Source organism: Falco punctatus (genome assembly GCF_963210335.1).
Source record: "Falco punctatus genome assembly, chromosome: 17".
Lineage (NCBI taxonomy): Eukaryota > Metazoa > Chordata > Aves > Falconiformes > Falconidae > Falco > Falco punctatus.
This window is the reverse complement of record NC_137597.1, coordinates 2,796,507-2,852,571: the sequence shown is the minus strand read 5'-3', so window position 1 is coordinate 2,852,571 and position 56,065 is coordinate 2,796,507. Positions and strand designations below refer to the sequence as shown.

The 56,065-nt window shown below is 54.1% G+C and overlaps 2 protein-coding genes across 5 annotated transcripts in view; both read left to right on the top strand.

The window, feature by feature from the left end:
- Positions 1 to 4,628: 4,628 nt before the first annotated feature.
- Positions 4,629 to 32,077, top strand: LOC308054425 (potassium voltage-gated channel subfamily A member 2). 2 transcript variants are annotated; one of them, XM_080367251.1, is made up of 2 exons: positions 4,629 to 14,770; positions 15,399 to 32,077. In XM_080367251.1, the coding sequence occupies exon 2, from the start codon at positions 16,667 to 16,669 to the stop codon at positions 18,164 to 18,166; it is 1,500 nt and encodes a 499-aa protein (XP_080223377.1). In that variant the 5' UTR covers positions 4,629 to 14,770; positions 15,399 to 16,666; the 3' UTR covers positions 18,167 to 32,077. The 2 variants fall into 2 exon arrangements, with proteins under 2 accessions (XP_080223377.1, XP_080223378.1); XM_080367252.1 differs by lacking the exon at positions 4,629 to 14,770 and adding an exon at positions 14,910 to 15,264.
- A 10,348-nt stretch (positions 32,078 to 42,425) lies between these two features.
- Positions 42,426 to 56,065, top strand: part of KCNA10 (potassium voltage-gated channel subfamily A member 10) — a 23,099-nt gene continuing 9,459 nt past the window's right edge. For 2 of the 3 annotated variants that reach the window (XM_080367223.1, XM_080367221.1), the window contains exon 1: positions 55,201 to 55,594. The gene's annotated coding sequence lies outside the window, so the exon portion shown is untranslated. Of the gene's footprint in view, positions 47,566 to 55,200; positions 55,595 to 56,065 lie in introns of those variants that run through there. The other variant, XM_080367222.1, reaches the window with a different exon arrangement.

The window sequence follows — 56,065 nt, the reverse complement described above, 5'->3', positions numbered from 1 at the left end:
GGCAGGAGGAGATGGGGAAGATACACAGGAGACACATGTGGGATGCTTCAAGTCACAACCCAAAGGAGGATGCACCTAAAAATAAACACCCTACCTGGAAGAAAGGCTGGGAAACAGGAAAACTCAGGGGAATACTTGTGGCAAAGCAACTGGCTTTCTGCACCACGCATCTCTCCTTGCAGAGAGCTTTGAAGATGAATGAGGCCCAAGTGGGTTCCTTGAGCTGTTCCTGAATGATGGTTCAGGGCTGGGATTGCTCTGGACCTGCCTGTGGTTCAGCATCCTCCTTTCTGGCTGTCTAAGCCCCGCACACAAACTTCAGCCGAAATTAGGATTGAGAAATTCCCTTAATGGTGGGGAAATAATGTGGTTCTTAAAGGAGTGCATTGACTTTGGTGAGGTCAAGTTTTGTTTTGTTGGTTTTTAAACACTGATAATTTCTTGGCTTGAATTCCTCCTCCTGTCATGGCATATGCATCATTGGTGATGAAGACCTTGTTCATGGGAGCACAGCTTGGGGGGTCCCAAAGACAGATGCCTCTGGGGCTCTGCGTGGGTGCAGGCTGTGGAGAACAGGCTGAGATGGTGAGAAAAGAATTAAAAATTAAAAACCCAGCGGTTTTAGTCAAAGCTGCATCGCTGGCCTTGGGGAATGAAGAGCAAATATGGATCTGGCCCTTAGTGGGACATTGCAGCTGGGGCTTGTTTGCATTTATTCCCAGCATGGTAGAAACCCTGTGGTCCCTGGAGCTGTGGATAAATGAATTTGAAGGGCCTGGTGCTGCTGGCACCTGGTTTTAGCACAGCTTTTGCAGCACAAGGTGCAGAGGGAGCTGGGATGGGGATCTGGAGTGCTGGAGGAGCCTGAGGAGCAGATCTCCAAGCCCACAGAGATGAGCTGGGGGCGCCAAGGCTCGGCAGAGGGATGCTGGAGAGGCACGGAGGTGAAGCACCCTGTGGTGTGACATCAATCCGGTGTAAAAGCCCTCTGCACAAATTAAAGCTAATTGGAGTGATGGTTCTCCTTAACTTGGGGTTTGGCCGTGCCCTGCCCTGAGGGCAGCCTGCGGGGGGGTAGGCAGAGGGAGCTCCTCCATGGGATCCTCCAGCTAATTGCTCTGCTGGCAGATCCCTGGGGATCTGGCAGTAACTGCAGTGCTGCCGCAGCCGGAGCGGTTTGAGGATGGGCTTGCAGAGCTCAGCCGACGGCATCTTAACACGGATAACCAAAACCACCTCCCAGGCATCCATCCCCTGGCTGTGCCCCCCCAGGCTGTCCCATCCTGCAGCTCCCTAGCACCAAAATTAATTAATATTCACACGATAAAAAGCCTAAGATCTTAAAAAAAACACCCTAAAAAAGACAAGAAAAAGTCTCCAGTGTTTGGAGAGTGGGGGCTGAGTTATTTCCATCACTGGAAACCCCAAATAACCGAGTGGTGGTCTGGTCTCTTCCCCATTGCTATGGATGGAGCTGCTGGCAGGCTGGGGTAGGTGAGACTGGGCTTTTTTTTGGGCGCTCTCACCTCCAAAACCACTAAGGAGCTGCCAAAGATATTTGTTTGCAGCCTTCCCTGCAGTGTGCCGGGTTTGTAGCGTGCACATTAACAGGAGGAGAATTGATTTTCTGGATTGCAACACAGACCTGGATGTTGGGAAGCCCTGGTCCCAAAGGTGTAAAATTTAGTTTCTTTTGGAACATGATCTAGTAGCCCTTAAAATGGGGGATAGAATGTATCAGTACTAAAGTTATTTTTATTTTTCACAGTGTTACAGAGAGCTTTTTTATGGCACGTGTGTATGTAACGTAATTATACCTCGTCTGTTTTCAAGAGCCACTTTGTTAAAGCGTCTCTCTGTTATGGTTCAAAAATGTATTTTGATGAGCAAAGTGATGGGAAAAACAGATCCCACCACCCGTTTGGGTTGGTGGATCCCAGCAGTCCTGCTCCCGGCAGCAGAAATGCCCCGTTCCCGGAGCAGAGCTGAGCCCGTGGCCGCCAGCTGCTCCGCTCCTCCCGGCCAGCACCGAACCCACCCCGAGGACATCTCACACCAGTGACAGTCTTGCCAAATTTCAACCTCTTCTCAATATTGTACATACTGGCATTGATGACGTTGCTCCACGCTGTTGGGTTTCTTTTGCTTGGTCGCTGAGCCAGCTAATTGTTAATGTGCTTTTTCAAAATAATTGAGAGTTTGATAGTCTTTAACTGTCAGTCCAGTATATTAATCTGTGTTGCCACGACTCTGACTCCAGCCTTGTGCATTTTAAAGATAACCATCGTATCGGGACAGCCGTGTTGAAATGTCATTTGGAGCGGAGGGCTGGATTTGGCAAGGGAAGACAAATTAAAAATGTATCCAGTTGATTAAAAAAAACCAAAAAAGGGAGCGATTTAATGATGGCTGACATCAAGAGAAGAGCCAAAAAATAGCATGCATTGATTCCCATAATCATCCGAAGACAGGCTGCTCATCTTTATTCATAGCCCTTCCGAGCCGTGCTCTGTGATGCTGAGAGCATCTCTGCCATGCCATGCGTTAGACGTGCTCTTCAGACGCTGAGCACGCAGAGGAGCTGAGCACACCGACGTTCCTCCTCTGCGCCGTCCCTTCCCCCTGTGAATTTTAGGGTGCAATTGAAGTGATGAGAGCTCTGCCGTTGGGTCCATCCTGGTGGATCGGCAGGAGAATCCGAGCTGGGCTGGTATAGGGTCACGTAAAGCCACTTGTTTTAAGAACAGGTTTGAAGATTGTTTTGAGAAGGCAGCAAGATTAGAAAGCAAAATATCTCCGAAGGTGTTTAAGGGCACTAAGGAAGGCTCAGCCTCAACCCCACGGGATGGGGCTCAGCGGCTGGAGAAGGCTCCCAGAGCCGACGTATGAAGATCCGTGAGGCTGCTGTGCTTGCCCCACGAGATTTTGGGGAAAAGTCAGGATTCCTGTGATCCCATCCTGGCCTCCAGCCTCTTTCCGCAGGTGCTGGCAAAAACTCCTGCAGGATTAATGGCTCAGAAACCAGCCTTTGAGCACCCTGGAGGCTTCAACTGACGCGCACGCTTGGATGTTTTCTGAGCCAGGTGTATCAAATGCTGTTACTGCTGCTGAATCCTTGTAAAATTACGGAATTTGTGGGATAGCATTTTTCTCCCCTGAAAAACGTGGGGAGCGGCGTGCTCCCCAGTCTTTTCCTTTCCTTTCCGTTGCACAGCCAGCTGGAAAGTTGTCCCTCAGGATCAGGTGAACACCAAGTAGCAGCCTTGGGTGAATTAAATGACATAGCTCTGTAATCCCCACATTTTTGTCCACCAGCCTCTGACACAGGTCAATTAATACGTTTCTTTTTCGCATTTCTTCTGCTTTCTCCAAGATGACATCAGTGCATCTATAAAGGGGATGGTCTGAGGAACCACTGTCCCCAACTGGTGTTTTCCCTTACACATCATCTTGCTGACCATCACAAGGCTGGGATGCTGATGCTGTGGTTTAAATGCATCGCTCCCATCCCTGAGGATGATTTCAGAGCAGGACAATTTATCTGGCATTACACAAGTCATTGATAGAGCTGGAGTTGCAAGTCGAATGGTATTAAGGGGAAACGTAGCTGGGAAATGGTAAACCAGTGCCTGAAATAGGGCAGTCTGAATGCAGAACGATGTGTTTGCTGCCACGTCCCTCGTGCTGCCATTAGGCTACTGGAAATGGGACTTGATTATTCAAATTGCTCAGGTCTTGCAGGAAAATTGCCTGCACTGCTGAAGGTCAGCCGTTCCCATGGCTGAATTTAGCATCTTGCAAGGAGAACGGGCTCTTAATTCATCACCTGAGGTCTCAAAACATTGCAAGTGGGGGGCGTTGCATCAACCATCAACCTCCAACACAGGAGCAGCTCATGTTTCTTAATTTCCCATCCTTTACTATGCAACTTACCTTCACAGCATCTTCCTGGGACCGAGACAGCTGGATATAATTTTTGTCTTTGCTTTCCCTCGTTCGTGTGCGCATCTGGGTAAGGCTGAAACGTTTCCATGACTGTCTCAACTGGAACACACGTTGGGTATATGTGACAGCGAAATATTGCCTTGTGAAATTCAGTGCATCAGGCTGAAAAACTAAAGCCTTCTCTGCAAGAAGGCGAAATCTTGACTAATTAGGTGCCATAGAAATGATGCAGTTTTGGACTGGAGATGTAAAGCGCAGTCTTGTTACTCCGAGTTCATTTTCAACTCTGGTTTTGCCAGTGAGCTGTGTTGCAATTGTTTAAACTTGTTCTTTTGATACCAGTCTGATGCTAAAAAAAGCTGCTGCATCCCGTCATCCTGGTGACCTCCACCGCGGTGTGGACCTTGTGTTCAGTTACCGGTAAAAAAAGTGATTGATTTTTTCTGTTGTTGTTGTTGCGTGATTTTTTTACCTGACGTTGAATTTATTTTTTTAATGTTTTTTTTTTCATTAGAACTTGAAACTGTTATTTCATACGCAAAGTTCAATAAAATGGCTGAAACATGCAGCGCTTGGTGTTTGAAACTGCAGTGGGGCGGAGGGGAGATGTTGGGGATGCAAAGGGTGGTGCAAGGATGAGGTTTGAGATGCATCCTCTGGGTGAAATAATGTTTCAGAATGAAATAATCTTCAATTTAATACCATTCTCAGGAGTAAAATGTTTTATTTCTTTAGAGAAATAAAACCTTGGGGGAAGCTCTACACATTGCCAGCATCCCAACCAGCCGTCTGGAGAGCTGTGCTCTCTTTATGGACTCAAAAATTCCAGGTGAACCCTTGAGATTTTGGTGGCATGTCATAAAAAGGGATGTCACTGGTGATGCTTTGGCAAAGGAAACACAAGTGGAGACGCTCGCTCCTTTGTCCTCATCGCAGGCGGGGATCTTGCGAAACGAGGTTCGAAGCTCATTTGAAAACCTTGCTCTTGGCTTCGTCCCACGTCTTTGAGCTTCACCCAGAAGTGAACGTGGCCAAATAATGTCAGAGCTTGTTTTGTTTTGGGTTTTTTTTTAGATGACCAGGTGTCTTAAAAATATTGAATTGAATAGTGAGAATGGAAAAAGTTAGGATTTTACACACCACCTTTAATCGGTAGCAGCTGTGATCGGTCTCACTCCTGCACACCCACAACCTTCGAGGAGAGGATCTCCAAGAGCAGCTGAAAACTGGAGACTTTTCTGGTTCCTTTTGCTTTTAAATCACCTGTTTCTGGTATTTGCAGATTTAATTTAAAAAAGCAAGGTGCACATTCCTGGTTGGGGGAAAACAGCTGGAGACAGTGAAGAGAGCAAAGCCGTGGCTCAGCCCAAAGCCCAGCTGAGATTTGGGATGAGCCGCCTGAGCAGTGGGGGCTGGAGCTGGTTCAGGATCAAAGGGGATAATGACAAATTATTAGAGAAGGTGCTAAAAACCCAAGATTGGATGGAGCTTTGAGCAACCTGGTCTAGTGGAAGGTGTCCCTGGCCGTGGCAGGGGGTTGGAATGAGATGCTCTATAAGGTCCCTTCCAACCCCAAACCATTCTGTGATTCTGTGAATTTTACAAACCCCCTTGTTTGACCCCCGTTGGCCTCGGGAAGTCTGACAGGGCCACAGGAGTTCCTAGAAAAGCAGCACTGAGTGCTGGGACTGGTTGGGGTGGCTTTGTCTCTCTTTGCTCTCTAGGTTTGCTGTGAGCACCAGGTCTGCTGGCGAGGTTGAGCTGGATGGTGGATGACCCACGATGAGCAAAATCAGCTTCAGTGTGATTATTTCCCAGTTATCTCCAAGTAGCTGTACTGGGTGGGACCAAACTAGACCCCAGGCTGTGTTGGTGTCAGGGGCAGCTTAAAGGCTGGGAGGAGGGAGCCTCTCTGGTTCAGGGATGCTCACAGGGGGGTTGGGTTTAGCAGCTCTTGGTGCTTCTCTCTCTGCCGTGACCTTGATTTCTGTATCAACTCCCCCAAGGGTGGTGGTGCCTTCCGCTGCAGGTTTCGGTTGGTGTGTGGTTAACAGGGGAGGTACTTCAGCATCCGTCAAAAACAGGATGTTGCAACGTTTGAGATGCAGACAGTGGCACGAATAGCAGGGGACGGACGGGCACAGGGACCGTGTGTGGCACAGGCCACCTGGCTTTGCTTGAAGCAAGCAGGAGACACTTTCTGCAGCCCCAGTGATGGGTGGGGGTGATGTTCCCATACCCAACCCATCACTGGGACCCAGGAGTGAACCTTGATTTGGGGTCCACACCCAGACCCCATGGGTCTTGCGGGGTTTCCAGCCCATACTTGGGGTGATAAACGCATGGAGACATTGCACCGAAGAGCTGCAGAGGGACTGGACGTGGTGACGACAGCAAATCACCCCCAAGCCGCCTTTTATTTAGCAACCTGTTGGTTTTTTTGGAGGGAGGAGCTGAGAGGCTCGCAGACCCCGGGGCTGGCACAGTGTGACAGCAGGGTGGGTGTCTCACGCTTCATCTCCAGTGGTTACAAACAGCAGCAGGTAAATGGCCGTAACAGTGCTGGGTGTTTGGAGCCACACATGGGGCAAACACTGGTGCTGCCCGGGTTTGTGAGGTATAAATTAATCTTAAAATAAGGGTCTGGAGGAGCCTGGCTGCGGAAGGGCTGGTTTCTGCTCTTCTTTAGGCTGATATTTGGCTCACCTCCTCACCCAAGCATAGACATCCCCGCAGCAGGGATGCCGTGGTGGCATCCCTGCGCACCAGTGTGACACGTGCCATAAATCCTTCGCTTGGTGCCTGGAAATTTGCTGCTTGGAAATTTCCCTGGGTGCCATTTCCTTCTTGTGTTATGAAGCAATATTGATTAATCATTCCCTACTCACCATCTCACCACTACGCAGGATTTTAATGGCCTGTGTCATATCCCAGAGCATTCAGCTCATCCAACTGTGACTTTTCCAGGATGCTGCGGAGGGGCTGTTCCAGCTCGGAGTCAGGGTTCTGGGTATTTCCTCTCTCCCCAGACCTGCCTTGCTAAGCACACCTCGCATTAGATATTTCGCTTCCTATCTTTTGAACAGCTCTTGGTACCCAAAAGGATCTTCCTTTCTTTTCCAACCAGTGAGGCTGCATCCTTCTGCAAGGGTGGTTGGCTGTCCCTCTGCTGCCATATTCATCCATGGGATGGCTATCGTTTCCCACGTGGAAATCTCCTTTGCTTACCACCACCTGATCCTGGAAGTTGGTTCCTATCAAATTTATTGATATAGCCTTGAATTTCTGCTACCCGTGCTTCGTTGTCAGCACCTCGCCATGCTGGGCTGCAGGCAGCGCTGACCCCAGGGCCGCAGGCGCCGTTCCTGCCCTGCCTGCGCTTGGGAAGGGTGGAAGCAGGTGTCACCTCCTGCTCTCCTGGGTGTCCCCGTCTGAGCCACCTCTTGATTTATCCATCGGCGTGAACATGATGTGTACCCGCAACGTAGATGGGATGGAGACACCAACCGACAAACGTCGTTATGGGGGTGGCAGGTGCTTGGCTTTGGGGAGGGGGTGCAGAGGGGACCACGCTCTCCTTGTCTGTCCCAGATGATGGCCATCACGGTGTGGCTTGCTTGGCTGCATTTGGGCAACCTGTGTTTGTCCCAGCTGAGGGCTGAACAGGAGCCAAGGGGCTACATGGGGCTCTGTGCCCTCTGTGGTTGCAGGGAAGGAAATATCCCCCTGGCTTCACGGGGTCATGGAATCCCATAGGATGCTGCAAGGATGGTCATTCCCGAGGACACAGCTCGCAGAGCGGTGGGGATTTCGGATGCTCCCAGGACCTTCCTGCAGAACAGAAGCATTTCCTTTATACACCAACATTTCCACAGTCCCAGAGGAATTAAGTACAAATTAAGGGAACCACCAGGATGTGGACCACCGACCCGAGCAGGGATGAAGCTGAACCAAGTCACCAGCCACATGGGTGGTGCCACCACTCCCATGGGTGCTCGGTGGCGGTGACAGCGCCGGTGGGTGCTGCTTGTCTGGGAAAGCATGAGCTGGGAGCAGAGGGTGGGGAGGGGGAGAAGGGGAAGCCGGAGCTAAAAATAGCTATTTTTGAACGAAGCGGATGAAAACCTCTTTGAAGAAGTGAGGGGAGAGGGGGAGGGTTTCCATGGAAACGGGGAAGTCTGTCTTTTCCCAAAAGAGGGGGTGGGAGATGAAGAAATAGTAAATACGGTAGAGAAATGACGGGGAAGAGGATGCTGCAAGTTGGTGGTGTCCCCCACGGATTGAGGGGAGGGGGCTGTGGGGTCTCAGCATGCCTGGGTCCCGCAGGGAGCTCTGACAACTGCCTGTCCGTGTAGCCTTGGGCATGTCACCTGCTGTCCTCCCCCCTGCCACCTGCAGCCCTGCGGCTGTCACCTGCCCGAGTCACCAGAAGGAACAGTGAGCCCAGGGAGATGCTTGTAGGGCCAGATCAGTGTCACCACAATGGGACATCTCCAGCCGCTCCTGGCAGCTGGGCAGCAGTGGTAAAATAATGAATTTCCTCCAAAAAACTTTGAGAAAGTGCACAAAATCTGGGGTTTCTTTTTTCTTTTAGGAAATTTTCCACCGTGGCACGGACAGACCCTGCAGGGAAAGGAGCTGGGATGGGCAGCAGAGACATGGGGGTCTTGGCCAGTGAGTGAGGGGGTTTATGGCACGGTTGGGGGCCAAGCCGGAGTGGCCCGGCACGGCATGCCATTTGGCACGACTCCGAGTCTGGCACAATCCACAGTTTAGTGCAGCTCATGACTTGGCATGGTTCACAACCTGGCCCGGCCGTGGGGCTGGCGTGCCCCATAACCTGGCCCAGCTCAGGATTTGGCCCAGTGGGCTGAGCTCAGCGGCGGTTTGTGCTGTGCCATGCAGTGCCATCTCGTGGCTGAAGCCACCACGATGCCACCATGCCCACAGTGCCACCGTGCCCAAAACTGCCCTGGTGCCCATGCCACCGAGCCGTGGGGAAGGCACTCCCTGGCCCAAGCATCCCCACTGGCTGCATCTCCCCCCTGCAGAATCTCCGCATGGGAGGAAGAGAAGAGACAAATCACCCTCTCAAACCCCTGTTCCTCCTGGCATGTTTGCAGTCCTCCTGCTCCCCGGGGAGGGATGAACATCTGGGGTGGTGGGAACATCTCAGCCCACTCCGTGGCTCAGCTCTGACTGTCAGCAGCTCTTAACCCCCACCCAGCACCAGCAGACACTTGGGCTGAGACCCAGGGGGTCTAAAAAGAGCCTCTGCGGGGCCGCTTGTCCCATTTGTGCCGTGGTGGGAGATGCTGTTACCCTGGTCATCACCTGCACGGGGAACCAGCCCCAAAACTGATGGCTAAAAGCAGTTGTGCCCCGTTAGGGCAGCGCAGAGGGGACCCTGAGGTCACCTAAATGCTCCCCCAAGGCAAAGGCAATCTGCCCACAGGTACTGGCTGTCCCCACTGGAGGCTTCTCCCCTTATTCTTCTCCTTCCTAAGCTCAACAACAAGAAGCTTTCAGCTCTTGGCCCTATTTCCCTGCTTGTTGGTGAGCATCACCCTCCTGGAGCTGGAGGAGGAGGGATGCTCCATGGGGCAGATGGGCAGGGAGTGGGGCAGAGCAGAGGAAGGTGAATCATCATCAACCAAACGAGGTGCTCCTCGCCTCTCCTCTCCTTGGGCGTCACGGGAGCAGCCCTGGCTGGGCAAAGCGGGTGTTGGGTCGGCGTCTTGAATAAAGGCGCTTTTGGACCCCCGGAGCGACTCTGCTCGCTCGGTCCCTTTGGGCCAGGAGGACTGGAAGGACAGAGGGGCACGGCTGGGTCCCCTCGGTGAGGAGGGGGACACAGGGGCTCGGCTGACCCCTTCGATACAGCCCCAGCCCCGCGGAGGGATTGGGGGGGCTTTATCCACGGGTGATGCACAGGCTTGCGAGCTGGTGGGCTTTCTTTCCAGAGCTGAAAGCACTCGCGCCTGGCTGGAAGGAGGCTATTGATTCCTTTTCTGTTTGTTAATTTGGCTTGTCCTGTCTTTTTTTGTTTGTGCAAGTGAAATAAAGCGGCTTTGAGAGCCTTTTAACCGGCGCGGCTGGAGCAGCCCAGGCAGGAGGCAGCTTTCCAGGGCCGGTGCTCCCCCTGCGCCAGCCCGGCACTGGGTCCATTAGCCGTCCTGGAGCGAGCAGCAGCCTGGCATGAAATAACTGGCAATCATCTCGCCGAGCTCCAAAGAACTGAAGTTCTTTACTGTCTTTCAGTCGAGGTAAATTACTTTTATTTTCAATGAATGGTGTCCAGCTCCTCTCCAGACCGCCTGTCCAGGCTGGTGGAGAATCTTTGGAGGCAAAGATGTTGCAACTCAGCAGTCTTGACCGAATGAGAATTCAGATTGGTACCCAAAGGAGCTATTTTAAAAATCATCAGATATTTTATTATGAATACCACCTTGGAGAAATAGAGAGGCAGAATGTATTTAATCTTAACTTTGCAGGCAGGCGACGTTTGCTGGTTTCCCTTTGGCTTTCCCAAGGGACCAGGAGAAACCCCAGCATCGCTTTGTGCTCCTTTCCCGTGTCACCCTGGGCAAAGCCACGAACCCTCCCCTGTCTCCCCAGGTGGGGGGAGCTGCTCTGACCTGTCTCACCACGGTATTTTGGGATTCACCAGCAGCATCTGCTATGGAAGAGCAAGTCCTGCTCTGTGAGTCTGTGTCATTTTGTTCCCCAGCTGTCTTCATTTTTAGATGCCATGACACTGCATCAGGGTCACCTACATATCTTAGCGTCCCCTCCTTTTGCCACCAGGCACTGAGACATGGGTGCTGGGGGGCCAGGAGCTCGGTCCTCTGATGTAGGCAGCGGGTGGGAGGTCGGGTGCTTTCACTGGAGGGTGACTCACAGCCCTGGGAACTCACTTACAGCTTTCACAGCTCCTCAAATGACAGGGAGCCCAGTTATTTCAACCCCTTCAGCTGGAAAACCATGGCTTGGATGGAGATGAGGGCTCAGCACCCTGCCCCATCCACGCCCTCTCTGCTTGGCACCATGGCCAAAACCATGGTCCAACTTGGCTCTTCCTCCTGGCACAGCTGCTAGTGTCTGCTCCAGCCTTCAAAGTCCCTCTGGCTTTGCAGAAGGTGGCACAGGGTCCCCAGGAGGGTCGCTACAGGGAGATGCCATCACCTGAGGCTGTGCAGGATGTGTGAAGGTGGTGGGACAGGGTCTGTCCTCCCTGGGAGGGAGTGAGGAGCAGCTGGGTTTACACAAGTGCCCGTCCGGGGTGTCCTGAGCAATGTGGTGTGGGGCTGGCTGTGGGTCCTGCTTTGCAATGTGACACAGCGACTTGAGTCCAGCTGTCCTGGATGAGGCCAGTCTGGGGGACAACCCTGCCCTGTGGGTTTCATCCATGTCCCTGCAGCACCACGTCACGGAGCATCTCCCAAACCCACCACCGGCAGGCTACGGGGAGGGGGGAAAGGGAAAAAAGTGCACGTTTTTGATTTTTGGTTGGATGGTTGGCTGCAAGGCCACAAACAGAGGGTCTGAACAGCCTTTGGGGGCTTCCTGGGAAATAAAAGCAGTAAAGCAAGGGGAGCTCTTCTGCTTCCTGGTGGGACCTGGCCACTGGCTCTCCTGGTGCCTGGGATATCCTCACTCCGGGTGGCTTTCCCAGGGCCACACGCATGCAGACGGGGTAAGGTTTCCAGTTTGGGTGATTATAAAGTCCATTTTGAGAAGAGAAATAATCCAGAAGGGACTTATTTTTTAATGCTGATATTGATGCAAAGACATCGGCTGGTGAAATCCGTGTAAAACAGACAAGTGGGTGCAGTGCATCAGCTCGTCTAGTTCTCGGAAAGGCTGGGTTACGTCTGGAGTTGTCAGCGTGGCTGAGGGAGGCGAGTGCAGACACACAGACTATAATAATAGCTCCACAATTAGGATAGTAAATCAGGAGAGTGTCACTCAATTCAGAGAAATTCCCCTGATTTGCTAGAGACGGGGTTTTGGCTCTTTGTAAGGAGCTGGTGCTGTTTCTATGAAAAATCCCCCCGGTTTTGCAAAACCTTCGCAAGGCGGCAGCAGGAATAACAAGTTGGAAATTCAGCTTCACTCGAATTGTTCCCTGCCCGGCCTTAGTTTCTGCATATTGCATAAGAATTTGCCTTGGGGAAATAATTTGCTGGATTCAACCTACCCTGCTATGGCAGATCTGCCTTCAGAAAAGGCAGAAACGATGCGGATGAGATCACCCCCCCTTCACCCAGGGCAGCCTCCTGTCCGGCTGGATGCGAGCGGTAAGGAAGCCCGTTCACAGCAGGGAGCCAAGGATTCCCAATTTTCCTGTGGGGTTTGAAATTCATTTTCAATCTTGGGATCGAGCTGGGGCTCGAGGAAATGGCTTTGTGTTTCAAGATGGAGAGGTGTGTTGGGAGGAGCAGTGGGCAAGAGCATCCCCCTCACCCCCCCCAGTGCTGCTCCCACTCTCCGGCTCTGTGCATCCCGCTGCTCCTGGCACCTCAGGGAGCTCGGGTCACACGGTTTAGATCTACCGTGTCCCCACGTCGCCCTGGATGCCTGGGCGTTCCACTTAGCGCTGATTTTCTTGGGTATTCAGCGTGGTCCATGCCCTCCCATCCCACCTCGGGTTCTTGTCCCTGGGGCGACCGCTGTCAGCACCGGCAGCTCCTTGCAAATTTGACCCCTGGGAACAGGAATATTTCCCATTGCCTCCTCCAGCCCTCGTGTCTGCTGGGTGCCAGGCGCCTTGCAGGACTTGTTGCTGCCCCGATGCTTTTTGTGGGGCCACAGGGTAATTGCAGAGCAGTCCAAGCCAAAGCATCTCCCTTGTGGCCTAAGACAGGGATTGATCCACGGGTTTTGTATGGCAAGTTTGTAGGAGCTTGGCCATCTCCCTCCTCTGGGCATGGGAGAGCCCTCCTTACGGGGAGAGGTCAGTAAGCGTGAAGTGATATAAAATTATTGTGATTTACATCCTCATCCCAGGCAAGAGCAGAGCAGCATGGTCCCTGCGAGTCCGATCCTGCCCCATTTCCTTCCCCAAAGCTGCATGGAGCTGGTGGCTCCCCATCCTCCAGATCTCCCTGAGCAGATCCAGGCTATTACCGAGAATATGGTATGGATCGGAGCCGCATGGTAAAGCAGCATCACGTATCCAGGGATATGATTATTTCCCAGTGGTTGAAATCTAGGTCTCTTGCTTGGGAGGAGGGAGGCAGGAGGGGTGGGGTGGGGGGGGAAGATGCTCATATTAGTCTTATGAATATTCATGGGGAAGCTCTGCTGCCTTCGGAGGGGTTGACTCCGGGGGTACGAGTTTTGGGGGCCGTAGGTGCGAGGTGCTGGCGGCGGCACGGAGCGGAGCGGCTGCTTGTGCATTCGCCGCATGCCTGACTGCAGAGCCAATTGTGAGTTGGTGCCTTTTTCTCTTCCCCCCCCTGCCTTGCATCCTTCCCCCCCACCCACCCCTGCTCTCCCCCCTGCTGCCCTGCTTCAACACAGCCTGGCCATACACCCTGCAAACGGGGGGGGTCCCTGGTTGAGTGGCAAACGCGACCTTGTCCTTGACACCCCTCCGAAATGCAGGCACGGCTCCTGCCTGCAGCCCTCTGTGCAGGCAGGGGGAAAACTGAGGGTCTTTAGGCAACCCCCCTCCTTTATGGTCCCTCCCCAGCCCCCCAATCTGCATGAATTAACCCCCAAGATGCTTGGGGTGGGTGTGTGTGCGATGGGAAGCAAGTAGGAGAAACTGAGTGCTGGGATGTGTGATGTCAACTGGGCTGATGCTGTAACCATCTCCGAGAAGCACCGAGCATCACCGCTTGGGTTGGGGCTGGGAGGAAGGAGCCTAGAGCTCAACCAAATACAAATCAACATGTTAAAAAAAAAATTAAAATTAATAAAAAAGTAAATCTCTGCGCTGTTAAACAAACCTGGGGTGTTTTGGGAAGGGAGAAAGGGGAGGAGAGAGTGTATGGGCAGGAGAAAAACTTTATTTAGGAAAAAAAAAATAATATTGAAGGTTGGTTGATTTTTGGTGAAATGGGGGTCTGTGGCTGCCACATATTTTTTTGCAGCAGCAGAAAGATGGTGTTTGTGGTGGTTTAGTGTGATGCTCAGAGGAGCCAGGGAAGGTCAAATCCAGCTGAACTCCTCAGCGGGTCGCTGGGGAGCAAGCGGTGGGGGGGAAAATGCAGGAAAAGGAGAAAAACTGGGACAAATGCAACCTCCTCTCCTGTGGGCCTGGCAGAAAAGGGTTAAGCGAAGCGGTTGAATGCTGCAAGCCTTGTCAGGGTTGTACTATTTTTTCTAGTGCATAAGGAGAAGGGAGAGGAGGGTTGCACGGAAAAGGGAAATTTCCAAGAAAAGAGGGATCTGCGGCAATATCTGCACCTCGGGGGATGAAGAGAGGAACCAACAGGCATAAATGGCCTGGAGACGGCTGAAATCTTTGCCGAGGAGATTGGGACCGCGGGGTTATTTTCCACCTGCCTCCCCTACCCGGTTCTGTAATCCTGGCTCAAAGTAGACAAGTCGAGTTGGAGCTGAAGAAGGGAGGTTAGAGGGGTTTTTTGGTTGGTTTTTTTTTTTCTCTTTGGGAGGGAAAAAAAAAAAAAAGGAAAAAAATGAGAGGTTGGTTGGACCTCTCTGGGTTGAGCATCTCCATGGTGTGAGGCAATGCAGGATGATGTAAATGAGCACTCGTTAGGAGCGGGGATGCTGACGACCCGGCACCGACTGGGGACCAGAACCTCAACATCCCCATGAGAGATTTTGCCCACCGGAGTGGAATCCCCACAGGGTGGGTCGGATGGGGGGGAGGTGGGGGCGGCTTTTGGGAGGATGGGGAGGGTGGATGCAGGTCGCGTGGGTCCCACGGTTGGGCCCACAATGCTCGGGGGGCTCCTCGGAGCCATCTGGGGGGGCAGGTGGCCTTGCAGAGGAGGGGGTGGGGATGGGGGGAGGGCAGAGAGGGGACCGGCGGGGGGGTTCAGTCTCGTGGCTGCAGCCAGAGCCTCCTGAATCCCCCCGGAAGACGATGCGATGGCGTGGGCGCTGCGCCCACTGGGTACCACCGGCTGCTCGGCGCTGGTGGGAACCCACCACAGCTTTGCAGAACCTCAACGGCCCGGGCGGGGGGGGGGCTGCGTCGTTCCCCCCCTCCCCTTTGCCTGGCACCGGCTCCCACGGGCAGCACGGCCCCGTGGCGCTGAGCGAGAGCAGAGGGAGATGGGGCTCTGTTTTTTTCCGCCGTGCCGCTAGCGCGCTCTCGCCCTCCTCTCTGTTGCAGTGCAGGTTGGCCAGGCAGCGGGCAACCAGCTCGCGGGGAGGAAAAAAAAAGAAAAGGGGGGTGCCGGGGGGTGCTGGGGCTTTGCAGATGCTCCTTTCGAGCCCCCAGCAGCTTGTTACCTTCTCAGTGTTTTTTCCAGGCGATGCCACACCTCCCGAGGACACTGGGGACATCGGGTTTTGCTGAGCTTAGCATCTTTTCGCCGGCGTACCGAAGGCATCAGACAGACGCTCGTCTGCCCTGAAGTGCAGATCTGCAACAGCTACCGAGAAGACCCTGTCTCTCTGTCTCTCTGTCTCTCTTTCTCTCTCTCCAGTCCAAACCATTACAAGACCTGACTTCCACCATCTGGGAATCTAAGCCCTTTTATGTCCCTTCTCCTTTTTCTACGATGACTCACCATTATTTTTAACTTTGAAGAGAGAGGAAATTATGGGGATCTTGGAAGCCTGTATTTCTCTCTAGGATTTCCCCAGGGTCAGATAATCGGTGTTACTAAGAGACACTAAGATTTGGCTTCTCCAGGTAATGTGATTTGTTTTCTGTGTGCCATGGTGGTTTGCAGAGGATGACAGGAGCCGGGACACCAGCGAGGAGGGGGACTGCGGTGGTCTGCGGGGCAGCTCGCACCCGCGGCTCTGGCTTCGGATTCGGCAGGCAGGGAGGGCAGCGTGTGGCCTGGCCACTTTCTGGCCGGGGAAGAGAGGATGGGGAAGGTGTGGAACTGAAATCCAGAGTCAGAGCTTTCCTAGAGGGTAGATTGCCTGAGATCGCACGGTTAAATGTTAACCCTTAGCTGCATGCCTGGAACTGAGCTGAGCCTGCTCTGCCTCTCCCCTCGCCACGCTAGGGCCGGAGGGGGGGATTTTTCATCCTTCCTTTCTCTTCCCTTCCCCCTCTTTTCTTCTTGTTTTTTAAATCGGGATTTTTATGTTTAGCCAAAAAAAAAAAAAAAAAAAAAAAAAAAAAAAGCGCAAGTCCCGCTTTGCCCGGGCCAGTTTTTCCACGCTGGTTTGCCCTAGGGGACGGTTCCTCAGGTGTTTTCTCTCTTCCACCTCATGGGTTTAGATGGGAGTTGTTGAACTCTGTCCCAAGGAAGGCAAATTCCCCCCCCCCCCAGGAAGGGGATAGACACGCTAGCGAAGAGACCTGCTCTCCTCCCCCCAACTTTATTTCATCTCTCTCTTTCTCAGCAGGGGCGATTTTCTTTCCTTTTTTTTTTTTTTTTTTTAATTTTTTTTTTTATTTTCTCTTTTTTCTTTTATCTCATCCCTTCGCCTTTTCATGAGACACTTCCAAACCTACGTACCTGTCCTTCTGCAGGATAGTAGCCCTGCCCTGAATCCGATCCCACCACCACTGGGCCCTGGGAAGAGTTTAGCCTAAGGATTTCTTTTAAACCCCAATATGACAGTTGCTACTGGAGATCCTGCAGACGAAGCTGCAGCTCTTCCCGGTCACCCGCAGGACACGTATAACCCTGAGACCGACCATGAATGCTGCGAGAGGGTGGTCATTAATATTTCGGGTCTACGCTTTGAGACGCAGCTCAAGACGCTAGCCCAGTTTCCCGAGACCTTGCTAGGGGATCCTAAAAAGAGGATGAGGTATTTTGACCCGCTCCGGAATGAGTATTTTTTTGATCGGAACAGACCCAGCTTCGACGCGATTTTGTACTATTACCAGTCCGGTGGGAGGTTGCGGAGGCCGGTTAACGTGCCCTTAGATATCTTCTCGGAAGAGATTCGTTTCTATGAACTGGGGGAAGAAGCGATGGAGATGTTTCGGGAGGATGAAGGCTACATCAAAGAAGAGGAGCGGCCGTTGCCTGAGAACGAGTTTCAGAGACAAGTGTGGCTGCTCTTTGAGTACCCCGAGAGCTCAGGACCTGCCAGGATTATAGCTATTGTCTCCGTCATGGTGATTTTAATCTCTATCGTCAGCTTTTGCCTGGAAACGTTGCCCATTTTTCGGGATGAGAACGAAGACATGCACGGCAGCGGGCTGAGCCACCCCCCCTACTCCAACAGCAGCATGGGGTACCAGCAGTCCACCTCTTTCACAGACCCCTTCTTCATCGTGGAGACGCTTTGCATCATCTGGTTCTCCTTCGAGTTCTTGGTGAGGTTTTTCGCCTGCCCCAGCAAGGCTGGGTTTTTTACCAACATCATGAACATTATAGACATTGTGGCCATCATTCCCTATTTCATCACCTTAGGGACGGAGCTGGCCGAGAAGCCAGAGGATGGTCAGCAAGGCCAGCAAGCCATGTCCTTGGCCATCCTCCGAGTCATCCGCTTGGTGCGGGTCTTCAGGATCTTCAAGCTCTCCCGGCACTCCAAGGGGCTGCAGATCCTGGGGCAGACTCTCAAGGCCAGCATGCGGGAGCTGGGCCTCTTGATATTTTTCCTCTTCATCGGTGTCATCCTCTTCTCCAGCGCCGTCTACTTTGCCGAGGCTGATGAGAGCGAGTCCCAGTTCCCGAGCATCCCCGATGCCTTCTGGTGGGCTGTGGTTTCCATGACGACTGTTGGCTACGGAGACATGGTCCCCACGACCATCGGGGGGAAAATAGTGGGTTCCTTGTGTGCCATCGCTGGCGTATTAACGATTGCCTTACCAGTGCCCGTCATAGTGTCTAACTTCAATTACTTCTACCACCGGGAGACGGAGGGAGAGGAGCAGGCTCAATATTTGCAAGTAACCAGCTGCCCAAAGATCCCCTCTTCCCCTGACCTAAAGAAAAGCAGAAGTGCCTCTACTATTAGTAAGTCTGATTATATGGAGATTCAGGAAGGCGTAAACAATAGCAATGAGGATTTTAGGGAGGAGAACTTGAAGACAGCCAATTGCACCCTAGCTAACACAAACTATGTGAATATCACCAAAATGCTAACCGATGTCTAGTCGCTAAAATCTAGTAACGTATTTAAAGCTGAAGTGGAACAATTGCAGATATTGAGTGCTGCTCTGCATTGTAGTTAATACAGTATTTTCTACGGTGTATATTTGGTTCTGCATGGGAAGCAATAGCTGTGTAAGTGACTTTTAACCTTTGATTTCCACACCGAATAAGCGTTCGTGCAAAAAAAACCCCAAACAAACAACCCGCCCCAAACCATTTCGTTTCCCTTCTCCCATCCCAGGCTTGTGGGTTTCCAAAGATACGGAGCGGTTGGGCATTTCGAGCAACAGGATGGGGATGCAGGGGGCAGCTCCCGGGCGTCCCGGGGTACCACGAAGGCTGGTCCCCGGCCTGCGGAGCTGGGTGACAGTCCATTCCAGGCGTGGGGAACGGCTGGGAAAGGTGGGGCAGAACTGAATGAAGGGAAGAGGCAGTTGTGTGTCCCGGTTGCCTGAAGGCTCGGCTTTCCGCCCCGGGAATGCCAAGTGCGAACGCATCGCCCAGGCTCATGTTTCATAACTGAAAATGCTGCATGCTGCAATAGTTTCAGCCACTGCAGTATGCCAGTGTGAGGCCCAGGGGAGGGATAATTAGTATGACGGCACATTATTTATTAAGTCTTAAATTTTCTACGCTAGGCATCGGGAGGGACGAGTAAATAAATCAAGCGCTTGGATTTTATTTATTTATTTAGATGACAATTCCATCACTAATATTTTCCAGGATCACCAAAGACACCTCCACTGACACATCGAAAATGAGTTGGAAAAAGCATCTTTTTTTATATCTATATATAAAACTGGAGCAACTATGCTGTGGCCTATAATATATTTATGCTGCAGTGAAATTTAACCAGTAATACACAGTACAGCTGCATGGATATTTGTTGCATGAATCTGAATATTTAATACACACACAAATATATATTTTCTTAGTAGACTATACAGTATTCATGTTTATAGTGTTTATAGATCCTCCGGTGGCTCGAAGGAGATTCATGGGAGTTAAAAAATCTCCATTATATTTAAAAACTGGATGGGGAAGGCACATGCTGACAACAGTTTGATAGATAACAAGGCAAAGCCTGAGTGTCCGAGCGTCCAGACACAAGAGCCAAGTAATGCAAGCCAGGGAAGGTGAGCTGAAAGTGAAACACCTGCACTCATTATGGGGCGAGTAATTAGTCATTAATCTTGGTGTCATGAGCAGAAAGCACCGTGGGTCAGAGAGGGCACGAGGAGCAGGTGGAATAGCAGGTACCAGCTCTCCTGACTTGTTTGTTCAGCAATTTTCAGCTGTTTCCCGTATAATTATCGTGTGTGTGTGTATAGATATTTAGAGAGCGACACTAGGGCCGAATCCTCAGCAAATGTGAGCGCTTGGAGCACTGGGGGGGTCCCGGTTCAGGGGTGCCGGGATGGTGGGACATGGGCTGGAGCAGGATGCCCTGGCCCGCAGCACCCATGGGACAACCAGGGCAGGGTGCGTTTTGGGCTGAAAACCTCCTTTTCAACCACATAGAGGCTCAGGGCTGGTGGTTTATTCCTTTATGGTGGAAAGGGCACGTGCTGAGGGGGGGGCTGGATCCGTGCTGGCACCTCTGAGCCTTTGCTTTGCGTTCTTCCAGGATTTTTAGGAGGGGTGAGGCAAGGTGCAGAGACCTTGAGGTTATCTCTGCTTCTTCTTCATCCCCGGTGTTATTTGGGGATAGGTGGGACCTGTTGGTCCAGGGGGATCTCATCCGCTTTCCCCATCCCCGTCTGGTTTTCCTTGTGTTTCCCCCACCATTGCTGACAATCCCCAGGGATGGACGCCCCGTTCCTCTGCTGGGTCGGGGGAAGAGGGATGCAAACCTCTTCCAAGGTCTTGGTCAAGCAAAGCCTCCTCGGGGTGCAGGATGGGGCTCAGCAGCCGGTTGAGTTGGGGTGTATTTGGGTTGGCGTGGGGCACGGGCAGCGCTGCACTGCTGCGGTGGTGGGAACCACACGGCCGAGCACCCAAGGGACATCCCTCAGACCCGTCCTGAGCTCAGAGAGGGGAACCACACTAATAACAATAAAATAAACGGTGCTAGCGTATTCTACAGCAATGGTTTAAAATGCTGCTTTAGGGACGGATCCACCTCTTGTGCCGACATGGCTCCACTCGGCCAGGTGGAATCACTCCTCACTTTTATTTTATTGATTGATTCAGGCCTAGCTATAATTAACACCAAGTGTCCACAATTAGTGCATGAGAATCCTGGCTTCTGCTTGGTGCAGAGGACCAGCAGCATCAATGCATTGGGTCTCAAAGGTGCTCAGCACCACACAGCCTGGGGCCCCCGGCCTGTCTTTAATTACATCTCGTTATATTAGGAACCCTCTGCTCCCTCTTTGCTGCTGCAGCTCTGAAATGGGAGCCCCTGAAACCCGTTAATGTGTTATATACACACAAAAAAAAGAAGCAACGCAACTGAAAGCAATAAATTTCTGCTTCTGAAGCTCATCCCGTCGAAGGGGATGGGGCTGGAGAGAGTCACCGGCTTGGGCACCATTCCCAGGGCAGTCAGCCAGTTTCCATCGATCCGGCTCGCGGTGGGTCCGTGGGGACGCGAGCTTGCACGGGGAAGCTGCCTGATGCACCAGGATGCTGATGCACCAGGATGCTGCCCGCTCACCCATGGGTGCCCCTGGCACCAGTGGTCCCATCCATGGGGTGTGGGAAGCACCGAGCGCAGGTTGCTGCGGGGTTTTGGGGGGATGCTGGCACGCAATGAGACTTTGTGAAGGGTCCGGTTGTTTAATGCCCATGGGCTTCGGGTGATTTTGGTGGTGGTGGTGGGGATTACCAAAGTATTGGGCGCATCTTGGGAGCGTGAGCACGGTTGTGGTTTGGGGGGGAGGACGGTGACGGGTTTATTGGGAGGTGTTGTTCTGGGCACGGTGTCCCTCTGGGCTTTCTGAGGCTGGACAGGAGGGGAGAGCAGATCCGTGAGCAGGATCAGGCCCATCCAAACCCGCTCAGGCCCCAGCTGCCTTGGGAAGCCCCAGAGCTGCATCGCAGGGACAAACGGGGCCAAGGAGTAAAAGGCCACGTTCCTCCCATCGTCACCAATGTGAGCTGGCATCTGTCCCCATGGCAGGGGTCAGCACGGCCGCTCCCTCCCTCGGGACAGACCCTGCACCTCTCGCACTGACCCAGGCAGATGTTCCTGGGGAAGACCAGCCTTGGTGGGAGCGTGTCTCTGGGCTGCCCTTGGCACCGCGTTTGGGAAATAGGGAAAACCTGGATAAGTGCTCAGATGTTTAGTATGGGGCAAACAAGGTCCACGGGGGCCGTGGGCTGGAAGCGATGCATCAGGCTGCACAAGGGTCCAGGTTTCTCCACTGCACAGAGAAATGGTTCCCCTAAAGCTTTTAATGGGATTTGTGCCTGCAGGTCGGAGCTCTAGTGCTATTTCTAGCTTTGCTTCTGACTCACTGATGTGATCTTGAACCAGTTTTTCAGGAGGAGACTGTGATTTTTTTGGGGAAAAAAGAGATATGGTTTTATTTTTTTCTTGAGGAATTTGGTTTGAAACTCTGGGCCCCTTTCTGTGGAGATGCTGAGCATCCCAAACTCCCCTTGACTCTGAAAGGTGCAAAAATGAGCTGCAAAGTGGCTCAGACTGAGGATGCTAAATCAGGGACCAAGGAAGGGGAAGGTCCTACCATCCTTGTTGGATTTCATCGGGCCACCTAACGTAGGTACTCTGGTTCCTCTCCTCCTCCCATGGAGGTGTTTGCCTCTCTCCAGGCGGGGGATGGAGGACTGAAGCTCTCTGGTTTGTGGAGATGCTCCTGGGTTGGTACCCAGAAGGGACAGCACCTGTATTTTGTTTTTACCCTTTGTGCTTCGTGTTTTGGAGAGATGGAAAGTGGTGGTTACAGCACAGGTTGTCTTCTAGGACCCAACCATGTGCCCAAGCCTGCAGGCAACCCATCAGCCCTTTAATATCTTCCAAAATCTCTGCTAAGGGCAATGGGGTGAGGCTCGTGTACCAGCTGGATGCCAGCAAGCGATTAGGGCTGCTAGGAAAAAATTATCTGTGTGGGGGAAAGTGTTTAGTTGGGAAAACTAATCTCTGCGGTGACGTTTTGTGTCCAAGTCCTACAGATTTGAATACTGAGCTATACAACGAAAAGGATCTCTAGATTGGCGTTATGAGAGTGTAGCATGTGGGTGTGTAAATATGGACATATTTATGCGTAAATACACAGAAGGAGAGAAGAAGACAGAGGAGGAGGAAGTATTTCAGGAAGGGCCTTGCTTTGTTATCAGATAATTCCTGGGTCAGCCCTTGAAATTGCTGCCAAAGTCTTGTAGCTTTTCCAGAGCTTGCAACACTCTCAGGGACGGGCCCAAGCCAAGGAGATGCGGATCTGGCCTGGGAAGTGGGAGCATCCCGAGGGGCAAGCAGCGTTCGGCTCCGTGCACCCCTCTGCAAACCAGCAGATCTGCAGCATCTCTGTTCCCGATCCCAGATCCCCGGGCTGGTGGCTGTGGCTGTGCAGGGAAAGCCCAGCAGAAGCCGAAGGGATTTGTTTGCGGTGCAGGCGCTGTGCTGCACTCGGGGGTTTCCGACTGGTTGGATTTTAGATCCCTTTGAACCACGCGGGCTTGTGGTCCCAGGGTGGTGGTGAGAAGCATCTCCTTGTTTTGGAGCCGGGGTGGGTTTATATCAAGGTCTACATCCATGGAAGGCCTGGAAGGGGGGGTCCCAGGGGTTTCTCCTGTCGGTAGGAGCTGCTCAGTGTGCTGCTAGGGTGGAAGAGGCTGAGGAAAGAAGGAGTCAGCCCCAAACCTTTTCGTTTTGTACCCAAAAAAAGGCTGTGGCTCCCGCCTTGCACCCCTGGCAGCATTTGACCTCCTCCGCATCCAGCACATCCCTCAGTCCATCCGCCTGGGGGGCAGCTGCTCCCCTCTGCCAGGAGCCCTGGGGGAGGGACAAGGGTCCCCTCCGTGCACCAGCCACCATCCTGTCCCCGGCCAAAGCACTGCCCTCCCCCAGCCCCCGGGGGAACGGCGTGCCTCGGTCTCCTCGTGATGTTACTGCGTTTGGCTGCCCCAGTATCATCCCCCCTTCTCAGAACTGGGCGCTGGGCTCCTGCCTCGTCCCATCGTGGGGGGAGATGAACCAGCCTCCGGTAGTGTAAACCATCCCTGGGAGCACAGCGCTGATTTACACCCAGGGGCAAGATCCCCCAGCCCAGTTGTACGTGATGAGAGGAAAATTCCTTATCCATGTTTCTCCTCTGGCGAGGGGGAGGTGGGAGGGGGGGTTGGCTTGTAGGAGCTGCTGGACATGGTGTAACCACACAAGGTCCACGCACGTGGACACTCGCGGGGACCGCGTTCCCCTCCCCAGCCCTGCCCGTCCTGAGCTTGGGGGTCAGTCAGTCTTTTGGACTTTGGTTTTATTTTGAAAAAAATTAATTTCTTTGATTTCTTTTAATTTTCTGCCGCCTAGAAGACTGTAATTATCTATTTGCACTTGCTCCCTCGTTGCTTGAGATTGCGCTCTTGTCCTCCAATGTCACACGCCGAAGCGCAAGGGGGGGAAAAAAATGGGTATTGGATCCACCCCGCGTGCGATGCCAAATTTGAGCAAATCGATAGGAAGAGGAAATCCAAGAAGGACTCATCCTAAGGATGCTGGAACTGAACCTTTTGTTTCCATGGTTACGGGAGAAATGGGACCGGGAATGGAGAGAGGCCTATAAACTGTTCAAGGAGGACTCGTGGGAATTTCAAGTCATTTAACCATGCGTTTGCTAGACACAAATTTAGACACCAGCTGTATCCGAATTGCACAGTGTGTATAGACGTGACTGCTCTTATTGACGATGTGGGGGTGTCCCGGGGGTCGGGTGGGTAAGGGGCTGAGGGGCACCCCCGTCAATAAGGCTGACCGTTGTATATAGGTATATAGATCTGTGTACATACGTATTCCAAATGAGCATTTGCTGTCTGGTTTATCATGAGTGTATATAATTTATTCTTCACAGAGTATCACGATTTTTGTAAATATCAGCACTAATTAAGAGAAAATAAATATGTATATTATTGAGGAGTTATTTTGATATCGGTTCTGTGGCGGGTGGGGAAGAAAAAGACGAGCAGCTATATTTTGGGTAGTCTGGGTATTTTTTTGCTGTACGTGTCAACCTGCTGGGAGAAAAAGGAGCAGCCTGAACTGTGGGAAATTCAGTTTGTGCTCCACCAACGGCCAGTCGGCGGGGGCTGCTGGGGGGGGGGGGGAAACCCCCTGGGAGGAGCTGGTGGGTCTCGGTGGTGGGCACTGGTGAGGACAAACATGCTACGTGGTGTGTATGGGACACCCCCCTCTGTGGGATTTGCTCCAAAAAAAATCTCCAGCAGCAGCACAGGCGAGGGGAAGGGGCTGGAGCCGGGGTCAAGGACGCGGTCCCCATTGTTCTCCACTCCACCAGCTTGGATATTGGCTACATCCCTGCAGGTAACGGGCATGGGAGGTGCTGGGGGACAAACCTGCTCTTGGGAAAGCCTGGGGAGGACCCGCTGGGTACCCGCTTCAGCTGGCATCTTGGAAGAGGGAGAGGCAAATGGGCAGGGACGGCACTAGTAGCCCGTCCTCTGTGGGGCTGCAAACCTCGTGTCCCCAGAGGTGCCTCCCAGCAGGGAACGGGGACGGGCTCCCCGGGGTGGCTTCAGCTCTTCTGGCAGAGCCACGGTTGGGGCGCTCCATCCCCAGGGAGAACTGTGGCCGTGTTTCCTCTTGCTGTTTGGTCTTGTCCTACGAGTCTCTCGGGGCAGGGTGGGCGTCGGGGGCACTGGGTATGTGTGTTTCGGGGGTTTTCCTTTCGCTTGGTGGCTTTGACAGGCGGCGGTGCGGCTCTGGGCTTCTCTTCTTGCAGGGCAGAGCCAGGGTAGCCCATCTACTCCGTGCTCGTGGGATGGAGAGTGAAAGGTAAGAGGAGGAGATCCTCCTTCCCCCACGGCACGGGCTGGTCCTGCTCCGCTCTGGGAGGTCACCCCACCTTGTGACCCAGGGGTCAGCCCACAGTGGTCACCCTCCACCTCGGGCCCCCCAAATCCCCCCGTCTTGGCTGTGGAGGAGCCCCTGGTTTGGGCTCGGAGTCACAGTCCTTGGGTTTGAGTGTCACTTGTGCCAGTAAGGCCACTGGGTGACTCAGGGGATGTCGTGTGCCGTACCGTGCCTCAGTTTCCCCATCTGTATCGCAGCCTGCTACGCTGGCTCCAAGGCCCCAGCAAATTGCAGAGTTTATCTCAATACTGGGACAGTGAAAATGCGTAAATGGGCGGCTGAACCCGTGGCTGGAGGGAGGAGGAATTTAAGAGGAGCCAATTCTGAACATTTAAGTTTGGAAAACCATTTCAGTGCACAAAAAGCAATGTAAGTGTTTACCAGCGATGCATCCCGAGTGAAATGTCACGGTGTTTGCTATAACACTGAGTGGGAGCAATTCTGAAACTGGACTAGATTGTGTTCCTCAGCCCCATTTCCAAGCCCAGGAGAAGCTCCAGCTGGCTTTGGCAGATGCCAAACCCTTCCCTTATCCATGTCCCCTTGGCTTGTGGGCTCAAAAATATCCAAACACGAAGCGGTACAAGGAGTTTGCAGAAGAGTCTGCTCTGCACAGGCTCTCCGAAGAGGTGGCAGGAGGCGGCTGCGAGGCAGATACAGTAATTATTTTAAATTGCCAGTCTATCAGCAGCACGCGCCATCCCAGCCGTGCTTGAAGGATGCGGGAGATACCGTCAGAGGTGTTGCATCCTCCTGCCAGCCGTGCAAAGCAGCTTGTGCAAAGCGACAAGGAGAGGGATGGAAGGATTACACCGCCCGACATGGAGACCTCTGTGCTTGGGCAGCCCTTGCGGCCCCTCGACCCGGCTCCCAGCCCGTGATCCCAACTGCGGCAAGCGGCTGATCCCTGCCGAGCACAGCCTGCCTGGTTGTGCCTGTGCAGAATGACCTACTTTCCTCCACTTTCTTTCCTGAGTGTTGCCTCTCTGCCAGGCACAACCCCACGGAACCCTTGGTGGACCCGCGCTGGGGTTCATAAACGAAAGAGACCTCCAAGGTGGCGCAGTGATGCTCTTCGTCACGGGGAGCACCGTGCCGCACACCTTTGCAAAAGCTCCTCTCCCTGCTGGGGGGCTCAAGCCCCCCAAATCCTGCTTGTTTACATCGAGGAAGGATTCAAGTGCCAAGAAAGCACTACCTCTGCTCCTTGTCCTGGAAAGCTCGGGATGCTCAAACCCCATTACAGCCCATTGTGCATGCCCCAGGGACAAGCGGGAATTTTTAGCTCTCCTGGCTGCCTGTTAGCGAGTCTGATTCCATTTGGCAAAGTGGGCACTTGGATCCTGAAAGCACCTCCTGGACCTGAGCTGCGAAGAGGCCATTAAGTAAGATGCTGAGAGCGCGGAAGAGAAAACAATCCCACACCCGGGATGCTGCCGCCCTCCCGGTGATGCTCTGTGGGTTCCCCGGGGTGCTGGGGTGGGGGCGGGGGTCAATGCTGTCGCTGCTGCAGCGCTGTCGGTTCAGAGTCACCTTAACCGAACGGCTGGGTGCACAAAATTGCAAGGGTGGGCGTGTGAAGCGGGGCCCCCGCTGCCTATCTTTAGGTAACCTCTAGGCAAAGGTTTGGCGCTTGCACAGCTCTCGCCGAGATGCACATTTATCCCTCAGCTCTGGAAATCAGGCCAGGTCCCTCTTTCTCCTTCCCACTTTCTCCTTCTTCTTCTCCCTCCTTTGCATTTGTGCTGGGTGTTGAAAAACCTATTCCTGGGAGCAGTGCTCTCATCTGCACCCCGGCACCACGCGCGGGGTGGGAGAAGGGGAGCTTGAGGCAAATGAGAGCAATCTCTGGGTGTATTAAAGAAACATTAATCTGTGCTTCTGCAGATGCAGGAGTGAGTCTGCTGAGGCCCTGCGCCTACAAAGCATCGGGCAGACGAAATAACGAGATGTGAGCCGAGGATTAAAGCCAGCTCTACCCAAATATCTAGAGCAAACCTAATATTTTGACCCCTTGCTCCAATGTTACCCTGATTTCAGGGGGAAGGCAAGCACCCAGCTGCCTTTCTCAGCCCCACGTGCTGGGGTCCTGCTCGGGCATCGCGGTGCCATGTGCCTTTCCGTGCTAGGGAAATGCAGAAAGAGCCCCAGGGAGACTGCCTCAGCTTTGTATCCTAAAAAATGGGGAGAGAGTCTGGGTCCAGCATGTCTGGGAGATTTCCCAAAGGCTCAGCAAAAGGTTTGCTCCCCTCCTGCTCTCTGGGGGTTGCTGTCGCTGGGGCAAAGCTTGCCCGCCGCCCTGGGCTGGCACAGGAGATGGGGGCATTGATCCCAGCCAGAACTGCACGATGCTCCGCAGACGAGTCTTTGGGAGGTTCTTGGTTCGAAGGATGACTTGCTGAGTCCGTAGGGACCCAAGGGCATGGGGCGCTGCAGCCTCGGGCTTAGCAGAGGAACCCCGGGGCTGGCGAGAAGCTGGGCAGTTTGTTTTGCCGGTACTTTAATGCAGCTGGAATCAGCTCCTGGCCAGAGCAGCGCCGGGGTCTGGGGAGCCAGAGATGCCAAGGTCAACCTGCTCCGCGCATCCGCACGGCGCCCAGCCAGCCACGACCCACCACCTGCCCCCAGACCTCCCCCCCCCATTGCCTCTCTGACCCGCAGGCACCGGGCAGGATCCGGCCCCAAGGACATCTCCTTTACCCAGTGAGAGGTGAAAGTGGGGGGCAGGCAAGGGAAGCAGAACAAATCCATTCTGCCAGGCACCTGCTCCCTGCCTGGCAAAAAAATGCCGACGGCGCATCGTTTGAGAGCGTAGCCTTTTCCGCTTAGGCACGGGGTTGTCTTCCACTGTCCTTTTATCCTTGGCTAATTAAAGGCAATCGCTGCTGAAGGAACACAGTTCTTCATAGTTGAGCCTTAATAACTAGAAAGTGGCTGCAAATGCTCGGAGGCAGCTGCAGAAATCCTGGGCAGAAATAGCATTTTTATCTTGCAGCTTACCAGCTTTGGCTGCGGGGATAATAAATTTCTGAGTTGTAGAAGGAGGCAACAGCGGATACAGCCCCGTATTGTCCGAGTTTACAAAAGGATCAGGTGGATGGACCGACTAAACTCCCAAGTCCTCCCCGGGGAGGACCTCCGAGGCGACGTGAGCATGAGGTCCCACCAGTCCCCAGGGATGCTGTGGGGAATGGTTTGGGTCAACCTGGTCTGAGCAAATGGAGGTGACTGCAGGTCTCTGGGCAGGTGGCTCTAGGTACAAGTCCTCTCATCCCCAAGGAGATGTCTCCAGGCAGCTGGAACCCATCTGGAAAGGGCATCACCCCGCTCTAGCTGCTGTTGAGGAAGGTGAGAGAGGCTGGTCCCAGGTCCCTGATGTTGGGTGAGATCTTTGAAATGGGTCCTGGGCGAGCACAAAGCCAGGCTGGGAAGGTGGAAAGGGCAGAGGGAAGATGGGCCACTGCTCTTGTCTTCCCGTTCTGCTGCGGCCGCTCCCTGCCCCCTGCCCCACCGCGCGGCGGAGGGGCTCTGCTCCCAGCTTTGTGTTTCATCTCCACGGGAGGGCTGGGCAGGCCCAGGGGAAAGGAGCAGGGCTGGAAGCTCTTTCTCCAGCGTCAGCTAAACCCAAGCTGTCTGCTCTGCTGGGGTCACCTGGGGCTCCGTGGAGAGACTGGCACCTTGGAGGGACAAGGTTCCCCTTGGCTCTTGGCCTCCCTCCAGCAGCCGCGCAGGGGGTCCAGATGGCTGCAGCTTCTTCCACTTCCAGACGAGTCCGATCCATGCTCTTGAGCATTGGCGTGCTGGTTATTTCCACTCTTTAAAAGGCAGAAGGAGAATTTAACCCTGAAGGACCTTCATCAAACAAGAAGAATGCTCTGCACTTGTATAACAACTCCTAGCCAGGCAGCCCAGAGCACTTTACTCACAAATGTTTTTAAAGGTTTTGGCTTACTGTAATGCCCTGAAACCCTTCAGGATGAAAAAAAACAGCAGAGCATTTGGAATAGCAAGGCATAAATTTATGAAGACAGACACCAGAAAAAAAAAAAAAAAGAAGGTTGTGGCATCCAATAAGGCTGGCAAGAAGCAGGCATTGATAGTAACTATTATTATTCTGATGATGATGTTACGTGGGTCTTACACAGTGCTTTTCATTAGTAGCTCTAAAGTGCTTTAGGAAAGAAGAAATTCTGATGTCTCAACCATCTGCAGTGATTTCAGCGGAGGAGCACAGGCAATGGTCTTATGCAGAAGCTCTCACTGCAGTTTTGCTGGTTGCAGGGGCCTCTTCTGCCCAGCTCCCAGCCACCCTAATGGCAGTTTATTTACTATTCGGCTTCTAGAAGTCTCCCTGTGCTGCACAGCCCAGGGACATGGTGCTGACAAAGCAGCGCAGAGCCAGGAGGACACCCCTCTCCATGAGTAACCCCATCCCTTACAACCCCTACAACATTTCCATTCACCTGCAATGAATGCAGCAGACTGATGCTAAAATCCCAGTATTTTTGGCCATTTGGAGATTTATGTGAGCAGCAGCTTTCCCACGGTGGGAAGGGATGCAGGGTCCTTGGGGGGCACATCCCCATGGCTTGGTCTGCCACCCTGGAGGGCTTTTCTCCACACAGACTGTGCAAGGACGGAGAGAAAGGGCATTGCAAGACCTCCCTGGCACGGCTCTGCGGTGCAGATTCTCCTTCGATCATCCCTTCTCTGGCTGGGGGCCAGGCAGGTAACATTAGCCACCCTGCACCATAGCCCTGCAGATGCGGGTAGAGCTTGGGCTCCAGGTGCCTGGGACCATCCCTGAAGTGGGAGTAGCTCCATCCTGGCGGCATCAGGCAGAGCAGGCTCCTCTGGGAAGGTCCATCCTGGCAGCACCGGGCAGAGCAGGCTCCTCCGAGAAGGTCCGTCCTTGCCTTCACGCTGCCTGCAGCATCCGTGGGCAGGGAGCAGCGGCTGCAGGTGAGCTGGCCTCACACACCGGCTCAGGAAAAATATCGCTTTAAAAACAGCAAAAGCCCAGCCCCAAGGCAGCTGGTGGCTGTCCCTCATTTTGGGGGTCCCTGGGTGCGCGTTGAACCCGTGTGAACGCTGCTGGGTGCTGCTGGCATTCAGCCTGCGCTGGAAGCAGCTCCAGGAGCCCCAGTTTGACATCGGGCAGCACACAGGCGCTGCTGACTGTCTGGGGGGGGGTGGGTTGCAGTGGGCTCAGCCTCAGCCAGCGGCTCCCCACTGCACGTAGCCCCCCACCACATGCAGGACCCCAGGTTTTGGTTGCCTTTGCTGTTTGGCTGCTTTAGCACTGGAGAAATCGCTGCGTTGGCTGGCTGGTGTGTGCCCCAGCGGTCCATGACCATGGGACGTGTGTGTGGACACACTCCCTTCCCCATGGACGTGCCAATACACCCATTAAATCCCAGCGAGCACTGGTTTCAGAGCCCTTCCCCTCTGTGCCCTGGTTCAGCCTTAGTGATGATGCTGTAGGGGAAAACAGCTCATGAGTTTAGCTCAAGCAGTTCCCAGGTGGGATGGTGGCACCTTGACCATGGTGGGAGCTGTCACTGGAAGAAAACAGCCCCTGACAGCTCCAGAAAGAGAAGCAAAAGCACATGTGACCACAACACAGGCTTTGCTTTGGTGCTGTGCAGGATAAATGGGATGGCACTGGGATGCTCTGCTGGAGGGAGGAAGGTTTTCTCGGGTGGCTTCTCCTTGGCAGGGGCTTGGGGGGCGGCTCGACTGGGTTCTGCTGCGCAATGTGGCTCCCACGAGCTCGTCCTCTCCCTCCCCACCAGCATCAGCAGAACCATCGGCTCAGCACAAAGCTGCAACGTTGCGGCTCAAGGATTAGACATTCATTTGCCATAAATAGAAAATTGGGGGAATGTGTTTTAGTGTATTAAATATATTCTGAGAGGTTGCTGATGCACAGGATGATGACTGTCCTATCGATCCCTGTCCTTATCCTGCTCCCCACCTTCCTCCGGGCAGAGAGGACCCAGAGCCTGATGCTGTGGCCAGGAGCTGAGGATTTGTCACCGTGGTGCTGCTCTTTGGGAACGAAGAACCCTAGAGCCAGGCTCCCCCTGGGGCTGGTCCCTGGTGGGATGTCTCATGCTTAGGGAGGCATCCTCAGGAGGACCCCTGCGTTCGGTCTCAGTGTTGGGAGCCCCGTTAGGGTCAGCAGAGAGAAACTCCTCCGCGTGATTCATCTGGCTTAATTTAGCCATTTGCCTCGGGGCCAGAAGAGGCATGCCTTAAAAGAACCCATTTTTCTGCATTCACGGTGAAAGGCGTCAGGGAAACAAGCTCAGGGGGACGGTAGATGCTGGTGCAAGGGATGCCACTTGGATTTCCAAGGCACTGGTGCCTGAAAGACCCTTATGAAGACCGAGCTGTTGGGAGCTGTGTGGGATGGGATGGCTTTGAGACGTGCCCAGGCAGAGCCGTGCTGAGACGTGGGTTCGCATGGCTGTAACTGCTTCCCATCACCAGTTCCATGCCTGCATCCATATTTTCACAGCGAAGCCATAAGGCCGTGCCCCCCGCTCTCTCAGCTGGTGCCTTTCACGCCTACAGAGAAGAGAGAAGACCTCTCTGGATGCTCTTTTCTGGGCTGCTTGCCTTTGGCGTGCTGGGGATGTGCTTTCCCGGCTGCCTGCGCTCCCGCCGTCTGCTGCGGTGGCACAATGCCTGCTCACGCCTTGGCCGAGCGGTTTCCCAAGGCGAGCTCTTGCCAAGCGAGGACGGGTCGGATGGCCAGCCAACACAGCGCCCTGGGTGCCACCAGCCTCGGCGGCGGCACGGGGCTTGAAGGGGTTTGGGGGGTGATAGAAGAGCAGGGGGTCCTCCCCTGGCTCTGCTGAGCAGCTGGGGTCCATCTGAGCTTGCTTCCCTGCCTCCCTTCACCGTGGATGCAGAGAGCTGGGTCCTTTAAACTGGCCTGAAGACAAATATCTAAATGAAGCTGGATGACTGATGTGGAGGAGGGCCCCTTTCTCTCCGCAGAGGCATCCCCAGACGGTGCCCTTGGCAGCAAGACCCCATGAAGTTCTCCCGGGGATGCCTCCACGTGTGTGAGAGACGAAGAGATGAGTCAAGGGGCTCCAGGTTCCCGTGGGTGCTGTCTTTCCCCCCCCACCCCCCAGCCCCCCAAATACAAGTCATCTTCTCATGTCCTCGAGTCATCAGTGCTTGTAGCAGCTGTTTCTGGTGCTGCAAGAGGAACCCAGAGGAGCACCAAGGTCCCGTGGCAATGCAAGGGTTGACAGGGCTTGGTGGCAGCTCAGCGCTGTATTTTATGAGGGGGTTCACCCCCAACGGCACAGCTCAGACTGCCTCTGGTTCCCCGTGCCCCAGCAACCCTCCGCCATCGCTCCAGTGCCCTGACCCTGCACGTGTCCCTGGATTTACTCCAGTTTTATGCCTGATGAAGCTCAGGCCTTACGTTGCCAGTTAATGGACCTTAAAATGCCTAGAGATCCTGGTCTTGCTTCCCTGACTTCATTGAGGGTGGAATTTCGCTGCAGGGGGGGACGGCGAGGGTGTAGGTGCCTGAGTCCCATGGGAGTGGGGAGGCTCATCCCCACGGATCCCACAGAAGCCCCACCTCTGCCTGGAGGTGAATATTGTGCGTGTGTTGCCGTGCAGACTCCTAAGTAGGAGCTACAAGATGTTCTTTTCCAGGGTATCCTCTATTCCTTGCTCTCTTAATGTTGGCTGAAGGCTACGCCCATGGGAACCACCCCGTGGCTACGCATTCCCAAGCCAAGAAGATGTGTCCTCTCCACCAGATCTATCTACAAGAGGCTTGCCATGCCCAACAGAGGAGCAAAAGACACTGCAGTGGACCTGATGAGGCATCCACAGGGACATCAGGCTGAACCTAAGTGTCTCGGGAGTCGAGAACGTCCTTCTCAGCATGTCCTGCTGATTTTTCCACCCTGGAGCAAAGCCACTCCTTTTCAGTGACTCCCTTCTTGGTTCATAAAAGCATTGGGAAGGATGGGGAGATTTTCGGTGGCCTTAGGGGAGACAAGAAGTCTAGTATGGTTCTTCTCCCTATTGATCAGACCCTCCAGATAAGACCTTCCTCTGACAGCTATTGCCTTGCTTGTCCGTTTTTCCTCCAAAATCCCTCTGCAACGACTGTAGCCGGCTGCTGCCTTCAGCGGTTCAGCTCACGCTCGCATCTGCCATTTTTATAAATAAATGATGAGTGGATTGATTAGTCACTTCCCTCCGACTCCAGGCCTCTCACCCCCGACCGTTTGTTGGCTGTAATGGAAACTTCTCCAAACTCTTCTAGACGGTACCAGAGCGCCATTCCCCTTGGGATGAGGTGGGAGTGTTTAAGCATCACAAAAGTCTCTCCTTCACATTTTTCCCCACCTTGCTTAGACGTAGGGCTGGTTTTATCCTTGCTCACCCACGCACCCATGGGGTCCCACTCCAGACCACTGGAGTGGGGTGAAGAGGAGGTGTTAGTGGGATGGATGAGCCCCCTCTGGGGTCCCCGCTGATGGGTCGTGGCCAGGGTGGGGGGTACATTGAGGCAGGGTCATGGCCACAAGCCAGCCCCGTGCACCACAGGGAAGGATGCTCTGCCTCTTTCCTCCCCCCTGCAAGGTCTTGGGCAAGTCCCTTCGGCACAGACCCTCCAAGACAAAGGGCTTGGTGTCCTGTGGGTGCTTTAAAAACTCCATCCCCCTGCAGCGTGTCACTGCCCCTGGTTACCTACAAGGTGGTTTTATGCTGGATTAGAGGGAGTGATTACTGGGCTGTCTCTCCCCATTAACCCCTCCCCTGTTGCGAAATGTGCTTGCTGGGGGAGAAAGGAGGAAGGGGCGAAGCCAACAGCCCCTACCTCTGTCCCCTGCCTCCCTGTGCCAGGTTTGTACCCTTCTCGGTGTGCTACACCGGCAGCTGCATCTCCCTATTTAGAGGAAATCTATAAACCACTTTGTACAGAGTGAACCCACCAGCCTTCCAGCAGCCTTCTGCGAAAAATTGATCAGCCAAGGGTTTAATCCTGGTGTTTTCCTTTTTTGCCCCCTTTCTCTCTCTTTCTCTGCTTTCCTGAAGCCACCTGGGCAGCCCTCAGCACCCAGCACCCTGCGGGCTCCATCCTACTCCCATGTCTTGTGCAGCAGCACAAAGCCCCACAGCCAATGCCCCGGTTCTCAGGGGGCTGCCCCCATCACCCCGGGGGTTCTGGGATTCTGTTTGAGCCTGTTCAGTGGCCAAGGTCCCATGGAGCTGGTTCCTGAGCTGCCTGTGGGCTCCACAGCACTGGACGCGCTCCCAGGGCTGAAAGAGGATGACATTCCCCCATGGGGTTCTTCTGTCCATACAGACTGGTAAAATCTCCCCAGTGCACGGAGATTTCCCTCTCTCTTTATTTCCAGAGGTGGAGAGAGCAATGAAAAGCTGGGAAACCATCCTCAGCTGATCTGCACATCGGTGTTTAGTCCCTCTGCACGCTCTCCTTACCCTTTGCAGGCTCCAGAGTTTCTGGAGATGGGTGGAATAAGCCAACCAGGCAAAGCCTGCAATGCCAAAGAGGTTGTAGATCTTGCCATCAATGTCAGAGGAAGGAGCAAACCCTGCCCAGATGATCTGAACCTGCACCTACACTCAGCAAACCCCACATCTGGCCAGGACCCACCACAGCTGCTTTGGCTGCAGGGGCTGGGGCAGAGATTAGAGCCGTTCCTGAGCAGGAGCTGGGGGAATGTTGATTTTTTTTTTCACAGAAAAATGATGACTCATTGACTGAATGCCTTTGTTGTTTGTTGTTGTTGTTGTAGTGGGAAACATACTGTTTTGATTAATATCTTGGCTTGGGAACGTAGATGCGGGAGAAGATTTGGAGTTTTCGAAGCATCCCATCGGGAAAAGAAAAACTCTTTTGTTTCAAATGTTCAGTTGATTGGGAAAAGTGAAACACTTGGCTTAAGAGCAACACTCATTCAAATATTCAAACTGCAAATTTTTTTTGGTGACCCAAACTCTTCATTTACACTAATTCTGGGGAGGAAAACCAACCGACCCCCACAAAGAGCCTCCAGAGGTGGGGAAGCTGTTTCCAGCCCAGAAATTGTCTTTAAAAGAAGGATGACAGGGTCAGGCTCTGTGGAGGTACCTTGAAGCTGTTTTTTGTCCAGGGATGGTCCCAGCACCGCTGCGGCGATGGAGCTGTAGATCTGAGCCGCTGGTGGTGGCTGGTCCCTCCTGCCTGGGTGACAGCTTGGTGGGACATCGAGCAAGGGCTGGAGCCAGCAGGAAAAACCCTCCTGGATTTTTTTTCCCCCACATTTTCACCAGAGGATGATGAAGGGATTTGCAACCAGAGCCTCTCCAGGAGGAGGACCGACAGCACGACGAGCATGTCTTCACCCGCACGGGCTGGTGCAGAGAGAAATGCAAGAGCGAAAGGCACTCGGCGCGTTTAAAACTGCTCTTGCAAAGCTGGAAACCCCCAAACCTGGTCAAACCCACAACATCTCCAGGAGGAAAATGCTCAAGAGTTTCAGCAGCCGAGTGCATCCCCAAAGGGGACGGGAGGCAGAGCCTTGGGGGGATGTAGGTTCACTGTGCGTGGGGGGGGGGACACAAGGTGGCCAGCCGGGGACATGTCAGCTGAGGAGGCAGGAGCACCAGGGCTCTGCAGACACAGTGGCAATAATTGCTCCGAGCCATTACCTACGGGAAGGGATGCAAAATACCAAAGTGATGCTGAAGCTGAAGGAGACGCTCAGGCACGCAGCAGCTTCCCAGGGACGTGCTGTTCTCCTACACGTTGCAAATAAAAAGAAAATAAAACCAGCGTCAGCATGGGGTTTGTCCCTGGAGGGGATCCCTGATTCTTGCAGTGGGCTCCCCGATGCTCCCAATCCATTGGGATTAGGTGAATATTGCCAGTAGCTGCCCCTCATGCCTGGGCTGGATGCTGCACCGGGAGACGGGAGCTGGCACTGGGCCAAAAGTGATTTTCCTGCCAGCCATTGTTTTCTTGTCTTCCAGGTGGAAAGCCGAACGCAGGGAGCTGCAGACCGGAGCAGAGGGGATTTGCTGATCGTTTGGTTTTTTTTTGGCAATCATAAATTCAGGTGAAATTCCACTGAGGTTTTGAGCCAGGGGAAGGCAGCGGAGGAGAGGGGAGGGGAGCACCGGCAATTGAACCATCTCTTTTGGATACTCCTTTCAATAAAACCTTCACTGCTTTCCTAGAGTGGAAATACCTCCCTTTCTGAACTGCCCTGGTTTCGGAAGGGCAGAAAGGCTTGGGTATTTGCTCCTTACCAAGATATAATTTTTTTTTTTTTTTTTCCCTTGGGACTCCCTGCCCCAGCATACACACAGCCAAGCGCCCCATCCTGTCCCCCCCTGCCACCCTCCCCGTGCTCCATCCCCAGCTCGCCCCCCACCATAGGGCTGACCCCCAAGCTGAGGGCTCTGCTCGGGTTCATCTTCTTGAAGTTCAGCTCTAGACATCTTGGTGCTATTTAAATATTTACAACAGACGGTGGTAAAAAAGATTGAAACATGAATTATTCACAGCTTCGCTTTTATCTTGGCAGGGGCCGTTGTATTTAGCAGGGAGGATTCCTCTGGCGGAGGGAGGGGCCGCGGCTGAGAAAGTGGGGAGGGAGGGAGGGTCTGGGGGTGGCTGGGGGGAGATCAAGTGGGCACATATGGGGCACAGGGAGATGAACCTGGTACCAAGGCCAGATGTATTTTTTCCTCCTGGCGCATCTCTCGGAGTGGCACGGGGCTGGTGCCCCAGGACGATGCGCTGGCACCCGGCTGGAGGTCCCTGGGTGGGAGATACTCTAGGACCGGGTACGGCTGTAAGTCCTGGCTCCAGGCTTGTCCCCAAGCTTGTGTGTCCCTGTGCCTCAGAAAGGTGGGGGGTGGGGGGTCAGAAGCATCCCACTGAGCTGCCGTCACTTTGGGCATCCCTGGCACCAGGCGGTTTTGTAACCCAGCCTGCATGGCTCGAAAGGGAGCGGTTTTCTGCAGGTAACTGCTCACCTAAGTGGTTTCTGCAAGGAATGTGCTGCAAATCCGCAAGGAATGTGCTGCAAATCCCTCCGTACTCCTGGTCACCCCCGAGCAATTTACCCCAAGGATGCTTGAGCAATTTACCCCAAGGATGCTCGTTGAAAGCGTGAGGCAACCCCCTGCAAGACACTTTTTCTGGGGACTCAAAGGCTTCAGTCACACCCTCGAGGCAAAAATAAGTGTTTAAAACCTCAGCTGCACAAGGGGGATGGAAAATCCTCTTTGCTTTTTGTCCCTGGCAGCTTCTCCCCACCAGGACTGACTCCCACCAGCCTGCGGATGAATTTTGACACCGTTTTGGATCTAAAGGGGAGCAGGTGACGTAAACTGGAGTCGGTTTTTGGAGGGGAGGAGTGGGGGAGAAACACACTGGGGAAAAAAACCCAACCCACAGCCCTGTGCCTCCTTCCTCTGGAATCAGGGCTTCTTCTCAAGCTGGTGGCATCTTGTTTGCAGCCAAATAAGCCTGAGCCCAGCGCCGGACCAGTCTCACCAGTATGGCCATGCAGGAGAAGCCAGGAGCATCCTGCCTGCGATGGCAGCGCCTGACCCAGCAGCCCAGCGCGGCAGGATGATGCCCTGTGCGGGGGGAGGGGGCCAGCACCTGCTTTGCACCAGGACGCCCCTGACCCTCAACCCCACCGACCCCCACGGCGGGAGGATCCGGCCTTTTCCACCTTCCCAGGCTGTTGCGTTTTCTTTGCCTGCAGCGGGAGGTGCGGAGCGAGGCTGGTGGGTTTGCAGCTCTCTTTCCTTCGCCATCCCCGGCGAGAGCGAAATGAAAATGGGGTTTTATAGCTCCTGCCTCCCCGCGGAGGCTGCAAAGCCTTCACCGAGCGGCACCAGGGGAGCGGGCGGCCAAGCGGCAGCTGGGAGCAGGATCGGGCCCCGTGGGGCTGCCAGCCGGTCTCTCCTGCCAGTCTGCCCAGTGTCAAGCACCGGAGGCTTTTCCTAAATGACACTTTCCCATTTTTCAGCCTAAAAACTTCCCTTCTGAGCCATCCCTGACCTGGGGGCCAGCCTGACTTGCTGGGAATACCCCGTGTTACCCCCCCCCGCTGGGGATGTGGCCCCTCGACTCCACAGCTGCAGCTGGGGGGGGGGGGGGGGTTGCACCCTTTTGCCCCCAGGCTCAGCTCCCACGGCCCCACACCGGCAGAGCAATCCCTCCGTGCCTCAGTTTCCCCATACCCGAAACAACCACCACAGAAAGTTCTGGAGGATCAGTTTTGGAACTGATGGCAACATGGGGTATTTTTAGCTTTTCCTGGGAGGGTTTTTCCTTGTGTACATCCCCAGGGAGGAATTAAGGGCCAGGCAAGGGAGCACCTGGATGCCCGCACCCCGAAACCTGGGTGCTCTTACGGAGCAGCACCAGTTGCATGCGCGGTTAGGGACTCAGCACCATCAGCCTGCAAATGGAGCATGCCCTGGGGTTTTTGCAGGTGAGAAAATCTGAATTTCCCTGAGTGGGCACATACCATCACTGGCACTTCCCGAAGAGGTTATTCAGCCATTAAAAAAAAAAAAAGAAAATAAAAAATTAAATGATTGTGCATAATGAATCCCATGGAGATATCCCAGCACAGGCTGTGTTGTGCCAATGGGGTGGGAGAGTGGGATCATTCCCACTTAGTAGATGGAGAAATGAGGTGTGAGGAGCTCATCCGAGGAGGAGAGAAATTCAGAAGGTTACACCGAGTGTTTGCCCAGCCTTGTAATTAAGGGCTATCCATTCCCTGGGAAAGACCCATAATTATTTCCTTGCTCCCGGAGGAGAATTAGTCATTGTTGGCTCCAAAAAAGATATTTCTTATTTTGTCCTTCTCATCGCCAGCGAGAATGGGGGGATGCCCAGGCAGCTGCCCGAGAGCTGTCCCTGTCCCTGTGCCCAATTCAGAGGCAGCTCCAGCGAGATGTGGGTGGGATTTCATGGGGCTCCCCCAATGCCCACCCCCCACCCCCCCGCAAAAGGCAACCTCTGGCTACCCAAATTTCAGCCCCTCCTCAGGCTTTCAGCACGCTACATCACAGCTCTGTCCCAGCCAGGATTTCCTGGAGGAACAGCTTTAATATTTTGCTTAAAGTCTTTTCCAAGAATCCCCCCGGCTCTGGGGGACGGTGGCAGGTTGCAGGGCTGAGCGGGGTCGTGGGCTGCTATCGCAGCAGGTCATGTCAGGGTGACAAGGAGTGTTTCTCCTTAATCCTAGCAAAAAACGCCAGTGCTGGGGAGCGGACAATGCAGGGAGCTGTTGGGAATTGCCTCTGGAGGCTCCCCAAGGTTTAGCTCTCCGAGGGGTGCAGCACATCTTGCAGTTTTATGGGTGCAAACGGAGGCTCATCTACCCCCAGGATCCTCCAGGATCATCCACATCAGCTGCCTGTGGAAGATAGGGAAGGGGACAGTATCTCCAGACATTTCCCACATCACATCTCCAGGGACGCGTGCCCTGGGGACAGCGCTGCAGAGCCCTGCCTGGTTCTGTGTCGATTTGTCCCTGCGTGTGATGTGGGGGGCAGAGAGGATGGGCCAACCCTAAGCTACGGTCCAGCATCTTCCAGCGATGGTCCTGCATCTTCCTGCGATGGTCCAGCATCTTCCAGCGATGGTCCAGCATCTTCATCGCTCCTTTTCACTCTCTCAGCAAAGCAGTGGGGAACGGGGAGGGAGGGTGGGTGCCCAACATCATGGGTGCTGATCACTTCCAAGATCCTTTTCCTTCCTATTCCCTGCCCAATTCCCAGATTTTCATCCAGATTTTCAGCCCAACCGGCACATCTGGTACCAACCAGCAGGAAAACCTGCTCGTTAGCATCATCGGGGGAGCTGCAGCCTCCCAGAGCTGTGGGCTGGCTGGGCACCTGGGGGCTGAGGCTGATAATCTGGTGAGCAGCTCCACCTGCCTGAGGTTACAAAAGGACCTTTGGCAAAGGCAAACCAGTCTGGGACTGTTGCTGGGGCTGCTGGTCTTGGGTAAAAGCAGGTGAGCAAGGCTAGGCAGAGCTTGGAGGGGAGCAGGGCTTGTGTTTAGAGATTTAGACAGAAATAAAACCCAAGTTGAGACTATTTGAGGGTGAGGATCCGTGTTTCGCATGCAGCAGCGCTGTGGCTGTTGTGACAGCTTTCTGGCAGCTCCTGTTCACATCGTCCTCCCCTGCGGGATCTGGGGAGGGAGAAGAGGTTTTGCTGATGGGAAGGATGAGGAGAGGTGGGTTTCTGTGGGTTGTTTTGTTTTACGCCAGGGAATTTCGCTGACTTGTCTCAGGGCACACGCTGTGGAAGCGGGGGTGCGGTGCTGCCTGCTGAGCTGGCCGGAGCAGGAGGGCTGGGGGGATGGAGGGGACCTTGCTAGGGTAGCAGTGAGAAACCAGCCCCCAGGAGCCTCCTGGAGTTAGGAGCAAACAGCTTGTTTATATTTTTTTCAAATGCTTATTTTTAGTATTTTACTCCAGGAAGGCTGTGGGGTACAAAGGCCATTGGGCTGATGAATATATTGATGTCCAAGAGCTCCTGGTGAGTGTATCTGTGTTTAAGAATGTCTAAGCATAACCTCTCCCTGCTCAAGGGACTATATGAAGGTGCCAAATGGGTGGGTTTTCCCTTTTTTTACCCCAAAGTGGGTAAATTTTGCAGAGAGCCCTTGTACCCCTTAATTTCCAGGAGCATCCCTGCACCGAGGCAGGCTTACGGCAGCTGAGGACCCACGGTAGGTTTCTAAACATCGCATTGGGGATGGATAAAGGAAAGAATGAACGAAGGGGAGCGAAGGGGCTTCTGTCTGTCAGGTCTTTTCCCATCACTTCTGCTCACTTGTGCTCAGCTGCGGAGGGGACTTACGGAGCGGGATGTGACAGGTCATCACACCGATTTGCCAAGCTCTGGGATTTCTCTGAGAACTGGGTTTTGGATGGCAAGAGCTGAGCCCGGGGAAAGAAAACAGCATTTAAGGAGGATGCTGGAAAGCCTCACCTCCACCAGACTGTTCCTGAACCATATCTTTGCCCTTTGTGTCCAGCATCTCATCTCCATCATAGGAATGAAGTTTCATGATCGAACGTGTAGTTGTCACCAAGGAGAGGGACTGCCTTTCTCCCAGCTCTGGCATGAGCCCACCTGAGCTCTGAACCAGCAGAGAAGTGAGGGTTTTTGCAGCAGGTGAGCAAGCGGGGGGGGGCTGGGAGAGGGGAAACAGGACCTTCCAGCACCTTCAGCATCCTGGCTGATGCAGGCATTGGTGTCCATCACCATGCTCTCCCCCTGGCCTGGAGGAGCAGGGCTGAGAAAACACTTGCTATGGGACAAACCTGGCTTTTCATCCCAGGGATGTATGATTTTTAGAGGAATATATGTAGATGTGACGTCCAGAATATGAAACAGCTGCGAACCAACCTCTTATTGGAGCTCCTGAGAGCTGGTGCCTAAACCCCTGCGGCATTTTGATCCCAGGTCCCTAAATACGGTGGCGTTTGTTAGCGGTAGGGTCCCTCCCTGTATTCCTGCCTCCCCAGAGTGAGGAGCATCACCAGGAGCCTGGTGCATGAGTGGGGCCTGGCAGGCTCCTAGCTCTACTTTCACCTAAACCCCTCAGCTTTTTAATTACAGACAAGAAATTACCTTGGCAGCCTGCGCCAGCCCCTCTGTGGTGGGCAGGTCTCGCCTTTGGGGTCGGGTAACCGCAGCTTGGGGTTAGGAATATGCGTTGACATGCACGAAACAGCTTGAATACCTGTTCCTATGTAATTATACCCATATGCATATTGATATTTTTTCTCTCTATAGGTGTGCAGGTAGAGGAATATATGCACGTGCTTCATCCCCTTCCCTAGGGAGCAGTGGCACCAGTGGAGGCAGCTCGCTCTACACCTTCCCAATCGGCCCAGTAAGTCTTGTTTTCATCTGAGGTGCAAGTTTTCCCCCAAAAGACCAATTTTTTTAGTCCCTAGGCTCAGCCTTTCTTGCAGCACATCCCTGCCCCCCTCCCCTCCCCCCCCCCGCCCCCGCCCCCAAGAGGCTGTTGGAGCTGAGACCTGCTGCAGCCCACATCCCACTCAGCATCTCAGCGCGGTGGCTTTACCCGTATCTGTGGCTGGATGGGGGTTTGCCCTGGGAATAGCCTTGCCCGCCCCCCCCCCCCCCCCCCCCCCCCCCCCAAACCCTGCTCTGTGTGTCGGAATGGGTGGGTTTTAATAGCGAAGAGGGCAACTAGAGCCCTTAAAATCCCCCCCTGGTGTGCCCATAGGTAGCGCATCCTGAAATAAAACATATGCACCACTGTCCTCTTCTGGCTGGAGCTCTTACATCGCAGCCGCTGCAGGACCGTTTGGGTTTTGGGGGTAAATTTGCCATGTGCCATCCCTCCCAGATGGGACTTGGGGAGGGGGTGGGGGGCTGACTTCAGCAGCACAGCCCTGGGTTTGGGCAGGGAGGGAAGGGGCTGGACACAGCCACGGGGTCCTGGAGACCATGGGGTGCACTGGTGGGTTGTCTCCCATCCTGGTGAGGTTTAAATAAATGCTGTGGCATGCTGTAAAAAATAATGCCTTGCTTTAAGCTGCCATATTTCCATCCCCCAGACAGGGGCACTCTTGGATTTATTTCCTGGTATAAGCTATTTTCATCTTTTTTGGTTTATGGTCCGCTAGAACTTCTCCAGGAGGGGCACAAATTCCCCTGCGAGGTAAATTTAAGATTACTGACAGTAACTTTAATTTTCTTGGTCATTTTTTTTTTTTTTTTTTCAGAGCCAGCCTTACGCAGCAAGACCCAGTAACCACAGAGCAGACAGAAACCGCTGCTTTGGAGACACCAGCAAGCGGTTCCCAATGTCACCAGGCTTTGGCTGCCGCAGGGACCACACTTGGAGACTGGGATGGAGTAACCCGCAGAGGCAGAGCTGCTCCCTGTGGGTGCTGAGAGGAGTGGGGGGAGCAGCCCCCCACCCCCCTCACCACCCAGTGCAAAGGCATGTTGTGGCATCTCAGCCCTCTTGTGTGCTCTGTGCCTCAGTTTCCCCATATATAACTGCACGTTGCACAGGGGTTTGAGGCAATAAAGTGATGCCGTGCTCGGCCTTTTGACTCTGTAAAGGCAGGATATCTGCTTGGGATGGGAGTTGCCTTATCCTCGTCTCCTGCACTTTCGCAGGAGGGAGCTTCTCCTCCCGTGAGCTGGTTACAGGGCACCGGAGCTGTCCCCTCGCCTTCCCCATCGTGTGCAGGGAGGAGAAAGGACCTAGCAGAGGTCCTAATCCCAGGCTTTCCCCCTTGTTCCTCCCTCTTCCCTGGTTTTCAGGGGCACCGAAGAGGAAGCATTTCATTACCACCCGCTGCAGCCTTTTATTTTCCATCTGTGTCTCTCTCTTTCCCTGCTTGCCTGAGAAGAAGCCATCTCCCCCTCCTTTGCTTCACTGCTCACCCCAAACTGTGGCACAGCCACATCTCCATCCCTGCGTCGGTCCAGCGGCAGAGACAAGGTGGGGGAGCACATCTCCTCCTCCCTTCGCTGTGGATTTGAGGTGGGGGGTTCTCCCCCTCTGCTCTGGTGAGACCCCCCTGCAGCACAGCACCCAGCTCTGGGGCCACCAACATAAGGGGGACATGGACTTGTCAGAGCACGTCCAGAGGAGGCCACAAAGATGCTCAGAGAGCTGGGACACCTGTAAAGACAGGCTGGAAGAGTTGGGGTTGTCCAGCCTGGAGAAGAGTAGACTCTGGGGAGACCTCCCAGTTCCTAATGGGGTTTGCAAGAAAGGTGGGGAGGGACTTTTTAGCAGGACCTGATGCAATAGGACAGGGGGTCGTGGTGTTAAACTAAGAGGGAATCAGACTAGATATAAGGAAGAAATTTTTTACGATGAGGGTGGCAAGGCACTGGCACAGGGTGCCCAGAGGTGGTAGGTGCCCCATCCCTGGAACCATTCAAGCACAGGTTGGATGGAGCTTTGAGCAACCTGATCTGGTGGAAGATGTCGCTGCCTGTGGCAGGGAGCTTGGACTGGATGGCCTCGAAAGGTCCCTTCCAACCCAAACTGTTCCACGATTCCCCATCCTTTGGCTGATAGAAAACGGGCAAGGAACAGCCCCTTCCTGGCGGAGGCTGCTGGGGGTTAAGTGCTGGAGAGGGATGCTTTGTCATCCTTCATGGATGCTGGGGTGAGATGCTGCTCTCCCCAGGGAGGAAGCAACGGTGTGAGCAGAGATGTGCCGTGGTGAGAGTTTCTTATTACCGATACAGAATAGCCTGATTTCGGTGACCAGGAGCTGCCGTGACGTGGGTTAGGGTTATGCAAACCCGCCAAGAAGGTGACAGGCGTGGAACAGGAGCCGGCAGCATCACGTTGGGCAATGGAGGCCCACAGGGTGGAACTTCATCGGGGTCAGCGTGGGGTCTGGGGTGATTAGTGACGGTGGTTATAGCCAGCCTGATGAGGGGGTGGGGATCAGATTGCCCAGCACCGCCCAGGCACGAGGGATAGCATAGCACTGCCCAGTGAAATCAGAGTGGGCAGTGAAAGCGATAACGAACAATTAGAGAAGGGGGGGATTGCTGGGCGAAGGGGGCCTCGGGGTGCAGGGACAGCGATGGTGGGGCCATCATCTGTGGGCTGAAGATCTGGTCCAGGGGCTGGGATGCTGCTCCTGGCTCTGCCCTAACTGCTCTTCACCCGCTCTGTGTGTGGGCGATGGGGCTGTACTGCAGCGCTGCCTGAGACCCCAACTCAAAGCCATATGGGGGGGTTGGCCCTTAGGAGCATCCCTTATTTTCTGTGCTCCTCTTGCCGCCGGGGGCCAGCCCTGAAGCACAGGGGCATGGTGGGCTCCAAGATGTTTAACAAAATGCTCGTTCCGACAGACTTTGGCTTCCTCTAAAGGTGCCGTGTGTGTGCTCAGGAGCAGCAGGTAGAGCTCAGGGTGGCACCGAGCCTGCCCACAATCCAGAAGGGAAAAGCGGCTCAGGACGGCGAGAGGGGAACTTGCCGCTCCTGTTGAGATGGGAGCGGGTGGCAGCCCTGGCCAAGCGGCTGCTCGAGCCCCCTGGCACGTTATCCCGGCTGGGGCTGCGCTGCCAGGCAGATCTGTGCGCTCCCAGGGATGGGAGCAGCGGCTGGACCAGGGACATCCCCAAACCTCCTCTTACCGAGTTACCCTCAGCTTTCCCTTCTCCTGCTCTGGGTTCGTGGTGTGCCGGGGACCCCGAATCCTGAGTGCATAGAGCAACCCCCCCTCTTTCTCCACGTGCCGTGCCATCGCCCAGCTCTCCCCTTCCCTCTCTGCTGCCAGGGACCTGCTGGAGCGTGGCGGGCGCTTGGCTGCCAGCACCACCGGCTGCTCCTGCCGGCGCCGGGCAGATGGCAGGCAGGGCAGGTCGCAGCCACGGGGAGAGGCTTTTGTTGTGCTGCCCGGAGCTTCTCTATCAGGTTCAGCATCTCCAGGGCATCGAGGGTGCTCTGGGAGTGGGAGCAGCACTGGTGTGATGGGGGAGTATCCGACCCTGCTCAGAGAGGGCTCAGGGTGGCTGGTGGTCCCTTGTCCTGCTCTGGGCGGATGCAGGTAGGTGGGACCCTGGGGAGAGGCTGGATTCAACACAACAGCTTGGAAGCTTTCAGTGATGAGCAAAAGCACACGAGTCCAGCAAAGTAGGAAAATAAAGGAAAAACCAAGTGGGACAGAAACCAGGGAGAAAGGAGGTGATGGAGATGGCAGGATGCAGTGAGGAGAAGGAAACACAATCCACCCAAGTGGGTACATAATTTATTTGCCCATTAGCTATTAATAAGGTGGCCTTTTGTATCAAGTCTCCTGACGTCCTTGTAACAACTTCAGGCCTTTCTGTGGAGCATCACCCTTTCCGGGTGTTCCTGTGCCACTTGCCATGCTAACATGATTCTTGATATGTCCCGTGCCTTCGTTACCACCATTCAGCTGAACGAGTAATTAATGAGATTCCCCATTACTGCAGTGTAACAGGAACCTCTGGGAAATACCCACGAGGCAGTGCCATCTCCTAGGGATACTGGGCATGCATGGCTTTGGGTGGTGCTTGAAGGGGGAGGTAAGTCTTTGGGGCTTCCTTGTGAGCTGGGTTAAAGCAGAATGGCCAGGGTGATGACTTGGGCAAGCCATGGACCTCTCCTTCCACCACCTGCTGTCCATGGTTACGGCGAGGTTGGATGTGGTACCTGTTACCAAGACGCAAATCAGCTCAGCGTAGCAAGGAGATGTGGAGAAGACCCATCCATCCTGGTCAACAAACCCATGGCTACCCCGCAGCCTCCAGCATGCACCTTCCTCCCACCCTCCTCACCAAGCAGAAGATAGATGGGCTGAATCCATCCCATGTATTCTTGGGATAAAGATGACCAGGACACCATACCAGAGACTTGGAAGGACCCATCAGAGCAACCACAACCTTCTACAGCTGGTTCTAGGTGGCTCAGGGAACGAGGTGGGTCTTTGCTAATGGGAAGCCCCTTCCCCAGCATCACCTGATGCTGCTGCTCAGAGCTGAATGCAGGGCTGCTCTTGGTGTTTGCCCACAGCCTGGGATGCTCAGCCTCTCCTGGCCACCCCCTTGAAAGGCTCCCAGGGCCTCCCTGGGACACGGAAGGACCACACATCAACGTTCCCCAAAATATCGGCTTTGTTTCCCTCAGGCATCACACGGGGAAGAGCGGTGAGGCCAGGATCCAAGGCTGAAGCCATGCAGCTCCTGCAGAGGCAGCGATGCCCTCGGTGGGACCCCCACCTGGGCAGGTCAGAGCTGCTGGGCTCTTTGGTGCCTTTTAGTCTTGCAACGTGAACGTCGCTTCTTGAAACAGATGTTGCTGCCAGGTGGGAAGCTCTTCATACCAAGGGGCATCCCTCTCCCCACATCCCATCTGTCCCCATGGAGCAATGCTGGGGACAGATCTGCTCCCAAGTAATGAAGCTATCACCTGGGGGGGGGGGTTCAGCTCGGCTGGTGAGTTTTGGGGGTACACCCTGGCTCTCAGGGCTGGTTGCCAAAGGGTTTGGGGTTGTTACCCCCACATATGAAGGTGCACCACAGCCTTGCTTGCGGCACCGCGTTTCTTCCCCGTGTTTCCTTTAAAGCCAAGGACAGCAAGGCGAGGTAGGGTTTCACAAGGGTATAGAATTTCCGAATCTGAGTCTTTCCTGAGACAAACTCTTTCTAATCCTTACCTGCGTGCCGGAGAGATGCAGGCGCTGGCCACGTCCCTGCCCACCCAAGAGACTCCTATTGCTTGAGGAAGGGCTGTAATTTAGCCTGGCCGAACGGGGCTGCAGGTGAGTGACCGGGTTTAATTTTATTTACGGTGCTTATAAAAGTTTGTGTAGCATTGGTGATAGAAATGTAAGTGGCCCCAACACCCGTGGAGACTTCTCACCTGTATTAAGCCAGTCCTTTTATTTTACTTGATTATTGCTAGGATGTAGAAGAATCACCTGGTTGAAAATTATCACCTGGTTTCCATTTATCTCCAGCTAAAACAGCGCTTGGCTCATGGTTTTATACCAAGTTGTGCTGATACAGGATTTCTGGATGCTCTTGGGTTTGTGCCTGAACCCAGATACGCTCCGTGCTTTGAGCATTTACAGCCTTTGTTTCTCTTCCAAGTCTTAAATAAAGTAGTTACTCTTGGCTGTGATCTTTTTAATGGGTTTGAATGCTTTGCAAGGCTTCCATTAGAAAATCATCAACCGTTGCAATCTGCTTTATTGGAGCACATGCAAGACATGTCGAAGGCACTGAAACACACGCAAGGTAAGATCAGTTGCCTTCAGCCTGCTCGAATTAAACCGTGAGGAGCTGGAGTGAAATAACTCATCACGATTTCTGACAGCCTGAAATCTACGGCTGCCAAATAGTCACTTAAAACCTAAAACAGTGGTGGGAGCATCCGTTCTGCGGGGATGAATTAAGTGGCGAGGGGATGAGATGCAGAAGCAGACGACATCGGCTTCAGACTGCAGTAATAATAAACGGGATCGTTCTTTTTTGGTTGGCTTGGTTTCGCCTGGAAATGAAAGGGATGTTTTAGGTGATCCCGAGGGACTGAGCGTGGGAATCCCCACTGCACAGAGCTTACCCCGGTGATGCAGAGCAGGCTGTGGAGAGGGTTAATGGGGATACTGGGTCAAAACGGCTTCTAGTTCCAGCGGATTCAGTATGGTTTGCATTTAGTGGTGAAGAATAACGTGGTTTTCAGAAAGTCTGGTTTAGGTCGTCTTCCCTGGTTTTGTGTGTTGGTGCAGGAGCGCAGATGGAGCTGCTCCTGGCCCTGCCTCGGTGCTCACTGCAGCTCTGGTGCTAATGAACGTTTCTTTCCTCCAAACACTAATGAAAAAGCCCATGGAAACCAGTGACCGGGGGCGAAGGTTGGGTGGAAGGGCTCAGAAGGGGCCGAAGAGACTTTCCTTGGTATCAGGTCTGGGTTCAAGCAGGCATCACCTCAGAGTTACTCCATAAAGTTGTTTCACGTTTGATGCGTGATGAGTTTCAGGGTCTTAGGGGGCAGGCAGTCTCCACAGAGATCATAAAAGTTTCCACATGAGCAAAGCCTCAACCAAATAAAGCCTAACTTTTAATGGGGGGAAATATGATTGCATTGCTGATTCCCAGAGAAATATAGTTTGGCTTCCTCAGCTGAGCTGTTCCCTTTGCATCTCCCCCAGCCCCGAAGTGGCTGGTGTGTCTGCGCCCCCGTGAATGGTTTCCCGTTGTATGCCGGGATGAGACTGAGCTCATGGCACGTGGTTAGGGAAACCGTGGCTTTGCCATGGTCGCTGGAGCCCTGCCCTGGACACAGTGGATCTGCACCCCTCTGGGCTTGGCTGCCCTGGGGCTCGGCTGTATCCATTTTCAAAGGTCACGGGAAGGAGATCGGGAAATTTCTCCGAGGCAAAATCAGCTCCAAAGCAAAATCAGCTCCAACTTTGCACGAGGAGCCTGGGGCTGCTGGGGGAAGATGACCCCAAGGGGCAGCTTTTTGATTTGCCTGAGCCTTGAGATCTCCTTTCCCCACAGCTGGGGGGAGATTTTCCAGACCTGATTTTCCAAGATGTTGTTTTCTTTTTATTTCCTTGGTTTATTTCTTGAGCAGCACCTCAGGGAGACCCCGACTTCGCACACCCCGCTGCTGGGATGCTGCTGAAAGAGCTCAGTGCCGGCTGATCTCGATATTTGCCTTTCGCAATTCAACAGCACGGCATGGAAACCTGCCCCAATTACACAGGCTGGAATAAAGCTTGAGGGAAAGGCTCAGCATCCTGAGCTGCTGGCAGGAGGATTCGGGATGCGGGTGAGGGCTGGGGACAGCTTTTGGAGGTCACTCGGGAAATACCCTAGCTGGTACTCGCTCCGTTCCTGTGTGATAGGTCCCTTTCCAAGGTGATGCTCTTGTTTTTGCCTTTGCTTGTGAAGTTTTGGGGCAGGGAGGGAAAGCAATGCTCTCTGCAGGGGCTGAGGGAAGAAATGGAAAGGGAAATAGCTGTGGGTTCATCAAATCCTGCCGGCAAAGCAGCCTGAGGCTTGAAACAGCAGCTCAGATACCTTTGCTGGAGGCAGTAGGTGATGCTCACGGTCCGATGGCCCTTTGGACTAACAGGGGGGTTATGGCTGAATCCAGCAACCTCTGCTCTGCACGTGGCTGGGGTACGGCCAGGACCCAGTGTTGTACGGGCAAGTGTGAGCCTTCCCCACAGAGGCTTGTGGAGGAACAGGCACACTGGCCATACAAAACCGGGATGGAAAAAGCACCTTGGGGGGGGGGGGGGGGGGCAGTTCTTGCTCCTGAAGCTTCGCCAGTTTGGGAGCTCCCCAAACGGCAATCGCAGGCTCCCAGGAATGGATTTTTTCCCATGCTCTGAAGCTGAGGAAATGCATGGCTAAAGGGACCTGTGGCCGGAGGAGCCCTGGATGTCTCTGCCCGGCTGGTACCTCAGTGTGCAGCCGTGCCGGCAGCAGCAGCCGTGTCGGAGGGTCCTGTTTTCCCAGCCTCTCTCTCCTTTCAAGCAGGTGCAAAGGACCAGGGTCCCTGTGAAACTGGCACTGTCCTGGATGCGTGCGGCAGAGCATCCCAGTGAGCAGCTCTGCGTGGAGGGGACAGAAACAGTCGTGTCTGAGCATCACCTCCTCTTCCTCTGCTCCGGGCTGCTCCTTCCTCACCCTCGCTCAGACAGCGAAGGCCGTGCATGCATTTGTGGACACAAAAGTGGTGGGTTGGGGTCCTGGCGGCGGCTGCTGCTGCTGCTAATGGGAAGGACCAAGCGAAGGAGCAAAAACCCATTTCAGGCACAAGGAGAATGAGGGCAAGGAGTCCCACCGGGCTCACGTGGGTACCGGCATCGCCTTTCCGCCCAGTGCAGGAGAGGTACGAGCATCCCCACGCTGCCACGGCCATGCGCCCGCAAGAGGCGAAGGGGCAGCACCTCCGGGCAGCCCCCGGGCAGCGGAGCTGAAGGAGGAGGAGGAGGATGGAGCCAGGGGCACCAGGCGCCCTGCACACTGGAGGAGGATGATGAGGATGATGCAAAAGCCGGGTTTGTTACTCCCTTCTTTGCAGCAGCCTTGGCGGCAGGGTAAAGTTGGGGATGGAGGAGCGGAGGGGTTGGCAAGCGGGTTTGGGGCAGTCTGGTGCTGCGCTTCTATTTTTTGAGTATTTTTTGGGTGATGGTGACCAGGGGAGAAGTTTAGTTTGTCCTTGGAGGAAAAGGGAGGGTGAAACACTCCTGATCAGCTTTGCCGGGAGCTGGAGGGTCCTCCTGGCATCACCCCAATCACTTTAAGTCTTAATTACTTTTTGCTGCTGGGTCCAAATTATAATGTCCTCACCTGGATGGGACATGGGGTGATGGCTGCTGTGATGTGCTCGGGAGAGCTGCCCTGATCCCTGCAGTGGCTCCGGCTTAGCACACGATGCCGTGAGACCAGGACCCTGGACTCTGCCACCGGCTCCTAGCTGCTGCTGTTGCAAAAATCGGGATCAATGCAGGTATCCGTCTGACCTGATTAGTGGCTTCCTATTGCTTTCCATTTATACCATATATCCAATTTTGGCTCTGGCTGACAACCTCCTAGCAGGGTTTGCTGCCAGTGCGGATTTTGAGGGGGCACAAAGTCATTTATTTGTCCCTAGGAGCAGACTGAGGTTACAGCACTGAGCTCTGGATGCTGGGGCGGGGGAGGGGGGGCTCTGCCTCTATCCCGATGCTTTTGGGCAGACTGGAAAAGTTTCCCATTGATTCGGGATCGAATTGTCTTTATCGTGTTACAGCCGTAGTAAGCAGGAGGGTGAGAGCGGGGAGGATGGCTGCCTCCCCCTGTCCCCATCCAGGCGCCCTGACGGAGCCGGGATGCTCGGGGGTGGGGGAGCGAGGTCACTCCATGCACTTTCTTGCATCTTTTTCTGGTGCAGGTTAATCAAAGCACTTTAAAAGTGCTTTGTGTCCACCTGTCCACCCGCCAGCCGCTTCCTAAAGCGAGTCAAACACTTTGCAGCGGCGGTTGCTCGGTGGGTCCCAACAGAGAGCAAACCACCGGCCTTCAAAAAAGCCTGCTCAGCATCCCTAAAAGCCACCACAGCACCATCATAGGCAAAACCCCATTCAAATCTTTTCCTGAATCAGGCTAAAAGCCCGACTCCGAGTGCCAGGGAGATAAGGAGGGCTCAGCTGCAGCAACGCCTGGCTCGGACCCAGGCCATCAGCAGCATCCTTCGGCGAGCAGCCTGCATCACCGCAGAGCTCATCTCACCCCATCTGGCTTTTCCTGCTACCTGTGCTGGGCTGCGGCAGCTTTCCTGGTGCACCAGGACTACGTTGGCTCCCTCCTAGCAGGAACTCACCCTGGCTTGTTATTAAATTACATCCTGACCCGGTTAATCCATAGCTGATTAATTTGGGACTCTATGGCTGGGTATCAGAAAGGTTTCATCTGTCTCATGGCATGTACTGTATGTACTGGGTTCTCTGCTAATCTGATTTTTTAATATAAAGGAAATATGGGTGGAAAAATAAAGAATGAGGTATGCAAACGAGGGAGGATTAAAGGGGTCCGGCTGGGCACACTTCTCTGCCTGCTGTGGGGGTCAGCAGTGAGGGATCCCTCCATCCCAGCACCAGAAATCCAGGCTGGGATCTTCCACCTGTGCATCTTTTCCCACAGGGCTCCTGTTTGGCTGTATAGCATGTCACCGGTTCTGGGGAAACTGAGGCACGGAGCTGGAAGTAGCCTATAGGAGCTGGTGGCTGCTGGTTAAAGCTGATCATTCCTTTGCTGGTGCAGTTTGTGGCTTTAAATGTTGGGGCTCATCCTGCACCCCTTGCCTAGGACACACGTGAACGTCTCCTTTCGAAAGGAAAGGGGGTCTCAGACTGGGCTGCTCCTGAGCTCTGGGCTCCTTTGGTGCCCTGGGCTCGCTCTGAGCCACTGTTATTTCAGCATATTTTGGCTCCTTTTCCCTTTTCCCGCTGTTCCTGCACGGAGGGCTTGAAAGCAGAGGCAGCTTTTGCCAGACCCCCATCATCCCCTCAAAGGTTTGAATTATTCTTTCCATTTTTTTTTTTTTTTATTGCTCATAAACTACCAGCATCTCCCCTCCTGTTTATTCCCTTGCAGCTGCACACATTTGCCTTAAATTTAAAGAGTTTGATTTGCAAATGTCTTTCCCAAGGAGAGGGGGGATGAGCTGCAAACTTTTGCAGGATCTTCCCCGGGAGCAAGCCCAGAACCTCTTTGTCTGTTTTTTTGGGGTTTGGGTTTTTTTTTTTCGGTTGTTTTTTTTTTTCCAGGGATGGTTCCTGCCCTGCTCCCAGCTGTGGCAGATGCCCCCAGGGATGCTCCATGTCTGAATCAGAGCTCAAATACTCCCTTAAAATTCTCGCCATCCCTCGTTTCATTAACCCCAGTGCCAGGGCTGGAGTCAGTCCATCATCCCTATAACTGAGGATGCTGGAGGGTTTGGGTTGTGCTTTTGCATATTGCACCCCCACCCCAAACCCAGCCCTCCCTGATGCTGGGGGCGGGGGTGGGGGGTTGCTAATTGAGGGGCACTTCATGCAGGGCTGAGAAATAAGAAAAATTCACCCCAATATCTCAAGCGGCCGCAGAAGTGCTGTGGAGCCAACCCAGCTCCACCTAAGAGCGTTGTAGCTGAAATAGTAGTGCTGAACCCCAGCTAATTAGTTCTGCTAAGAAAGAGGAAAATTAACAGGGGCTCATTACTGCGGTAAATTGCTCTGTGGGCTGAAGCGCGTGCCTGGTGCAAAGCAGACGCGCCGCTTTGCAGAAGTCTCTGCGGGCACCGTTTTGCTTGAGAATTAGGGAAAAATCAAATTAAGCGCCGCTGCCTCGTTACATGGGAGCGGCGATGGGGTCTACAGGACCCCTTCTGTCTTCTCCTTGTTCCCACCCTGCTGTGGTTCATCCCCCGTCAGCTCAAGGGGAAATGGGGTGTGATGAGCTGGTCAGTTCTCTGCCCTATTCCCCACAGGGGAAATTCAGCTCCCTGTGCAAACCCAGGTCCAAGCAGTAACCCAGGGACCTGCTGCAACAACCCCCCCCCCCCCAACCCACCCCCCCTTTTCCAACTAATCCCCCTCCATGGCGGGACAGCCTGCGGGGTGCTTGATCCAGTCTCAGAGCTGTGCGTGCGGAGTTGCTGGGCAGCGATCCCGTACCAGTGCTTACTGGGTGCCTGTCCATCCCGGATGCAGGGAACCCTTGGGGGCCAAATTGGTCCATGGGATAAATCCCAGCAGATCCGGTGATGCCAGGAGCACGGAGTGGAGGATTAAAGAGAAAGAAGTGCAGGAGGAGTGCCTGGGGCAGCCTGGCTTTGGGGGGCATTTAAATCCTTAGGGAGAAAACGATGTTTCAAGTCACCTTGGCTGAACGCAAAGGCAGAACTTTCCCGAGGGTGTCCAGGGTGTAGACGAAATCTCCAGAGATAAGAGAGTTGTGTAACCGTCCTGCTTCTTGGAGACAACGATGTTATTCCGGGCACCTCCCCCTGTATCCGTCTCCCCTGGACCGTAACCCTACTTTGACTTCAGGGATATTCCCATCAGCAGCGAGTTTTTGCTGGAGCTGACTTCCCAGCACGAACCAGACAATCGGCTCCTGCAGATGGTTTTCCCACTCCGTGTTTCCCTCGGCCACAGATGCTCTTTGCCCCGGTGCAGGACGTGACCCTGGTTAGTGTCAGGGAGATTTTTTTGGGGGGAAAAAAAGCCCAGCGAAAGCCTTTTGCCTACAAATACCATCACCCTGTGGTCAAAGCTGGGTGTGGAGGGGAGACGGGCACGGGCTGAGGCTGAATTTAGGTTCCAGGAATACGGATTTAATGCCTTTTTGTTAGATCTCCAACCGCCCCACCAGGGTGGATAAATATAAGTACTGGGATCTATAAGGGTGCAGAAGGGGGCATAAAAAATGTAATACCAGACCTGAAGGGCTTGATCAAAGGTCTGGTTAATGTTGTGTCCCTTTTCCATCACAGACGGCTGGAGATGAGTATAAGATGCTCCAAGCCAACAGGTCCCAGGATCTCCTCCGGGACAGGGTGGTTTAATGTGCTCATTAACGTCATGGGGGGGGGGGGGGGGGAGAAATAGCTCAGAGGACGGACAAGGATGCTGGAGGGAGGGAAATTGAGGTGACCGGGTCCCTCAAGAGCAAAGGAGCGTCACCACGGAGGAATTCAGGCTGAAGCACGCGGGCAGAAATGTGCCACCCCCTCCTCTGCTTTCCCTAAATGAGGAGGTCTGGGGGGAGGAGGAGATGGAGGAGGGTGAAGAGGAGGAGGGTGGGAAGGTAACCCGGGTGAAGGCAGAGGTGGGACCCAGCCTTGTGTGAGGCCACCCAACAGAGATGAAACTACCCGAGGGCACCCAAGGTGAAGATGCCGGCGAGTGTAAACAACCTCTGGAAAGGAAAAAAAAAAAAAAAAAGAAAAAAATGGGGAAAGAAAAGAAAAAAAAATATTAAAATCCAGTTATTTCAGTGAGTCGTGCCAGCTTGCCCGGTCCCATCCACCCAGGGCATTTATTTATTTATTTATCCCCGGCGGTTATAAGCCCAGCAGCTCTGGGGTCCGAGCCAGAGGCCGGCCAGCAGCCAGGCGTGACTCAGGGGCACGTCCCCTCTCTCCCTCGTCCCCCACCGATGCCCTCCGCGGGGCTATGCTGGCTGCACCCGCTGCTCCAACTGGTCCCAGCCACCCTGGGGAGGGACAGAGATGTCCCACGTGGCGGTGGCACTGTGGCCGTCACCTCCTGGAAAGGAGCCTGCTGCACCCGCGGCCACAGGCAGGAGGTAGGTGGGCAACGGGGGATGCTCCAACCCTTGGGCTTTCCCCTCCCCTCCTCTTTTTAATATCATTATTATATATTAAGAATGAAAAGAGCCCTATTACCTGCTGTCAATCTCTCTCCCGGTACCAGCGGCGTGCGGGTCCCCGTCCTCCCTCTCTGCCTCCCTCCTGGGGACCAGCTCAGACCTCACCACGTCACGGACAAGACTTGTCCCCGCCGGACCATCCGGAGCATTATTGGGGATTAAAGGTGGCATCCGCCAGAAGGGCACGTCCTCCTCCGTCTCGCTCACCGACGAGCGGGTGGGGGCAGGAGGTGGGTGGCAGGGTCCCCCTTCCCCGGGCGAGAGGGGCATGGGGGTAGGGTGTCCCCTGCACCCCACCAGCTACTCCTGGCTCTTTTTAGGGCTCCCAGGGCGATGGCAGGGCCAAGGCTCCAAACCGTGCCGGATCCTGCCACCGCGCCTGCCAAA

Coding starts and splice junctions, on each gene's coding strand:
- LOC308054425 (XM_080367251.1), top strand. CDS start 16,667: ATGACAGTTGCTACTGGAGATCCTGCAGACGAAGCTGCAGCTCTTCCC.